We start from the raw sequence: 60,948 nt of genomic DNA, 5'->3' as shown, positions 1-60,948 counted from the left end.
GAGGGGACGCAAATCTGACGGTTGAGAGAGAAAAAGGGGTGGGGAGGGAACCCCAGCAAGGGGCAGGCAGACCCCCGCGGCCAGGAGCGGGGCTGGATCCCTGCGCACGGGGCTGGCTGCACGCAGACGGCCCTCTGCAGACTCTTTCAGCGGAGGAAAGGGTTGCCACCATGGCTACTGCTTACGCTTCCTAGTCTAGTAAATCAGAGTGAAGGAGAGCGTCATGTTGTATGAGGCCATTAGCTTGTATTATACACAAATAGATAGCAGTCACCAAGAAAATGCTGTTTTGTGCAGAGCAGCTGGGCTCCGTGCTGGCCAGGCTGCGGAGAGCGCCGGGGTGGCTGTGCGGCAGTCGCTGCCAGGAGAAGAGGGAAAGCCTCGCGCCCAGGAGAGCTGCGACAGGCACAGCCCTGCCTGCCTGCCAGCAGTCCTGCCCGTCCCTCCGCGGCAGCGGCTGGACCCCAGCGCCGCAGCAGCCCGGCCCAGCCCCGCTGGGCGCAGCGGCCGGGAGGGTTTCTGCAGGCAGGAGCCCTGCCAGTGGCTGCCTTCCAAGCCCCTCCAGGCCTGCCCGCGGCTCTCCCCAGCGCTGACCATATTTGGTGGCACAGAGTGCCCGGGGATGCTGGCATTGGATTTGGGATCAGGACTGACCCCAGCCTTGGAGGCACAATGACCTTGCTCTAGAAGCAACAGCAAAGTTAAATGCAACTGCGTGCACTCTGAAACAGCCTTGGCATCGTCCGAAAACAGCACAGCGCTCGGCCTGGTGGCACGTGTGCCTGAAGTCCTCCTAACCATGGACAACTGCTCCAAAACTCGCTCATACCCCCGGTGCGAGCGCAGGGCGTGCCGCCAACACCCCCGCCCGCAGCCACGCAGCCGCTCCGCCCGGCGCAGCGTCCTTCGGCCACGCGCCCACACGCTGCCCTCCGCGCACCGGCGCTCTTCCTCTCTGCCGCGGCACTGCTGCAGGACGGAGGCAGCAAGGACAGAGAAAACAGGAGGAAGTACTTAGAAAATAAAATGTCATGGCTTTAATTACCCTTATCAAAATTATTGTGAGCTTGCTTCACTAAACATTCATGCTGCACGTTCCAGGACCCGTCTGGAAGCAAAGGCAGCCTTTGTGCAGCATCAGGCCCCCGCAGGCCTGCCTTTTGGGGAGCGCTGCTCCTCGGGGCTTGCCCGGGGACGGGGCGGGCAGCGCGGGCGTCCAGCCCACGCAGCGCTGGGTGCTGAGAGCCACGGCAGAGCGTGCAGTGACTCAGCTACCTGCAAGCCTGCCTCCACCTTGTCTTCTTGAGAAAACTCTTGAGCCCCAGGAAGCAGGACGAGCCGGGGGCTCGCAGGTGTGGTCGCTTAGCCCGGACGCGGTTGTTATCCGTAGCACACGGCTTGGAAAATCACCTCCTGCAGCCGGGCTTGAGGGAATGCCCGGGCTTGGCACCGCATGTCCCTGTCACCTGTGCTTGTCACAGTTGCCCAGGCAGAGCTCCTGGCCCCACGGCCGGCACCGTGCACCCACTCCGGTACAAGCCCCCGCATCCCTGTGGCTGGGGGACAGAACCCTCCCCATCCCACGCAGGCGGGATGCCAGCGGCTGGCAGAGCTGTCCGGCTCCGGCAGCGTTACACGGTCATCAATCAGAGTCCGAACTGGAACATGCCTGAAAGAAAGAAGCACGTGGGGACGTAGGCTTTGGTTTGCAGCCCTCACTCTGCCTCTCACGGGGCAGAGCGGGTGCCCTCGCTACCTGGGACGTGCAGACTTTTGTTGCCTGACGGGCTTTCAGCAACATGACTGCGCTTGAGTGACACGGTCCTGGTGGAAGTCCTCCCACGGAAACCGTGGCTGCAACCTTCCACTTTCACTTGGATTTTAATTGCCTTCTTCAGATCCACCCTAAATGCCAAGGAGAGATCATGCCAGTGCTTTGCCCCCACTTTGCCAAATGCAAAGCTGTAATTAAATTTTAACTCACAAATAAATTATTCATATTTTTCTACCATGCATGATAAATTACTTTAAGCCAAAAGCAACAACCAAAAAATTGGGCTTAATTGTGGCAGACAAACTTGATCCTGCCCTGGGAACAGCCAATTCACTGAGGAGAGAATGATACTGAAGGTAAGAATATTGTCTTTGATTACTCTCTTACACTACAGGCTGCCCCAAAGTACGTCATTTCTTCCTCATGAATGCCCGTCTAAAAATAAAAACGGAGATAAGATTCTGAACTTAGTGTTCTTCCCTTTCCCTTTGCATGAAACTTCATCCCTGGAAAGGGAAGGAGTTGAAATCCAGCAATGTCCCATCCAGCCACGTGGCCTCTTTATTTTGGGCTGCTGGCATTAGGAGGGTCGAGGTGGGACCGGCCCGGCCGCTGCGTGGCCTCCCTCCTCCTCACCCCACGAAGGGCAGCGCACCTGGGAGAAGGTTTGCTCCGGTGGGAGAAGGGGGCTCCGGGAGGTGCCGTTCTGTCCCGGGGCAGCCCCGCAGCCCCTCGGTGCCATGTGCCTTTGCGGCCGTGGCTGCGGGACAGACCAGGGCGGGACATTGCTCAGTTTTCCTGGAAGGAAAGGTGGGATGATGGGAGCAAACCTACTTGTGCTGAGCTACCGCTCCTTCCCCACCTCCCCAGGACCTTCACTCCACACTGCCCTGGCAGGGTGGGGACAAAGGGACAACAAAAAAGACCTGGGGGAGTACTCACAGGATGCCTGCAGGGTTCAGCCTGGCTATAACCACATCCCTACCTCTAGAGACAAAGGAGAGCTATTCTCCCTTTAACCCTGGCTCTCCCACCAGCCCTGAGACCTGCAGCGATTGCCCTGGAGACCTGCATGTTACCGTGTGGGGCCAAGCCCGAGCCTCCGGCTTCACCCAGCACCAACGCAGCCTCCTGACCGGTCACCTGGAGGGACGCAGGAGCAGCCAAGGCAGGTCCGTGCTCGATTTGGGGAGCTCAGACAAGGCATTACCGGCGCAGTAATCCGACACGCTGTCTGAACCTGTGTGCAGCTACAGCTGGAAAAGGGGCAAACGCCAGCAGGCAGCTGGGAGCTGAAATTAGCCCTTCCCTCCTGCCCAACCGCAGGCAGGAGCAGGCAGAGCTCGTTCCCCAGCCGTGCAGCTCCCGTCAGCTCTGGGACGCGGGCACACGTTGCTGCCGCGCAGACCGTATCCAACACGCCAACGGCTCAGCTCTCCTCCGGGGGAAACTCTGGCTGGAAAGAGAACAAACCTCTGGGAAGTGAAACCGCTGCCTGCGGTGAGCCCGCGCCAGGAGCAGCCGTGTCCGTCTCCAGGGGAGGAAGCACACAGCCGGCACGCGCCCAGCACGGGCACCGCTGCACGGCCAGCAGCGAGCAGCCGCCGTCACCGCTGAGCCAAGCTGCTTCTGGTGCCCTGGGCCATGGCACAAGGCTCCTTCCAGGCACCGGGGAGCATCATGCCCTGTCCCCATCCCCGCCCAAGCCCTGTGGCTGCGCCAGCCAGCCCGCGGCAGGGCCCTGCTCTCACCCCGGCTCTCGCCCCGGCCCAGAGCGAGCAGCCCTTCTGGGACACCTCGCTGGGGCCGGGGCAGGCAGTGGCTTGGTCCTGGCTCTGCCCATCGGGGCTGCAAACGCAGTCCCTGATCCCGCGCTGGCGGTGCAGGCGAGCGCAGCGTGGGCACGTTTGGTTAATGCCGAAGCCTCTTTCTCCACCCCCAGTGCTGCCCTGGACTCCCAGCGAGGTTCCCTGCTCCCACCTCACCCCGCGCAGCAGCCCCGGCCCTGCCCTCCCCCCTGCACTATTCGCCTGTGCTTAATAATATTTTCATGACTGTTTTAGACCCGCACTCTGGGAGTCTCGGGGGATGTTTGTGCATGACATCACCCTCCCCCTCCCGTAAATCAGGCACTGGGCCGTGCATAGCCATGACCCATTCATGACAGGGATAAAATCCAGATGTTCCAGCGCTACGTGCAGCTGGGTCATTTCCTTTTTTGGCTAAAAACGTGAGGCTCTTGAGGCTGACTGAAAGAGGAGCCCGGGGGCCCTTTGTACAGAAACCTTTTGTGGTTAATCCCTGGAAACAGCGCTGCAGAAACAAGGGTTTGTGGCGCTGCTGCTGGAGGACAGGCTCAGCTGGAACCCTCCCGGGCTGGAGCTGCTCGCTCACCCTTTGAGGCCGAGAACCAGCAAAACCAGAGCCCAGCGCAGGTCACAGGGCAGCAACAAAAATCTTACTTTAAAAATCCCATTAGCTGCCAGAGCAGGAGCCTTTGAAGGAGCCAGGAATGTGCACGCGCAGAGCCGGTGCCGCGGTCCCACGCGGGCCCCGCGGGCTGTGCCCCTCGTGCCGCCGGAGCGGCAGCCGCAGGAGCTGAGCCGCCGTGCAGGGGAACGGAGCGGGGTGCTGGGGGCTGGGGCAGGCAAGCCCAGAGGAAGTCGTGGCAGCTGTTAGTAAATGTAAAGGAATCTGTGGAAAATAGTTTCAGATGTTAGGGGAATAAATGGCTCCCCGGCTGATAAAAGTGAGTAATGAGCATGCACCGCTTCAGGGAAGGCTGCCAGAAGGAGACCACTGTTACCCCGACTGGAGACTACAGCAACCTCCCCACCAAACCTCCTCCCGAGAGCCTACGTGTGCGGACCGGGGAGTACGTATCGCAGGGGGAAGGAAGCTTGTCTGCACAGCGGGATACGATTCGGTATCGCAGCCATCCAGACCAGCTCCCGCGGCAGCGCAGCATCCTGGCTGCTGCTGAGCCCGACCCGCCAGCCAGCCCGGAGGCATCGCGCCCGTGCGGCACCGGCACCGGCTGAGTCCTGCTCAGGCCTGTCCTGCGCAACAGCCTGCCCGGACAGACAGCAGGCACGGACAGACAGGCAGCCCCAGCACCAGGAACCCACTGCAGCCCCACAGCGGGAAGAGGGAGCTGCGGTTCCTCTGCCACAACCCACGGGACTGGTACAGCTGGGCTGTGGTTTGGGGAGGGGGAGGCAGGAGCACGGGGGGGATCAGCCGTCCCCAGGTTGGGCTTAGGGACGAGGACAAGACTGAGCACAGAGCTGCAACGCTGATTCAGGCAGCGCTCTGCCCTGTGCCTGCTGTTGGAGAAACACATGAGAGCAAGCATCACTAAAACGGTTTATTATATAAAGCCGTAGGAAATACACAGGAGGCTGAGGTTTAGGACACTTCCTTCTACAGACTGCTCCAAGCTCCTCAGAATAGCAAACACACAAACTCTGATTTGCCTGCATCAAAGCTTTCAAACGAGGGTTCAACAAGGATCTGAATACAGAAATAATAACACTTCAACATGCATAACATTTTCTGTTCCTACGTGAAGCCTGGGGGGGGGCTAGCCCCTTCATCCTGCAGTTGGTTACAAAATGACAGATATTCATGACAAAAGACTACAAAAGGAAAAAAAACCAGAAGAGGATGCTTTCAGAAAAGCACGTGGCTGTCTAAGCAGGAAAGCAGGGTCAGCGTAAGTGCCCCAGCAAGACAGAAGCAAAAAGGATGTAGAGACAAGGCAGGCAAGAGCATCCCACTGCAGAGGGGCCTTAGCGGGGCCCAAGGCCAGCTCGGCCATCGGGCAAGCATGGCTCAAGCCCTCGTGTGAGTCTGGGATGGCTCAAGATGTCCTATTTTGCACCGTTAGGGCCAATGCAGGGTCTTGGGAGATACAAAGCCCCTCCTCAGGGCCGCCCAGGTGCCACCTTTGCTTTGCTTCTCGTTTGGGACACAGCGAGGGATGAGTGCGGCTGGGGGAGCCGCCGCTCTCTGCCCGCCGCGGCGGGGACACTCAGCCCTGGCAGGAGCAGGCTGTGGACACCCCAACTGCCCCCTCGGCTGACCGCCGCGCCGGAGCCCGGCGCTCCCACACACCCTCCCCTCCAGCAGCCACCGAGCGCAGCCACAGCCTGCGGGCAACGCTCCCCTCCCCGAATCAACAGGAGGTCTTCAGCGTTACCTGTGCTGCTGGCGGCTGGGCTCAGGAAGGCGGCCCCTGGCCCATGGTTCCCCATGAGAGGGATGGAGCGGGAATAAAGCCCTCGGTGCTCTCAGCCGTCAGCACGCCCTTCTGCGGGGCTCAGCCAGGCGCATCTCGGGGGGGACCACCAGCGGGCAATACCCACCAGCTCCAGCTCAGGCACCGCAGAGGCAGCCGCGGGAGATCACAGCACAGATGGACAGGAACGGGGCAGGGAGGTGGCGGGGGCAGAACGCCCCGTATCTACAAGCGATTTGAGCTCCTCATCCACATCGGAGTGAGAGCACCTCCACGGAGACGTGCAGAGCAAAGGGTCAGGCCTGCAAACGGTGAGGCGGCTACGGAAATCCAGAGGTGGATCCCATCTGGCAGGACACATGCTCTTCTCCTGGTAACACTCCAGCCTGGTGTTCCCAAACCTCCCAAACGGGTCAGCGAGCGCCCTTCACGCCCGTGTCGAGCAGTGCCACAGGCCAGCCGCGCGTACGAAAAAGGCCGTGCTGCAAAGCCATCCGCTACGCAGGCCAGCACGGCCAAGCTGCATGGATCAGGAGCTGCTGCCTTATATCACACAGAGCAAGGGAAGCACATGGGGAAAAGAGGAAAGTCAGCACTGTGCCAAGGGGAGCAGATACATGCTGCCAGCGTGCAGATCCAGCAGCCCAACGCCGAAGCTGCTGCTGCTGCCCTTTGCTCAGCTGGGGCCCTGGGCTCAGCTCGTGCCTGGTCAGACAGGAAGCAAAAGGAAAGAGTAAATAATGGGGGGTCTTGAAGCTCCTTTTTCAACTTTATTTAGCTTTGACTCTGCACAGAGCCATAGCATAGCGTACTCTAGCCTTCAAGGAGGGGCACAGGAACCCCCGGAACACACCGCGGTTTGGGGTCAGCCCCCATCTCCTGTGCCTTGTGCCCTGCCCCTGAAATGTTGTTGGGGTATCTGGCACAAAGACCCTGAAGAATAGAGAAAGCCCCTGCCCCACGGTGTCCTCGGAGGCTCATAGGTCACTGCTGCAGTCGCGGCACAGGATCTCATCGTTGTCAGGGATGAAGCCTTTCCCAACCAGCGAGGTGTTGCAGCGGGCGCAGTTAAAGCAATTATGGTGCCAGTGACGGTCCTCAAAGGAGACATATTTACCACCACCAAAGCCTACGGGAGGGACAGAGTGCAGCGTTAGAATCCCTGGGGAAACTGGGACAAGCTTCCCGCACAGACCGAGCCTTGGACCTGTTCATCTCCGAGTCAGGGCTTCGCACACAGTGCTGCACTGTGGCACCCAAACACCCCCCGGTATCGAATACATCTGAAATACGAATCTCCACTCTTGGGGGGGAAGAGGACCAAAATGATTTCACTCCAGATATTGCAGGGTTGAGATCCTCATACCAGAATCACCATTTTCTCCTCAGAGAGGAGCGGGGAGTGGAGCTGCACCATCACAGCGAATGTGGGGGCCGTCGGGAGCTCCTGGCAGCACTGCCTGGAGCAGCTCCTTCCAAGGACAGTGCTAGCGAAATCCTGGGAAGAGCCCTCCTGCCACCAGCCCAGGCCCGGGCTCCTGCACAGGCTCCACGGGCAGCTTCCTTCCTCCACCGGCAGCGGCTGGATTCATGGGCTGTGACCCTCTTCTCCCCGGGACTGTGACAAACTGATAAGGACCAGACGGGAAGCGGGGTGCCCAGGAGCTGCTCTGTCCTCAGCCCGAGTCGTCCTCTGAGTCACCAGCTGATTCACGGCTTTGCCTGCCTTCCCAGCAGCAAGAGACACGGGTTGCAAAGGGAAAGGTCAAGCGGGGAAGGACAGGGAGGAGGCCAGACCCTCTCAGGGGTTTCTGCAGAAGAGGACCCCCTACTTTCCCTGTCTTAAGCAGGTACGACAGGTCCGGACCCCCCTGCAGCAGCAGCTGCTCCAGCTAAGGCTGGAAGTCTCTGGCTTTCCCTGTCTGTGAGCAATCTTTCCACAGGACGTGGCAACCAGCCTCAAACAAGGCAAGCTGGAGACAGGAGATCATGCTGTGAGAGGTCATTTTGGGAGCCTTTACCCCTGGGCAGAGGAATTCGTCCCAAGGGGCACAGTTCACCGCTTTGAAAGATGCAGATGGAAGGACGCAAGTGGCCCTAGGACCACTGCGACAAAGAGATCCTCTCGCATGGGGCTCCTCGGAAAGCGGCTGCCGTTGTTGTTTGGGGGGGACGTGCCTGAGGGCACCTTGCGCTCCCCAGCATTTGTCCCTGGGAGGCCTGGAGTGCCTGGAGACACTTGAGCGAGCCTGCATGGTGGAGGTGTGTATCAGAATCACACGGGCCTGGGTCACACGTGCACTCAAGAGGGCAACTTCACCCAGAGAAGTCACTGCACGTCGGGTAACAGGGCAGGCGGATCACGCCCTGCCCCGCGGAAGCGCCCCGTAACCAGGACCGTTCTGCTCACCTGTGATGGGCTTTGTGCAGGCGCTGCACTTCTTGGCATAGAGGTTCCCAAAGCACTTGATGCAGTAGGGGTTGTCATCCTGGGAGGTGAACTGCTGGCCAGCCAGGGGGGTCTTGCAGCCTGTGCAGACGAAACACTCCTTGTGCCACGGCTCATCCCGGTAAGTCACTCCTCCCTTGGTCAGGGTCTGCGGGAAGAGAGCGCACACTGGTGACGCATGGGCACGGGGAAACGGGCCGCGGCGCACAGCCAGCGGCTAGCCAGGGTGCTGGCGCCCGAACCCTTCTCTGGTGGGGCTCAGCCAGGAGTGGGGAACATGTCCCAGCACCAGAGAACTCGGGGGCTTCGGGCTGTCAGGCCAGACATACCTTTTTGCAACGAGTGCAGCGAGGAGCGAACTTGCTCTCATAACAGGGGACACAGTAATAATCCTTCTTGTCTGGGATGAAGGATCGTGACCCGATGGGCTGCTGGCAGCTGCTGCATATGAAGCAATGCTCATGCCAGGTTTGGCCGTTGTACTCCAGCTTACGGGATCCTGCAGAGAGAGCCATTCACAGTGTGACAGGAGGGAGTGGGACACAGGAGGCTGTGCAGGATAAGCTGCGGTCCTGCGCACCCGGCTTTGTGCCTGCCCTCCCCATGGCGGCACCGGACCGCAGGCAGCTGGAGAGGGGAGGCCCCAGGCCCACCCCACAGCCGCAAGGGTGAGGGCTGCGGGAACATGCCCCCAGCGCCGGCACACAGGCCGCGGCAGAGACGCCTGTTGTAACCTACATCTGAAGATGGTGCCAGAATGGCCAAGCAGAGACGCTCCCTTGCCTCAGGCCATCTCCAGAGACGCTTACACACCTTCAGTCATTCCTTCTCTTCTTGTCAGCACGCACCAGAAAATGCCCAGGAAACCCTTTGTTATCTCCTCCCCAGCTCACTTCCCCATGAAAACAGACAGACAGCTTCTGTGCTGACTGCAGCTCGGGGTCCTGCTGTCTTGCCAGACAAGCAAAGTGCCCAGCCCACTCTATGTAGTGACGGTGGGGCGGGAGAGCAGAAATTCAGCTCTCCTCCTTGCTGCCCTAGTGTGGGACCCTGCAGCCCCGGCTGATGCTGCTGGGACCAGGAACAAACTGCAGGGCTCGAGTCTGCCCGCTCCTACCTGGCATGACTGTCTTCTCGCAGGCAATGCATTTGGAGGAGAACTCGCTGCAGTAGCAGTCATTGCACAGCAGCTCCTCGCCTTGGCAGGTGAACGGCTCGTCGGCCAGAGAACGGTCACAGCGGAAGCAACGAAAGCAGTGCTCGTGGTAATGGCGATCCTCATAGTACAGCTCCTGGGGAGGACAGCCGAGATGAGGAGGGGACCGATTGCTCTAGGAATCCCCCCTGCCCAGCCGCGGGGTCCCGTACTCACTCTGCAGTCGTGGCCGATCAGCTCTTTGCACTCATCACAGGTGTTGGCAAAGTGGGCATCATAGCAGGGGATGCAGTACGGGCCGTTGTCCATCTGGATGTACTTGCGCCCATACAAGGACTCCTTGCAGTTGTCGCAGTCAAAGCACTCTGTCATGGTGCCAGTCTGAGGGCCTCCTTCACCTGCTAAGAGATCAGCAGAGATGCTGGCTCAGTATCAGCTTACGCTGCCTGAGATGTCCCTGCACGGCCCTGCCATCTCCAGAGGGCAAGGAGCGTGAATCCCTGCGCTGAGCCAACAAACGGCCGCTATCAGGACAGGACGCAGACCTGAGCTGCTCCACCTGCTCCGTGGCCGTACGCGCTTCCAAAAGAGCCTGCACGCATTCAGGACCTGGGATGAATCTTGCTTCAGGTTTATACTCAAGATCAACAGCTGGAGCACTTAGGCACCACGCAGAGAAACCTAGACATGTAAGCATGCAGCTGAGCTTCTTACTGTCTGCCTTCTTGCTGGGAAGCAAAGTGGAAATGACGACCAAAAGAGAGAATTTTTTTTCATGAAAACTTTTGATTTGGCACCCAAAACAGGACCGTGCGCACACTGCGTGGGTGCACATCCACCATCACGTCAGAGAGCCAGCCACCCTTGAGGGAGATCTGTCTACCAAGCAGCCCTTCAGACCCACACTCGGCCACCAGTATGGCCCAGGACCAACGGCAAGATTCCTCCTGACGGCCTGCGAGCTGACCCTCTGCCCGATGGGGCGGTCAGCGTTCCAAAGGCTGCAACTCCTCCGGAAATTTAACGCAGCTGCTCCACAGGGAAGCAGAAATCAGGCACCTCACGCTGCACCCAGCTACGAAGCCACATCCCAGCAAACCGTTTTGCACGTGTTGCTCCAACTACAAACGCTCTTTGGGGAGAAAGTGGGTGTTTTACAAGCAAGAGGTGTTGGGGCTTTGCACACAAGAGATCAGATGTCTCTCGTTGCTCCTTGTCTCCTTCTCAGAGAAGAGGTTTGTGGAACGATTTCACTTTCTTTGGAGCGCTAATTCCAGAACAAGAGTATCTTCCTTCTGTTTGGTTTAACCTGGTTATTCCTAAATATGGAGTTTTCCACTTGCAAAATCACACCCTTCTTTAATACAGGTTGCTATCAAGTGTAGACAAGCCCGTGGAATTACATCTGAGCAGTCAGCTGCAGAGCGCTGCACGCTGCAGTTTTCTTCATGAACCCACTCGCTTCAGAAAGAGCTGTTATGGCTCAATCTACAGTTTAGCACGTAATGGGGCAGGGAGCTCACCGCCACCCTCTGCGCCTCCCTCCTCGCGGCTTCCCCGGCCGCAGCGGCCACCTCCCTTACGCCGGGAGGCAGCCTGCCGGGCAGGAGCCGATCCAGACAGCTCTGACTCACGGCAGCGAGCTCCCCAGGGCTATTCTTGGTCAAGCCACATAGCTCCCAGCTGTTGTCAAGCCTGGTATGTGCCGATAGGACTGCCGGTGAATAAATCTAGTGTTCCCACATGGCTACGTGACCAACAGAGGGGGAACAAAGTCCCTTTTCAGACACTCTCCTTACCCAGCTGCTGCCCCGGCCGTCGCCTGCTCCGCTGACCGCTCCATGCCCTCCAGCACGGCGGGCTGCTGCGCGTGGCTGCGGCCACGGGAGCAGCTCCACGGCGTGCCCCTGCGAGCAGCACGGGCTTGGGGCCACTGCTCTGCTGAGCCTGTCCTCCAGAGCCCCAGCCGGCAGCCCCCGGCTCGCTGCCCGTGGAACAAGGCGGCCTGGGCCGGGCTGGGCAATTTCCAGTCTGTTACTGGAGACGGGGCAGGCGCTCAGGGCGGTTTGCACTGGGAAGCCGGACGGGTGCCAAGGCCAGGGCACCGCAATGGACCTGCTGCCCCAGCTCTGTCCCCAGCCTGGGCTGGCCCCCAGGGCCCCCTCCCTCTGGGGCACCCCATGAGGTGCTCAGCCGGCCGGGCAGCAGCTCCCGCGCCCCCGGCACCCCGCACAGCTCCTGGCCGCTTTCCACCCGCTGCCTCCTCCTCTGCCGCCCCACTTGCCTTCACTCCCTGAAGCCACCCGGGACCTTTCTCTCTGGCAAAGAATGAAAATCAAATTAATAACCCTCCTCCTGCCAGCCCTGTTGAAAGGAACTTTCCAAGGTGTGTCTGTAATAAAAGGGCCTCTAATGAGCACTCCTACCCTGGGAGCTGTGGTACCGCCGGGGAGCCGCCATGTTTGCTCAATGGGCTGCGCTTTATCTCTGTGGTCCTGTAATACAGGGTCAGAGGACATCAGAAAACGCGAGGGAAGGAAAAACAACTTGATGGGAGAAGCCTGGGGTTTTACCGGTGACACGGACTCAGCCTCCCGAGCACGGCTGCGCCCGACCCAGCCACTGTCCCTCCATGAGCCCCGGTCCCCAAACTCAAAGCAAGGGACTGCATTTCCCCGTGTCGCAGAGGCAGGAGGTGGGCAGGATAAACCCACCAAGGACTGCTGGGGCTCTCGCACCCCTGAGCCACCCTGACAAGGCAGGTGCTGCTGCCCCAAGCGCGCGCCGTCCCCCGGTCCCACCCGTGCCCTCGGGACCAGCCACCAAACCACAGGAGAGCGACGGGGTGTGAGCACCAGCTCCACAGCGAGTGCTCAGGGCCGTGATACGGCCGGAGCAAGCCCTGCTTCCCTGGGGCATCTGAGCTATCGCCATAATCGCAACAGGGATTAAAAAAAAAAAGTGACAGGACAGGAACGTTTCAATCCCAAACGCTGTCACCCAGGCCCCTGGCAGTGCCAGTCCTCCTCTCCTCCACTGCTGAGGGCAGCTGGCACTCCCGAGCCCACCAGGACCCCTAGCTAGCCTTGTGCTGGCCGAAGCCTTTGGCCAGCTCACCGGCAACGCTGCAGGCAGCGCCGGCGGGTGCCCCGCCGCGCCGCTTTCATTGCGGGGTGCGCAACACAGAGCAACCACAGAAGAGGAAGCGAATACCATAGAAACCCTCTGAAAATGAAGGAAGCCCTTAAAGCAGCCCGAGGAAGCCCTTAAAGCAGCGTGCCACGCTTGCCTCCGCTTTGAGTCGTTTCTCCCCAAAGTCTACCTATGTCTGCTGCACGCCGTGTGAGCCAGGCTCCTGCTCCCCAGGCTGCGGAGTCCGGGCGGGCTGGCAGATGCAGGGACCGCCAGCAGAGCAAGTCCCCAGAGCGTCACGTGGCGGAGACGGCTATGAGAGCATATGGGATCAGACTCCACGCTGCCTTTTCCACAGAAAAAAAGAACAGGCCCAGGAAGTTTGCTCAGGGTTATTTGTATTAGATAAGCTGTTTGCTCTCTCTGTTCTGGTCTCGCATGCAGGGCTGGGCAGGGGTGTCAAAGCCCTGTGCAACGCCAAAGCAAACTCTGCATCTTCGCCCCTGAGGACATGGCACTGCCGGAGACCAAGTTCACGGAGAAGAGGAAGGTGGCACAAAAGAAACAAGAGTAAAAGAAATAGTACAAAAGCCCACAATTCTTACTGTGATGGTAATGAGGAACCTGGAAACTGTCTCCATTCATGAAGAGGTGAAGTTTTAAAATGCATTAAAAAAAATGTTAATTGAGGCTCAGATTTAGAAGGCACAACACAGGCAGCCACTATGCGTGCTAGTTAGCACGTGCTCATACTCCGCAGTCTGCACCACCCTGTCAACATTAGCTATGTGCTAGGCTGATGCAAGTAATGCCTTCAAATACTAACCAAGCTGTTGCCCTAAAATGATGGGATTCCAGCTGCAAGGAGAGCGCTTGCTTGCCCATTCCCAGATGGCTGCGGTCCCTGTGGGACAAGGTCTACTGGAGCAGGTCCCTCGTACGTGGGGACGGTGGAGCTGGATGTGGGGCATTCTCTCAGCTGTCTCGCTGGCTGGCTGAGGGCAAAAATAAACACCAGATAGATGCCTGCCAGCTGCCTACCCTTTCCCTTTGACAGATATAGCTGTGCTCATGGAGGAAAGGAAGTTCAGTTCCTCTCCTGTGCCCATGAACAAACAGCTTTGGGAATAAGAGCTCCTCTCACAAACAGCGTTTAAAGTGCTCCGGGATGCAAATCCGATCAGTCTGGAACAGAGCTCAGAATAGCTTCACGTATGAGAAAGGTCAGCAATTTGTCAAGGACGCACAGCAGAGTCCACTTTCTAATTAGAGAGTAACATGCACCTCACACCACCCCGGTGTCATTGTCCGCAGCAACACAGCAGATGGCTTAGCAACAGCCCCAGGAGATGATTACATTAATTTTAGTGTCTATAAACCGGGGGCCTATTATGCAAAGGAGGCAGCACAGACTGTCCAGGGCCAGGCTTTCTGTTACATGCAATGACTTCAGAGTTTAACCAGCCTTTTGAGACGATTCCTGCTACAATGAACTCCTTCAGCGAGAGGTCTCATGTATATGGTGAACCTATAACCCTGTGTAACTTCACACCAGTTTGTTGTTCGTTGTCAGGTCACAACCAGCTGCTCCATGAAGTGATCCTAGAGCAACCCATAAGGCTATTCCTAGGGAAACACTTAATCTTTCCAGGACACAGGAATAGACCTGCCTCTGACCGTCTGTCAGGTTCCTGCCTATTCTCATCTTCCCTGGAGTGCTCTGAGCACAGCTTGTGCAGTCGCAGTTCACACCTACACAGACAGGCAGAAGGGAAAGCACAACCTCGCTGGGACAGGCGAGTGTTCCCCATGTACGGATGAAACCATCCAGGGACAAGGCTTTGGAAGACAGTTCTCAGTGCGCTCCAAGGTCAGAAGAGGAGAAGAACGCTTTTTGTTCCTGTTGGCTTTCCAGAACCATTATGGGTCCTGGAATCTGCGTGAAATTGTTTCTGCCTGCCGCCGACCCTAAAAGGGAAACCAGCTGCTTGCTCCGAGGAGCAGCTCCAGCCCCTCTGTTAGGCTGGGAACGTTTTCAGTCCGTGTTTCCCGACACCACTTCTGCGGATCCGCTCAGGGTCACCGCGCGCCCCAGCCAGGGGCTGGCACGGGCAGCCCAGGTTCTCCGGGCAGCGGGGCCGGCGCCCTGGGGTGCCGCACGGGTTTCTCTGCACCTCCTCACGCTTGTTGCCTCTGTCCGTACCCTCTTGCTCTGCTCCCAAACCCACGAGCGCGGCTGTAGACCGGGCGCAGTTGTAACAACATCCCCCATCTGCTGCTAAAGGAGATCCTGCCTTTGGGTGAGAGGCTGGAGGCAGCTTGCCAGAAAGGTGCCGAGTGTTTCATCAGGGTAACCCAGCCGGACCCAGCTTGCACGGAGCACCCCCAGGAGCGGTGTTGCATCAAGCCTTCACCCGCCTGCTCATAGCACCAGTGAGTCACATCCTGCTTTCAGATCTCGCCTCCGAGCTGCCTTCCAGCCCGAGCCTCCCCACGGACAGCTCGGAAATCTCAAGTACGAAGGGCTGCTCCGGGGGGCTCTGGCGCGGCGAGGGGCAGAGTCCTCGCAGGGACCATCAGCACAGCCATGGACCTGCCCTGGCAGCTCCCCCCCCACCAGCACAACGGGAGGAGGTCATTTCTCCAACACATAGGGAGAAGTTGGTTCTTACAGTTGGCCTCGGAGGAGGAGGCAGGAGACAAATGAATCAGCTGGGTGTAAGGCCACACAGCCCCCACCCGCACCGCTATACTGCAGGACTGGATATTGGATATTGCGCTGACACACGTGCCTATACCGAGCTCTGCTGAGCAAGCTGCACCGCAGTCGTTTCCCCAAGCACGGGCAGACCAACCTCCTGCCCAGAGCAGTCATGGGCTGCTCCGCGCTCTGCAACAGATTTAGCAAAACGGCTGGCACAGTTGTAAGGAAACACCTTGCATTTCAAATGAAATAAGTGCTGTCAGAATCACCCTTGCTCAGCAAGGTAGGCAGCTTCCTGAAAATGCCCATAACTTTCAGAGGAAGAGGTAGCAGAAACTGTTAAAGCATCCGACAAGTCATAAGGTAGACCTAGATTGTTGCACGACTTTAACAGCATCTTAGGATGGCAAATTGAGGGTTTCCTAATGTTCAGAAGAGACCTCGGAGGTGCCCGCCCTCCAAAGAGCAAAACCACATCACATGGACTCCTGACAGCTCTGCCTATAGATCAAGGTAAGTGCTGAAAGCACAACTGTCCCACAGATGTCTGATCTTACCCTTAAACCTGATGTCAGCCCACAGCCTGCCCCGAGGCACCTGTAAGGAAGCACTGCGCTGTTTGCACAGCTGTGACTGAGACATCACGCCCGGTCCAAGGTGAGCAACAGCAAATTGGAGTTGGACCCGATGATCCTTGTGGGTCCCTTCCAACTCAGGACATTCTACGCATGGAGCAAGAGGGTTCCAGGAGGGTGCCGCTAAGGGCAGGTACACGGGGCCCAGTCCTACCCAAAAGCAGCTTCCCGCAGAGAGGAGACGCTGAAGAGTGAGGTTACGAGTGCCAGGAGAGCACTGGAAGACCTAATAGAGACAAAGCCCGACTAGGGTAAGTGCAAGAAGAGGTGCCCTCTGCCTCAGACAACAGGCTGACACACAGGATGAGACGCAGGAAGCATCTTTATCACTTTATACATGAGTGACATGGCACAACATGTGTGCTAATATTTATTTTCTCTATCAGCATTATTCTACAGAGGAGGAGGTGACGGGATGCATCTCCAGGAGGCACCATCTCCAGGAGACCAGGCTCACTTTTACGCTTTCTTGTAACACCAGCAAGGCTGATTCTGGAAAGAAGATGACCATTGATGCCTGGTCTAAGTACCTGCTGAGTTCTGCCAGACCAGATATACGCAAAAGATCTGGAAAGCAGCAATGATTTTTTTAAAGTTTAAGTTAAATTTTTGAATTACCACAAGTGATTGGCCAGGTGTCTCAGGAAGGCCAACAAACCTCAGAGAGTCCATACTCAGAGTCAGCTATCTGCACGTGGACATAGTTTTGGCCTTGCCGTGCTTACAGACTCCCCAGTCGACCCGGCTGGGTCTGCAAGAAATCTCGACACCCCCGGGCCGTGAGCTCTTGCGCCTCAGGAAGCTCAGGGTCCCAGGGAACTCCAAAACTCTGCTCTGGTTTCAAAACACCAATGAGTTCATAGACCTTTTTCCTCTAGTACTAAATTCCTCATTCTTTCTCCTCAGATAAGGAAACATAAAACAAAACTTTTCCTATGTGAAAGGAAAACCTGCTGCTAATAAGTCAGGCTCTCACAAGGCAGCATCCCCATACAAGGTAATGGGACAAAGCTCTAAGCCAGTATTTGTGCACACTGGGACTTTTGTCCCTTCGCTACCCTTTAAAGAAAGAATCTCTTTTTAATGAGGCCGCAGTTGCAGGGGAATCCAATTTTCCATGCTACAGTGGAAAACCAGGCGGGTTTGCCCATCTGAGATTCGACTTGTAATTTCTTGTGGCCGAGACCTTGCTTTGCATTTGGTTTTCAGCTACTTCTGTCCCTTTCCTCCCCACATCCTTCCTCTCCGAGCAGGTCCCCTGAATCCAGCTGTGAGCTGAAGCATCCACACAGTGAGCACGAAGATAGGTGGTTTGGAGGAAGCGAAACAGAAGATCTGTTCAAACAACACCCGTGAGAAATGCCAGACTTCCCGTGGCTGCCCGTCCTCACTGTGGCTACCCACCTTCCAAACCTCCAACAGAGGGACAGCAGGGTGCAGGCTGACACGGAGGAAGGCAACAGCCGATTCAGCCCTGGCTCTAGACTTATTTTCCTTAAGGAAAGTTAATTCTACCAGGGTCAGAGAAAGAAGCTTGAGTCCCTACTACGCAACCATAAAATGAAAAACTCTGACCAGGAAGAAAGGAGGGAATGATTTCAGAGTTGAAAATTTGTTACTAAACACTTGTAAGGGTTAATTAACTATTTCACGTTCTGAACAAAATCCTCCCCCTTCAGAGGGGAGCTTGGACCGCGGGCGCAGCTAACAGCAGCAGAGCTGTTCGGACACATTCAGAACAAGCAGCCTGTGGCATTCTGCTGACATTAAAACGGAATGTTTGCTCAAGAGATCAGCTGTTCATCTTATTCGAAATGTATACAAAATAAGCAAATTCTGCGCCCTCAACAGGAAGTCAGGAATTGAAACCATTTGGGCAGTTTGGACCTGTCGTGATTCAAACAGACCACTTAACTGAAGGAGGACGTCCAAGAGCAGAGGAGCAAGATACAAACACATCAGAACCTTCTCCCCAGCCAAAGTCCCTTTTACCAGATGGCTTAAAAATGCGCCAGAAGAGATTCTGGCCAGTCTCTGAAGAGGCTTGGGAGAAGAGAGACAGCCTGGTCCAAGCTCCACATCGCAGGTACCTTCCCCTGCCACGGGCAACGCTGACCAAGCAGGAGCCTGCTGGCAGCGAGAGCTTGCACCAAGCAAGTTTGCTACCGAAGCTCGTAACTGGCTGCAGGGCAGCAGCTGCAGACATGGCCAGGGTGACCATAATAGGAAGAAAGATGCTGGAGCCAAGTTTCAGGGAGCGTGACTGATCACAGGAGCTTCGGTGTGATCAGAGGAGCAGGAGTCACAGTCCAGGGAAACGGCTGCTCGTATCAATTCTTAAGAAGGAGCAAGGCACAGGCGCGCAATTGCTTTCTGAACTCCTCCCTTCTCTCAAGCACGTTAGTCATCCCGTTTAAGAGAGAAGGATATGCTCCCATTCAATTATGGTAACAGTGATATCAAAAACATTGGAGCGCGTACTGAAAGCGAGTGCACACAATCTTCAGGCTTTCCTCGTTTGTGACAGCCAGCGGGCATAACACCAGCCCGGCAGCAGCACTTCCAGCGCCACTGCGAAGATGCTGCCAGCGCTGGACCGCACCATCAGCTCACGCTGCATCCCCGACGTGGGAACACACACTATTCCCAGCTGCTTGCGGTGCCTCGGCCTCAACAGCCCTGGCAAAAATGCCATGGGCTAGTAGGTGCTTGACAAATCACATCATGAGAGTCTGCCAATGTCAAATCCACAAATTCCCTTAGTTTTCCTCTTTCAACTAGAAAATTTGGCAAGAATAAGGAATTTGTTGCTTGTGAGGGGCTGTACAGGCCTTTCAGACATATTGAGCAGACCGTACGTTAACCATCATCCTACTGACAACAAACAGTAATGCAAGAACACAAAACAAACCCTAAAGATAGTCATCGACCATACAGAACAAATTAACGTATCAGCAACGTAGCAGCCTGGCTGGCCTCCAGGCCCCAAGTTTCACACCAGGTCTAGGCAGAGGCTAACTGGACAGTTGCTTAGAAGTAGTACAATTTATCTGTGAGCCTTCTTTGCCCGTGTCATCATGAAGTGATGGACAAGAAAAGGTGGTGGGAAGGGATCATAACTGGATGAGGTTTCATGAAGAAAGTCATGAAGAGAGTATATATAAATGTACATGAAACTTCAAATGGGTAGATAAGGTGCTTCATGTTACCTGCCTGTCGTAGCACTTGTTTCCCTGTTCTGTGTGCTACAGCCCCATAACAGCAGCCATCATTGCGATTACAACCTCGCACGAGGTACAGGGCCCCTGCGTGAAGTCAGCGTTCTCCAGAAACAAACGCAATGGGCAGCGAGGCTGGGGCAGGGGCTGGAGCACAAGGCTGGGGAGGAGCGGCTGGGGGAGCTGGGGGGGCTCAGCCTGGAGAAGAGGAGGCTGAGGGGAGCCCTCATCGCTCTCTGCAACGGCCTGAAAGGAGGCTGGAGCCGGGGGGGTCGGTCTCTGCTCCCCAGGAACAAGCGATGGGACGAGAGGGAACGGCCTCAAGCTGCGCCAGGGCAGGGTTGGGTTGGGCATTGGGAAAAACTTCTTCCCCCAAAGGGCTGCCAGGCCCTGGCCCAGGCTGCCCGGGGCAGGGGCTGAGTCCCCGTCCCTGGGGGTATTTAAAAGCCGGGGAGATGTGGTGCTGAGGGCCATGGGTTAGTGGTGGCCTTGGCAGTGCTGGGTTAACGGTTGGTCTTGATGATTTTAAAGGTCTTTCCCAACCTCAACGATTCTATATGACCACAAAGATCAAACGGGAAAATGCATCCATGTCCCAAACTCAAAGGACAGAACTCTGTTGCACAGAGCCTAGGATGTCCTAAACCTTCCAAGTGCAGAAACCCAGCGAGGTCTTCATAGTGCCCTGGCTATTACAGAAAGAAAAAGGGAGTCCCGAAGAATAAGTATGTTGCAAGAATTATAATCTAGCAATGGAAGTTTAATTTTGGACTGAATTATTTATGCCCATGGCACCCAGCAAAGTTGGCCCATAGCCATATAGATCATACCTCGATTTTGCACATAAAGGCAATCAGGGGGGCTGCTTCAAGCTTGCTTCTGACCAAGCATGCACATGAGCTGTGGACAGGCTGCAGGGAGGGATGCAGTCACAGCGCGCACGTTTTGTGCTCGCATGCTGAAAAGCAAACCTGCGTAGTCTGAGCCCAATCCCTCACTGTCTTCTCCAAAAAGCCTGACAGCTCTTTTGCTGATTAAGGCTCTGCTCAACTTCATTTTTTTTTTAATAAACAAAGCAACTTTTGACTTACAGTAGCAGGAAAACACATATAAACCAGACATGTTTTATTTAATGCATGACTACTACTTAAAGGGCAAAGTGAATTTTTTCACCAAATTTGGTCAAAATATTCCCTTTTCTGATTTGATTCTTTGTCTCCCAAACATGAGCATTTGTAGCTGGTTTCTTGCACATAAGCAGATACACTGACTGAGAAAGGTAACCTGCGTTGTAACCCTGGCAGTTTTGTGCCTCTCGGGGCTCTCCACTCACATGCAAAACCAGTGGAGCGAAGAGCAAGCCGGGGAGGTGACGGGGAGACACTGCCATGGCACTCGTGTGCCACACAAGCTCTTGCCCAGCAGCCTCTCTCCCCCCATCCCGATCGCTAACCGTGGGCCTCCCCACCTGTGCTGGCTATTTGCACGAGAAGTACGGACAGCCTCCATCTAAAGGACTTTTTACAGCTGCTGGTGTCCCTTGCAAGCAAAGGCAATTACAGCTCTGTAGCCCGCAGCATGTGAGCAGCTTCTAAATCTGGGGAAGGACTGAATCCTGGCAAAGATGAATTGTCTCAGGTTACCATCCCGAGAACTGCTTGCCTGTGGTCCGAAACAAAATTAAGATCATTTGTTGCCTGGGAGATGCTGTATGTGCCAGCTGTAGCCCTCCTGAAAAAAAGGTAGTGCTCTGCCAGGACAGCAGAGCTGAGCCCTCCAGAGCACAAGAAAGCACAGAACCGGGATGGTTGAGAGAGGAAGATAACCTCTTCTTTTAGCCACTGCCTTGCCAACCTAGAAGTGAAATATGTTTCCTCCTTCTGTGGCTGTAGATTTCTCTGCTAGGTGATCTGGTCATCAGGTGTCATTTACTTTTACTATACAGAGCTGGTTAGCTTCAAATCAGTCTCCTTGTTAAAATATTTCTCACTGGCACCTTTAAAAATTACCCTAAAGTACTGCACATTTTAAGTAATAGAAGCCATCGGTTGTAATTGTCACATATTTTACATAAAATCTCTAAGAAATAACTCCTTGCAACCACTAAAAAAAATTTGTAAGATGCAACATGCTTCCCAATTTCTGCCATGCTCTGCTGCCACACTTTGAGATAGAGAGTCTTCGGTGGTACCCAACAAAGGGGAAACTGGAGCCACATCCAAAAGACTAGGTGGAAACAGCTACTTTAAGGGGCACAAATGCTCACAAAATTTATGAATGCCTTTATATCACGCAGCTGCACATTGAGTTTCCAACATCTATGCCCCTGCCCGCTGGATGTGTCCGTCTCTGAACGAGGGCTGCTGCTCACCACGCTGGCAGCACGTCAGTCTGGGCAACGCGGAGCACTGCTGCTAGCAGGCGGCACGGCAAAGCTCGCGAGCTGACTGTGCTTAAAAACACATGAAGAGGGGAAAACTGCTCCTTTACAGAAAAAAAACAAACCCAAACACATGAACAGAATAGAAGTAACAGCCCCTGATCCAGGTCTGTGGCTCATTTACAGAACCTCATTCTCTCATTCAAATCTGAGCAAGGAAACCTGCACGAAACAGATTTGTCCCAGATTAAAGAGGAACCAAAAGGTCAGAATTTTATCTAACAGAGGCTCCTCTCGTGAGGACTTCCAGGTAAGCACCAAGAAGCGTTGATGTTTCAGCCCCTGAAGCAGCAGATATGAAGCAATGCCCCGTTTCTTTGCTGCAGAGGACATGCTCCACGCTCATTCACCGAAGGAAGCAACAGCAACCTGCTCTCTGGCTAGACTGAAAGATTTTCCAAAGCTGTTTGCATGCTCCGGCAGTTCGAGGATCGTGGGCTTTGCTACAACAAGACACCACCAACGCCCTAATAACCCTCTGTTTTCCTAACTGACCCGAACAAAAATGCTCTATTTGCAAGCGATTTGTCCCAAATTGGCAACCCCCTGCAAACAAAACCTCAGACCCGTTCTCTGTTACCTTGCATTGCCGAATGGGATGGACCAGCGTGAAACCCAGCAGTCCGAACGGCGGCAGCGCGGCAAGAAGCAGCGCAAGGGTGGCTCTCGCAGTGACTCACAGCGCAGACAGTCAGAGCAGGTGCGACCAGCAAGACTCGCGCTAGTAAATCATCACTTCACTAGCAAAACGCTCGAGTGCTTGCCCAGAAACAAAAGCAGTCCCATCATAAACCAGAGGGTGACATCAGCACAGGGATTGCATTTCCTACAGAGGTTTAAATGTCATTACTTGTGACTGGAAATTGGACACTTACAATTCAAGTTACTCCAAATTTTCGTAAGAGACATAAGAATTCCAACTTTGTGTAGATATATTTCACTTCCAAACTCTATTTCTCAATGTCACGATGACAGAAAAAAAAACAAACTCAAACAGATAACAAGCAAAACTCCTAACAGAAAGTGAAAAGCTAGTGAGCATCATTATTAGCCTGACTTACCCAGTCAGCTGCTAATGAGGCGAGCAGCAAAACTGGAAAGGGTCAGGGTTATTCAAACAGCATGATCTACTCGGGGCCCAGTTATTCAAAATCCCTGGATTGCCCTCTTCCACTCTTATTCAAAGTTCTGCTCCGCGTCTTCTTCTAAAATTAAAACTCAAAGCTGAAAGCACTTATTTCATCACTCCTTAGTTGAGTCACTGTTTCACGGAGCATGAAGCACGATACAGCCTGCGCACATGCTCCAACACCTTCACCAACCTGAAATGCATTTGTGATTTCCCACACAGAGCTCTTCAGGCTCTCCAAAAGCAACACATCCAAGACTCCTATACAGGCGCAATGGGCCACATTTAATCTGCCTGTGAGTTACACGATGTTTGCATAGGGTTGAGAAATACTAGAAATAAAACTTCTCTTGGCTGAGTTACATGCAACACACTGTGTACTTTTTGCTATTAATGACTTTAGTAAGTACCACTATTACTCCACATGTTCCAGAACCCTCTGAGTTAGGCTTTGCAGCCATTTTCTTGATATGAAGTCTTCACCGAGTTAAAGGCAGCCACTGAAATGCCTTAAAATTTAAACGCTGACTTTTCCATTTGAAAATTTCCATGTGCTGAGAAAAGAGGCAGATGAGAATAACTAATCCACATTTAGGGACACAAACTAAAGATTAGTTTCTCTACTTGGAAAGCAGTTTAGCTCCCTGAGTCCCTACTGCAAATAACACAAATATAGATGATGATCCAGTGCAAGACCATAAATGCAAGAGCGCTCAGTTTCCACAGATCTGACAGCCCGTACCTCTCATAGGACTGTTGCTTCCTCAATTCCCTAACAGCTGTCACCAGCAAAAACATTATTTACCCTTATAACACCTGCAGGGCAGGGAGTTATTTTATCTCCCTCCTGGGATTTGCACCTCAGAGGGTTTTGGCACAAGACAAGCCTGGTAGAACTAAAAATGGAACCAAGATCCAAGTCCCTGTCCATCTTTCTTCTCCTTCTGAGATGCAGCACGTATCGCCATCAGCCTGGAAACCGCGACACCCACTAACGCATGTTATAGACCTACGTCCAAATAGACTGCACAAACTGAACTCCTTGTGAGAAACGGGAAAAACGAAGGAAGAGGAGGAAGAGAAGGACACGATCTTTAAGGTCCCTTCCAACCCAAACCATTCCATGACAGACAGACGCAGTCCTCTGCAGTTACAAAGTACAGTTAATCCAGACTCCAGATCTTTCGACCAAGTAACACCATGCCTTTGCTAGTCGCTCCTACTATTTAAACTTTGGGCTTTAGAAGTGAGCACGCCGAGCTGGAAGAAGGCACTGGAGTAGCGCAGCACCAGGAGTTACGCACCAGTTCAAACTGTGTTAGTTCTTAAGAAAAGCCACATTTTCCTTAAATGAGGGGAGTGGAATTCCAAGGTGAGGTCAAAAGCCTGGCACAAGTCAGCAGTTGAGGCTAACACGTGGGTTCCTGATGCTGACACAAGTAGTCCTTGCACTCAGAGACAGTTCAGGATCCACTTTTTTTGTTGCTGCTCTTTCCTCACCATCTTCACATCCTAAGCAATGTCTAGGAGCACTGCCATCAGATGTGGACCTCGGAGAGGAATTTTTGTCTTCAACCATGCTGAAGTTAGGCCTTTCAGATCGACATTTTATATTATTATTCCATTTCTTTTGTTTCATTAGAAGAGCCTTAAAAAACATTTTTCACCAGCAGTACCGAGTTAGTATACACGCTGTTTTAGCGGCAAATGGCACGATCGGCAGCCACACAGATCTGAACTACGGCAGAAATTACCTAACCTCTGATCCGCTCACAGGAGGGAAATCCTGTGGGCTTGGATCATTCAAGAAATAAGGTTGCTGTACGGTTACAGGAGCAACATGTGTCCGGAATGGGCTTTAAACTGGTAAGATACAGTCTGAAAATCAACTGCTAATTGTTTTTACAATTTGCATTTTATATTAAAAAAACCTCCCAAAGACCTCAGGAGGCAGAGCTCAGCCTGGAAAGGATTTTTATGGTTACACTGTAAACCCACAGAAAGCCGGGATCTAGAACGGAAACAGTTCATTACAGCTAAAATACCGATCCTGGGTTCCGCCTGAAACAGCTGGGATTATTTCTCCAGTTAAGCAAATTCCTGTTACCGAAACCCACTCTGATATTTAAAGAAATTTGGAGAAGATGCCGAGTAGTCACTCTTCTTCCCAGATAACAACATCGCAACAGTATTAACTGATGAATTTCTAAGTGAACACTTGAAATTTGGTAAACAAATTCAAAATATCGAGGTCATATTTACATTCCGGTGTAATAGTTTAGTATCTTGTGGTTCCAGTATTCTAGGTTTTTCTATGCACCAAAATATTTAGTCATGTAAAAACCATCTGTAGCAGCTGGAAGACATTCATTTGGCCCACGAAGATTCATTAGTTTAAAAATACATAATTGAAGTGTTCGCTTTATTTCCAAAAAGCGAACACTGCTGCTTTCAGCTCTATTGGGGTGCTTGGTGAGTAACGCTTACGCAATGCTCTCAGGAGGAGGTATCAGATGCCACAGTTTCACAAATGCATACAAATATCTGTTAACTAAAACAAGCCTTGTATTTAGGTTAATGCTCTTCTGTACTGAGTAACTGAAGTCATTGTTCACAGCAATATGAAAACCAGCTTGCAAATAGTTCAGTCCCTATTTTTATTCTTTCTCCTATGCTCCCAAATGCCCAGTGCTGAAATCTACTTTTAAAAATTACCGATGAAAAAGAAATTTCTCGTCAGAACTGAGATTCAGATACCTGTGTTAAAGAATTACAAAACATAAGCCTCCATGTATGCCTTTTTGCTCCAAGAAGTTCCTGCGTAATATTAACACAGCTTTTTAAAAATCACGTAAACAAGATTGTAAAAGACTGTAAAAAAAAAGAGTTGAATTTGGCTTAGTATCCACAGGGATCACTTTTCCGGCCAACAGTTTGCAAAGGGTTATTTATTGGCTAGCCATTTTTCTTTTGCTGGAAGATGCTGAGGTTTTAGCAAAGTTTCTGCAGAGTATGCAACAGTATTAAGCATTTGCTCAGCTAATGAGTTAAATCATTGCAGCTCTCCGATGACTTGAAGATTATGGGTGTAGGAAAAGGGAATGCTCAAGAGGGGAACTTTCAGCAGTCACCACCAAACTGCGGTTAAAACAGACACCAATGACTCTATTCAGCTCCCAAACCTCAGACAGTTTCCATTTTCTCAATAACAAAGCATTTTTGTGGAATGAGGTAACAGCCTCCATCTGCCAGGTCTAACTCTCCGCTAAGATTTCTCAAGAGCGTGGCTGAAGGAGGGCAGGCCAGCTGAGCCGGAGAGGGCTGCAAAAGGCAGGAGCCTGGGAAACAAAGGGACAAAGCTGCAACGGGACAGACGCGGAGAGGAGCCTCTTTGGGACCATCACAAAAATTCCCCTGGGAGTTTGTATCAAAAGGAGCCTCAAGTGAGCTCCGACCGGTGCACAGCTGGAGAGCGCAAAAGGCCAAGAAAAGGGACAGGCAGGAGGGAGCAGAAGACAAATGGGCGCCACAGGTTCAGCGTTCAGCCATCCATCATAAAAGCGTCACACGAGTAGAGAGCAGTGCGATTCAGGAGTGAACGCAGGTCTGGGAGCGCACGGTGCGAGATGCGCAGCGCAAAGGGGAACGCAGGCCCCCCGCTCGCAGAGGACAGCACAGTCATGGGACCGGCCGCTCGAGCTGGGCTAGACCCTTCCACACCTGAAATGCTGCGTGGCTGAGCCAGGGCAGTTACAGCCTCGGAACAGAGGTTGGGAGGGGTTTTGGTCTTGTTCTTGCCTTGTTTTTGTATTTGGCAGCCTGTATCTTGGCCTCTCAATTCCAGGGTTGCTGAGCACCTATCCATTCTTTTGCTTTCAGGCAAAGTCAGCTCAGTTCCTCTGAAAAGCAGACCATTTATTTAGGTTCAGATGAAGATTCTGCCTCCTGTCGGGACCCCCACACCCGACTCTCGCCTCTCTCTGTAAGCAGCCACTTGTTAAGTCAGCTCCCTTGCAATTCTGAGACTCCCAGGTCCAGGTTCAACACATCTCAGCTGCCTGCCCTGCCAAAGGATGAGCCAAAGCGAACACCACAACCCCAGGCTCACTCATGCAAATAAAGGTAAAAACCTTGGAACAGCACGGAGAGATGAGGCCAGCTGGAAAGAGCTTGGAAGAAAAGGTGGCTACACAGCACATAACATCAGGAAAGGATCTTCATGGTGTATGAGACTCCTCTGATCTATTTTTTTGTCCCTGCATATGTAAATCTTTAAAAAGCAAAGCAGGAAATTCTCCGGGACACTGCAGCAGCTGGTGCAAATGGATGACCTGCGACTCGGGCAGGTCAGAACGTACGGGCTCCAACTTAGCTACTACTTTGGTAAACAGTGCTGCCAAGAGCAGTTATTCACGCCATTTGGAGCCCTCATTCTGCCTGTGCGGCAGAAGACGTTTGAATATAAATTTTAAGAATCACGATTCAGAGGGATTAGAAAACATTTCTAGAAGATCCATTCCGATTGCATTATTTTAGTCTGGTGCATCAGGTTTTGTATTTACAATGACAACAACAAAGATTCCCAAGCAGAAACTGCCCCCAAGCCATTTTGCACAAATTTAATTGACATTTGCAACCTCCAGATCTATGATACTACTGCAGTACAAAGGAGGAATCAATGAGGATAGAAATGTAAGTGTAGATAGTCCCATTTAACAGTCACCAGAGCATCAGCTTTACGCACTTCTGCTATTCTGCCACAAAACTTGGTAGCTAAAGACTCGACAAAAGCAAATACATTTAACCCTGGCGCTACTTAGTCCTAGGGAGATGCTGAAATCTGCGCACTCACATATAGTCATAAGCACGAACCAGCAACAAACTCATAAAAACACATGGAGCAACTGGAACTCGACTCACCTGCAACCCAAATTGAGCAATGTGCTAATCAGGAGAGAAATTTCACTTCCAAAAGATGCCACGATCATCAATCTTTATTTCTGCAGGTCAGACACAGCCTCCCAGACGTGCGTGGATGCAAACCAAGGAGGAGCTTTTTAATATCAGAAGACACGGGGTATACTCCCCCCACTGCTGTTTTCCTGAATGGCCTCGTACAACTTCCTTCCCACCTCCACATCTAGTTCTCCCATCTAAAGCAAAAGCAATTTTTCAGTCGGTTTTCTGAAGGCCTTTGCGTTCCTGTAGCACTTTCTCCTAAAGTTTTGAAAACGTTAACATTGACCTCCTCACTCTCGAGTTTAATACCACGTGTGCAGCTGGATACCTGGAGAACGCAGCTGGCAAGTGCCATACCTTCTTTCCCAGCCAGGACAAAACGTTTCCCAAGCCAGTTTTCTTCCTACGAAGAACACTGCTGTCAAATCTCAAAAATCCACGCTGCTAATACTAGCCTGAGTGCAAGGTCAGCCAAAGAGGACTTCCATCAGAGATGAGCTCTGCGAGAGAAGGCTCCCTGGAGATTATAAGAATAGTACAGTCAAGCCCAGATGGCAACAACGTGCAGAGCACGTTTCCAGCAAACACAGTGACTGGGCAGAGGACGACACAAACTAAAGTCCACCCTGATTTCTGCCATCTGCTAGTAAGTGCTGAAGTCTAGGCTGAGGCCTTTGGGAAAGGTCAGGGTAGTCTTACAGGCTCTCCAGATACTGCTTTTGTTCTCACTATCTGCTTCTCAATGCCTTCGTTAAAAGATACTAATCTCTCTGTAAGGCAGTTATTTAGAGCCAAGAGTTTAGATATTATTGCAAAACATATGCTTAAAAGAGACTGGAAATGATGTTGGCAGTGTTACAGAGGGGAGCGAAACGCAGCTTTGGGTCAAAACAAAAAAAAAAAATAAATCTAAGCTTGTAAGCAATTCCCATGTGATAGTTTAGGAGAGCCAGCAAAAGCTTCTTCTAGAAAGAAAACAATACTGTGAGAACGAAGCTAACAAGAGCTGGCTCTTGGAAAAATAAAACGGCCAGTAATGAGCCAGAGAATTGCCAGCAGCACATATCCAAGAGAATCTTTCTGGGAAACCGACCCAAGTCATTACGCTGGAAAGCCCTGAGGGACTAGGGACCTTGAGGCTAAAAGCTGGCAAATTGCTTCATCAGTTAAGGTTGGTCCCAGTGTTTTCTACTGCGTAAGAATAATTTGTTTTAGCCTACAGGTCTCTACAGAGCAACGGGTAAATTCAGGCTGCTTCCTCTGGGAAGGGAAACGGAGTGCTCGGCAAAGCCCTGCCCAACGGGACGTTTTTAGAAGGTTTCCCACCACCGCTGACATCCCTTCAGCCCAGCAGCTGGCCCAGCACACTCAGGCTGTTGGCTTCGCTTTGCTTTACTCCCTGCGCACCCCTAGTGCTCCTCGGTGCCGCCGCCGCGGCCCTGCCAGTTACCTGGTGGGAAAATCGGCCGAGCTATTTCGGCCAGCACTGCACCAGCGAGCAGCTGCCACAAAACCATGATGACCGTGCCTCCACAAAAGCATCTTCTGGAGACTCATTCACCCCAAATGGATGCAGTCAGAGCAATTGTTCTGATGTACCTTGTTTTCCGGAGGGGTAAGGAGGAGCCCTTGCTCTGTCTCTCTGTTTCAGAGAGATTAGTTAATACACCAGGAAATAGGTGCACTGATGCAGGGTGATAAAGGCAAGGCTTTTGTTTGCAGCCTTCTCTTTCATTTCCAGTCCAGCTACTCGTAGTTACAGGAGTGTACCGAGAGCACAGAAGACGACGAATGTGATCTCTAACTGTGCTTCTGTGCTGGCAGAGAAAAATCCTGCATTGGCAGGGGATGTCAAGGTGCTGTCTAATAACTTTCCTCCTCTTGCAACTCCTTTTCTGATTCACGTTGCCATCTTCCTTGCAACTGACCTAAATAACATGTTCAGGCAGCACTGGAAGTATTTCCGCCTCGTACTTCAATAGCGGCAAGATCTCCACATCTGGAAAGGGTATTTCTCAGGAACGTCACACCACAGGTGGCTTAGGAGCTTCTTTCCCGAGAAAGGAAGAGAAGCACCCTGTCTCGTCTCCTTTCATCAGAAAGACTTCCCGGCTGCAGGAGAACAAAGGGTGCCCAGGAGCGGAGCAAACACATGCTACGGCTGTGCCCAAGCCCCAGCTAATCTGAACAATGTGGGCAGAGTATTCAGTTACCTCATTTCCAGGTGTGCTGTCAGCATGAGCCATGACTGGCTTGGGATGAAAGAGGAAAAACTGCTCCTAGATCTGGACTTGTCTGCAGCGTTTATGGTAATTATTGCCCAGCAGCCTTTAGTCCTTTAATGTCGTATCACACTCTCAGCCCTGAGCTTCTCTATAACCTTTTGATCACCGCTTGCCATTCCACTACAGAAGAGGCCGGAGGACAGAGTGCAGTCCCACCAGAGCCAAAGGCACGCCATCCCAGGCCGCAGGAAGAGGAAAGCGAAGAAAGCCACCGCAAAAGGACTTCAGCAAGTCAGCCATCCTCAGACACGCGATGATTACGTATGCTAGCAACATACAAGCACTTAAAGCAGTTGAATATTCAAACAATTGTAGTACCTCTCTAGATATTCACTTCGGCACCTTTTATAACATAACGTAACACAGTATTCAACAGCACTGCGCCACGGGAATACAGGGACAATCCAACCTCTATCACTCCGCAGTGCCTTCACACATGGAAAGATTTTTGATCCTCTCCCACTCTAATTCTTCCCTTTATCATAAGTTTAGGCACTCCTGATAGCCATGTAGATATCTCACCTCCTTACAACCCCCCGCAGACTACCGATTTCAATGTTATCTTACAGCAACGGCCTTCACAGGCTGTGCACTGAGTAAATGAAAAAGTAAAAAGTCAATTGAAAGGGCATTTATTGCCAACAAGGAAACAAACTGCGGGGAAATACAGGAAAGTGTTCCAAAGCTGCATGGGCTGCCACCGCGCTTCCAGCGCTCAAGCAAGGAAGCGCTAGCCTGGGGTTTGCACACTATAACTTGCAAGGCGGGTACTGGATCCTCTGCAGCCTAAGAGATCTCTTTTGTATTCAAAGGATACACATAAATACAGTTCCCCTATTGCAATAGAAAGGAAGTTAGGCTTGATCTGTACCACCTCTTTTTCAGGTAATTGAACTTCAAAACTAAAGCAGAAAAGATGCAAGCAAAACTCAGACATCTTTGTGCTACAGCGTGCCTGTTTAGTCCGTAACAGCTAGTCCGTATCTGCTATCTCTATATTTTTTATTAGCTCATATTTACTTTGGCTGCACATCCAAGCAGCCATTTAAACAGGGTGAGAGAGGAAAATCTTGGACTCTCAACAATGGCCAAGCAGTTTAATCTGCCACTGGGGACAATGACTTGACTCCTATTGGCGTTTTGCGCTGGCAGGGTCAAGTGTAACATGTGCTGAAGGAAGCACTAGGGAAGCAGATCCGCGGCCGTTCCAACAACACTGAGCATTTCCTTGAGTTATTCAGAGGTCCCTTTCCCCCTCGTGTGTAGAGAAAACAGCTCCAGCTGTCCAGTCACCTGCACTGGCTTCTCCACTTACTGGATTTATGACATTGGAGGCCGCTAACAGCTCCAGGTTAGATACAGCACATTCCTCTGGTTTATAGCTCAGACGTTCAAAACTAAGTTAGGAAGCAGTTAAGACTATGTCCTTGGCATCGGCCACCAGGTTGGTGCTGGAAGAGAATTTATATTCCTGAACAGAACTGGCACTGGGCAGGTTGGGCATAAACATCAACAAACTTTTGTCCAGCGATGACACCAATCGGGGTCTAGAGTTAATATTTATCCATGGTGCTGATTTAAGAAATTTTTTTTTTTTTTGTATTTGAGAAGTTGAAAATACTTTATATAAAAAGAACTCTGCAACTTGCAAGCCTGGGACAATCTACAGTAATATATTCAGAGCCAAGTAAAAAAATGCTACGAGTTAATGGTAACAGTCAGAAGACCACAGGCCAAATAAAGCTGAAGTGAGACTGCACTAAGAACAAGAACATAAATTTCAGGATTTTTATTCCATTGCTATTTGGATTCTGTGCTAACACATTTCTAAATAACTCTTGATTAACTATTAGGTTAGCCTGAGCGGACATGTCTTTCTGATTCCTCCCAGAGTAATATTATCCTCTCAGTGGGCTCCTGTTGAGTAAGGGCAGAATCATTTGCTAAAACCATTCTCCATTTAGCAAACACCAACAGACACAAAGTGAGTCACTCAGCAGCGGCACTTCTGCTAGGATAAAATACAGGAAGGTGGAAGCCATGTGGCATTCTTCAGTTTCCCCTTTCCTTTCACAATCAGACCCTTGATATTTTCTTCAACAGGAAAACTGACACTCCCCCTCCCTCTAAACTGCTGACAATTGTATTTTACACCTGGCAAAACCAGTGCAAAACGGAAGGAAGAGAAGAAACAAAGACCAAGGACTTTTCTCAGCAACTACATCTCCGCAGAACGGAGCGGTTTTCTTTCCAGCTGTAGCCAAAGACTACTTTAATGGACCAAGCCTAGTAACTACCTACCGGCCTTCGTGGGAAATGCCCCCTCCTCTCTGTCGAGTGACTGCAGAGGGAGAACGCTGCAGCAGCCTCACAGAGGACGGTCAGGGCTGTCAAGCCTGGCTGTGGCACCCAGGTCCCACTGAAACCACCAGAGCACGGGCACCCGAACCTCTCCGCTTGCAAACTCTCAGCCCTCATACTTGAATGTCCTATCCCTCAGAAGCGATCCTAAACTCTCGGTAGTAATCTGAAGATTAAATAATACTGGTAAAGTTTCTCTGCCCCCTAACAACTGGTCTTTTCCTTTTCCTAGATGCAGCTGGTGTCTATTGTTATAGCTGTCCTTTTTCTTTCCTTTTTCTCTTTTTTTTTTTTTTTTTAAACAGAGTAAAACGTTTAGATTTGTTTTCAATGACATCACCAGGCAAAACATTATCAAGTTCTCTCTTAATTTTTCCAGTTTGGCCATCAAAACGATCCCTATTTCAGCAGAAATAGTCCAAGCCCCCCAAGGAACGAGGTGTAGCAGCTTGCACTCTGGAGTTGAATGCTGAGCAAAACTGCTCGTGGCATTCGCACCACCTTCTTGCCAGGCCAAGCTGGGTGCTCCGTGGTGGGCGCGGGCAACCCAAGAACAGGGGATGTCAACCAGGGATACTGAATAATGAACACCAGAGGAGAAATGGTTTCCTTACTTGAGCAATTACAAGCAGTTATGAAGCTGTTTGTCTAGTTAAGAAGTTTGGCTTTTATTCAGACCAGCCAGCCAGGCAGTCCGTCCCCAGTTTTCCGTAAACACCTTCTTTGTCTATGGAAACGTTCTCACAGGGAAGGTGAGGCAGAGGAAAAAGGTTTACACTCATGTCTCACTCACGAGGCTACTGATGCAATTAGGGCTCTTCAAGCACGGCCTCATGCAAGCTAAGGACAGTGAAAAGCCCACAGACATGAATGAGGACCCCAGCGGGCCACCATGAAAATCTTGTGTATCAGTGCTGTAATTACCATAAAAGTCCTTTTCCAGGGAGTGGGAATCACTTGAGCACTAAGAGTAACCAATTTATTCCATTCTCCTGCTGGCATTTCAAAAAACAGCGGGCCACGTAACAGCATTAGGAACACAGCAGAAAGCATCTTATCTTGTAGAGCAAGCGAGTCCCGGCTGTGAACAGAACCAAGCGCTTCCAAAGTCGACGCACTGGGAATTTCAGTAACCTGCCCGCAGAGAAGTTTTCCCTGGCTCCGTCAGTTAAGGGTTCACCGCCATCTTAAAGCTGCTAGATCCAAAAGCCAAAAGAACATCACTGAGCTCACACCCCTCAGAAATCTATTGACCAGTGAAGACTGCCCATAGCCACACAAGGCTCTACGGAAAAAAAAAAAAGCATGTGGGATCAGGGCAACCACAACGACATGGGCCAGGAAAGAGCCTCCTGCCTTCCCTCCCCATGATGATCTCGGAGAGCTGAGCCACCCAGCTGCCAGCTGTGTCCTCGGACAGCATGGCCGTTTCAGAGCCCGCTTGAAACGAACTGCAGTGTAAACAGGAAGCGGAGCTGACAGCAGCCGTGCTGCAGATGGCTGCAAATCCTGCAGAGGGAACGGCAGGGACCTACCATCCTCCCAAAGACCAAGGAACCAGCCTGAGCTTCAGCACCCCAGTCACCACTCAGCTCTTCGGGTGCTATTCTGCAGGCAGGGGAGATGCACAGATTTTCCACCAAGAGGCACCTCAAAAACATCCAACACGGAGAGACAGTGGTGCTCCAGAAGCTGAGACCACGGAACTGTTCACAGGGCTTCTTGCTAGGGAATTCTGGATATTTCCAAACGCCACCCTGCCTTCGGCGTGTCCCCACCACTCCCTGTGTACAGGTTGAAGGAGTTCTTATTCCAAAACATACTTCTTGCTGTAGAGCATCCACTATATAATTAGTGCCCACAACTAACTATATTGCCTGTATTTTTGTCTCCTATGCTATGCCACCAGCCTTAAAAGTATACAAAATTACAGACCTAGCAGGCTAAGAATGAAACTAATGCTCACAACTCGGTGCCTCTAAGGAAGCAGCCAGCAAGAGAAGGAGGCAACCATACAGTCTCCATCCTAGGAAAAGGAAAGAAAACGGCACAAAAATAAGACAGCAGAAATGTCAGGCTTCCCCTTTCCTCCTGTCCTGCTGATGGCCTGCCTGTCGGGAAGTTATACCATGTTTCGACAAAGCAAATTAGGGAAATAAGGCAGCTTCAACACCTTTGTGAACACCAGAAAAACATGACTCATGCCAAAGGCAGCGATTTAAATATGAGAGACTCCTAAGGAAATATCCAAGAAATCGCTTCTCAAATATTAACAGGAAAGGAGTATTTGACAACCACACATTCAGAGCAGCTAGAAGAGCCGCAGATTTCTAATGCTTGGTAGAGGAGTCAGAAAAGCAGAACTCTCCCCGCACTCTTCCCTCGCTGGGCACTGGTGGCCCGTGCTGCCACCAGGACGCTGCGTCCATCAGACCTTCGGCCTGGTCGAGGGCAGCCTTCCCTGTGCTCCTGGAATGGGTTTTCCACTTTGGAAAGATTGCTTTATGATTTTCAAAACTGGGAAACAGCAAGCGTATTCAATTCAATTCTAAGTATAGAGACCTCCGTATCAAAGCCTGCACGGTGAAGATAAGTAACCACCATCGCATGCCATCCATTTGAGCTTTGAGTCAGCGCAGAGTAATTCCTGCTAACGTGCTTCACCCCGGCTAACTATGAAGTATATCCAACGTTTCCATGAATTCTCATGAAAGAGTCAAAGTGATTAATGTAACCACAAGTACAAAACACCAACAAAACTGGAAACCAAAAAAGAAAACATTACCTGGAAGAAAACATAACAATCTGAAACAAAACTGTGGCCAGGAAAAAATACATTTTGAAAAGATGCTGGTTTTTAATAGCAAGGTTCAAACTGTGACTTTTGAGTCTTTGTTTAACACAGACACACACACAAAAAGCAAGGCTTTGAGGAGCCTTTCCCCGGACCCACCCTGGGATTCTCTGGAAACATAGCAACCATTTAGGATGTGTCGAAAGTTTCTCTATATTAACGTTTGAGCATTTGTTCTAAGTTTACTTCCGAGTTTATTGGTTGGGTAAAGTTTCAGAGCTTTCTTAATAAAATACAGCTTAAGCATTGCAACTTTCCAGTCTGGGAAAGAGACACGGCCGAAAGATGGTTTTTTTTTTTTTTTTCTTTCAAAAAGCGGTGTGAGCTTGTGCTTCCGAGAAGAAACCGAAGCGGAGCTCCCCGAGCGAGCTACATCCCGGGGAACCACAGGGGCACCCCAGCCGGGCTCCCGGGGGTGCCCCGTCCCCGGGCAGCGCCAGGTTCACCGCCCACGGAGCCGCTTTCCCTCCCCGCCGCCCCGGCCCCGGGGCAACCCCCGCCATCGCCCCGACCCTCCCGGGGCTGCGGCGGCCAAAGCGGGCGGCAGCGGCGGCTCCCGCCCCGGCTCCCGGCCTGTCCCGACCCACCTGGTCGGCGTCCCGGGGCCGCGCCCCGCTCGCTGCTGGCCCCGGCGATGGGCAGGCTCGGCGCGGCTCGGCTCGGCGCGGCTCCCCAGCCCCACGGCGCGGCGCGGAGCCCGGCCCGGCCCCGCCCGGCCCGGGGCGGGGCTGAGGGGCGGCGGGCTCGGCCGTCCGGTGCCCGCCCCGCCCGATCGCTCGCTGCGGGAGCCGGGAGGGGGTTACACCGGGGGGACGCTCCCGCCAGCCCGGGCGTCCCCGGCTCGGGTGCTGCCCGGGAAGCCGCGGTGCGCGGCGGAACCCCCGGTCCCCCGGCGGGGCTAAGCCCTTCGCCTCCCCGTTGCCCCGTCGCCTCTACCGCCGAGCCCGCCCGCCCCGCCGCGCTTCCCCGCTGCTCGGCTCGGCGGGGCCGCCCGCAGGGCGCGGCAGTGGCTCCGGGAGAACCGGCCGGCTGCGGGCCCTTCTCCCTCCGGACGGGCGGTGGAGAAAGCCCCCAGCTCCCGGCCCGTGGCGGGGTCCCGGGGTCGGCTCCCGGCGCCGGACGCGAGGCGGCCCCGCGGGGCTCTGCCCGCCGCCTGCCCTGCGGCTCCCCCTCCTGGCAGCGCCCGCTCCCTCACGGCGCTGCCGCCGGCTCGCAACGAACCCCACGGCTGAAACGCCCGGGGAGCCCGGGGGGCGCCGGGCCGTACCGGTCACCGAGGCTGCGGTTCAGAGCCCGGCCTGCGCGCCCCGGGAGGCCGCAGACGAGCCCCGGAGCCCCCGGCGGCAGGATCCTTCCCACACCAAGCTTGAGGCCACCCGCGGGCCCGTGCCCTCCAGCTGCCCGGCGCCGCTCCCGCCCGGCCCCGACGGACCGGGCCGGGCCGAGTCTCCCGAGCGGCTTCGACCGCCGGAGCCTCAGGGCCGTGACACCGGCAGAGACGCCCCCGCCTCCGGGGGAAGGTCGGGCCGGGCCGGGCCGGGCCAGTCCCGCCTGCCCGCTGCCGCGGTTAACGGGGCTGCGCTCGGCCTCCGCGGGCGGCGGGACCCGGTACGCTCCGCCTGGGCCCCGCCGTCGCCACGGAAACGGCCTCGCGCGCGACCTCTGACCCCTCCCAAGCCCCGCCCCTTCCGGCCAGTCCACAGCGCCTGGAGCTCCACAGCGCGGCGGCGGCACCGGGCCGGGCCGGGCCGGGCGGGACCGGGCGGGGGCACCGCGGGGCGGGACCGGCCGGGGCGGGGCAGGGCAGGGGCACCGGCACCGGCACCGCGGCGGGGCGGGAGGCTCGAGGCCCGAGTCAGGCGAGCGGAGGCCGCCGCCGCCCGCCGCCATGTCGGCCGCCTTCAGGAAAGCCGCCAAATCGGGGCAGCGCCCGCACCGCGAACGGGCACAGGTCAGTGCGCTGCGCCGGGCCGCCGTCCGCCTCGGCCGGGCCGTCCCGGGCCGGGCCCTGCCGCGGATCGCCGGTGGCGGCGGCCGCCCATGCTGTTCTCTGCCTTTCCTCCTAGCCCGCCTGCCGGCAGAAGCTGGGCTTGCTGGAGAAGAAGAAGGACTACAAGCTCCGCGCCGAGTGAGTGGGGCCGCCGCGAGGGGAGGGCGATAGGACAAGGGGAAATGGCCTCAAGCTGCACCAGGGCAGCTTTAGGTTGGATATTGGGAAAGCTTCTTCCCCGAAAGGGCTGTCAGGCCCTGGCCCAGGCTGCCCAGGGCAGGGGCTGAGTCCCCATCCCTGGGGGGATTTAAAAGCCAGGGAGATGTGGTGCTGAGGGACATGGGTTAGTGGTGGCCTTGGCAGTGCTGGGTTAGCGGTTGGACTCGATGATCTTAAAGGGCTTTTCCAACCGAAATGATTCTGTGACGGCTCCAGGCTGGGCCTCAGGTGTGGCTTCAGCACGGGGAGCAAGGCGGGCAGCCCCATCAGTGTTCCCGGCTCTCCCCGGGCTCCGGAGCGTTATCCTCTGTCTGGCCAGAGTGGTTTCTGCACCACGGTGTCACAGATTGCAGAGACGATGTGAAGAGCTGGTGTTCTTGGTTGCACAAAGTGGTGTACCTGATCCCAGCTAGCAGGCACTTTCATAGAAACAAATGTGATGTGCACAGACAGCTCAATATCCCTCTGGTTGAGTCAGAGGGAAGGGGAACACGGAGGACGAAGGCCTCACAGAATCGTTATTATTGTAATTAATACAAAACCTATAAGTATTATCTTTCATCTTCAGTGACTGATTCTGCAGAAGATCTAGCAGTCCGAAGCAGCTTAGTAAGCTTTGCAAAATGGGTGAATGTGTTTCCATCCCTCCTCTAACACTTACTGTTGGACACTATTCATTTCCAGCTTTGTTAAGGAATAAACTGTAAAGCTAAAGTCACATGTTGGTGTCCAGCTCTCCATGTGGAGCCTTGTCTGCTGTCTCAAAGCTCTGAGCGTCACTTTGAAGGACTCAGCATCTCATCAGGGAGCGTAAACATGGAGAAACTGCTGAACAACTTCGGGTTTTGTTTTTTTTTCTCCCCAGTGACTATCACAAGAAACAGAATGCCCTCAGAGCACTTCAAAAGAAAGCTCTGGACAAGAATCCTGATGAGTTCTACTTTAAAATGATACGTGCAGGGCTCCAGGTGAGAATCTAAATTGCCTTCAAGCAGGGTTACACTCCGTTACTCTTAAGTAACATCATTTTCTTTCCTACCTTGTTTTGTTTTTAATTTATGAATTAGTAAATAAATTAGCAGACTTGGTTTGGTGCCTGTGGAAAGGCTTTGAAGAAAATGAGGGGCAAAGGACAAAAAGGTTCTTTTGCTTTTATTATTAGGACCCATAGTACACCATAGCTAGAATGGTATCCGTCTGTAAGCGCTATGTTCCGTCTGGTTTTAGGATGGAGTTCATATAATAAAGCAGCCAAAGGATGAAGTGACCCCCGAGCAGGTGAAATTGATGAGGACACAGGATATTAAATATGTGGAAATGAAAAGAGTGGCAGAAGCCAAGGTAATACTTGACTTTTTTAGTGTTTCCCAGTTTGCTCAGAATTGTTCTTTTTATTGTGTTTTTTTTGTTGTTGTTGGCTGTTTTGTTTATATTTAGTGGAATCTGATTTGTGTAATACTGAAAATGATAGATGGAAATGTCAATGGAGCTCTGTATATAGAACCTAAAGGTATACTGAATGATAAAAACTATACTATGCATTGTTATAAAACATGGCGATTTCTTACGGAAATTTCAGACATTAAACACGTACTTTTGGTTCTCATATTTATAAAGAATTGAGGATTATTGTTACTGGAGTGGGTGGTTTGACTATGGTAGGCAGGCAATCAACAGAAATATGACCCACTTCTGAAGGTGTTTTGTGCTCTGATGTTGATCCGCACACCATCACTGCAGATAAAAAATTAAAGTCAGCTTTGAATTTTCCTTCGTACTTTGGCTAGTGATTTCATGGTAATCATTCCTACTTTGTCTGCCATACAGATAACTTACTGTTTTGAAAATTGATTTGTCCATGTTTGGCTGGGCTATTACCTCTACTCAAAAAGGTTACAAAGACATAACATAAATATAGACTAGATGTATTTTCAGAGATTAAAAAGGAAGAGTTCTGATGCTTGTAAGGTTGAGAAACAAACAAGCATTTACTTCAGGGAGACATTACTTACATTGTTACAGATGTTTGGCAAAACAGAGATTAACTTTGCTTTCCTGCAGAAAATCGAGAGGCTGAAGTCGGAGCTCCATCTGCTGGATGCTGAGGGGAAGAATCCCAATAAGCACGTGTTCTTCTTTGATACCAAAAAAGAGGGTGAGAATGAAATCGGTTTTATCAGAAAGCTTGTTCTGCGATGTTTTACTGTAGGCTGTTGAAAATAGCATGGTGCTTTCTTTATGCTGTTGTCATAAAAAAAAAGATTTTTGTTTTTCAGGAGTAATAATTCAGGTGCTCTAGAAATCTCTTTTGATTATTAGATAAGACCTCGGTTCTGCGGGAGCTATGTTGCTGGGGCTTCCCGTTGCTGACTTAAGCTGCATGTTTGGAAGGTTTGCTGAGCATTAGTCCAAGAAGTCCTTGTGAGTTTATTCCTAAATTTCTTTTTATTTATAGTTCAGGAGTTTGATATTGCAACTCATCTGGATACTGTTCCAGAGCTCGTAGATAGAGTGTACAACCGACCGACCATTGCAACATTGCAGAAGGAGACACTGAAAGGAGCTACTGATCCTGCCCACTTAAAGGTAGTTTGTACTGCCACTATTTGTGGCAGTTTTTATAGTTTTCTTAATGTTTTACATCTTTTATATAATAAGCACTAAAGAGGATTCGTTGGACCGTTGTGGAGGAGAACAAAGTTGTTCTCTTGTCTTAGAATTTTTATTGGTGACACAAGGCTGTAGTGGATGTCAGTTGATCATCAAGTGCCTGGAGCCTACAGTCAAATCTTCTCCTGGACTGACACGGAGAACTTGTTCAGTCGTATCCCAGTCCACTGTGGATTATAAATGAAGAGGCGTGATGTATGCGCCAGAAAGGAATGGTATAGATCTGATTAGGCAGTTTCCTTGGCAAAATTGATATGTTTCTCCTCCGCTACACGACGTACACCTATGGGACTATCTTTTCATTAGATTGCTGCAGTTTTAAGCGTGATTTTTGCAGCATCCGCTGTTAAGTCTCCCCTCACACCTCCCCAAAAACCCTTACACCCCTGAATAGGGATGTGAAGAAGCTTATTCCAACATAGATGTATATACTGTTGGGTTTCTGATCTCATGGTATTTTTCAGTTAGGTTCTGAGCCTGAAGTGGCTTGAGATTCAGGACTTGTCTCCCCCCATTTCTTCTTAAAGACAGTTAAGCTACAGTCTCACTTCCCAGCTTTCCTAATTTAAAGTGTTTCATGATCCTTCAGGATAAATTGCTTATGCAATCAGCTTTGATTCTGGTGCTTTAATATCACAGCACTTCTGTCCTAGAAGCAGCTATACTCGGCTTTAACACTGTAAACACCGCTTAATTAGTTTAGATATATTGGCAGTCCTGTAAGCTTGAGTTGGTGTGTGTCAGGTAAAAACAAAGTTGTCTAAAATTGCTGATTGGTAAATTTGTAACCTGTTGTTTTCTGAACCAGATGTCAGATAACAAACACCCTGTGGTCCCTTTCTTCTTGCCAGCTTTCTCCGTTTGGCTTGTCAGTAAAGCAGTTGGACAAGTTGTAGACTGACAAGTTTTCTCCTCTAGATGTCTGAGTCATTTTAAGCACGTTGGGATCTGTTCTCCTTAATTTAATTACTTAAATCGCACCTGCACTAATACCATTTCTGTGCTGGGAAAGCCATCCGCTCTTAGTAGGTAAACGTGACCAAACAAGTTGCATTTTGGGAGGCCTCTGTGCAATTTCTAAGCGCTTCAGGAATTGGTCTCTGGTCTTTTTTTTTTTCTTCCCCCACCCCTGGATAAACTGGGTTTTGTTAGGGCGTTAAATGTTATCTTGCACTCAACACTGAAATTCAGAGGATTTAGAAAAATGAAATTCCAGCCACTTACTGAACAAGGTTACACAGCATCTAAACTAGGTTAGAAGAGGTTTGTTTTTTTATGTTTGGATTTAGGAGATTAAAACAAGCACAAAGAATTAAGTCCTAACTAGAAAACCCTCTAGTATGAGAATCAAGATGGTAAAACGGTTCTCTGGAATCTAGCCACAGAATTGAAGCAGCATTCTTTAATATGATTATGATTTAAAAATGTAAAAAAATGTTTGTGAGGTTCAAGCACCTCAGAATTGGTCAGTTACAGATTGTAGTGTCTTGTTCCTCTCTCTGTCTTAAAAATGCCTTTTTTTTTCTTTTTCCAGAAATTAGCCCAGCAAAGGAAGAATCAGTATGACCTCCTGAAGCAGCGCATTGAAAGAGAAAAGGCCATGTTTGTTATTGCACAGAAAATCCAGACACGTAAAGATCTTTTGGTGAGGGATTTCGTTCTGGTTCTTTGAATCTGTTTCTTTTTTTAAGGTCACTAGGTCTGGTTTTGTATGTATGTGTTTCTTCACTCTGATTTTATACTGATACTTCCAGATAACTCCTAAAAATAAGTAATCCTCTTTTAGAATGGAAAAAGCGAGGAGATCATAGAATCGTCAAGGTTGGAAAAGACCCTTAAGATCATCGAGTCCAACCGTTAACCTATCACTGCCAAGGCCATCTATACCATGTCCTCGAGCACCGTATCCATCCGTTCTTTAAATACCTCCAGGGATGGCGACTCAACCACTTCCCTGGGCAGCCTGTTGCGATGCTTGACCACCCTCTCGGTGAAGAAGTTTTTCCTAATATCCAACCCAAACCTGCCCTGGCGCAGCTTGAGGCCGTTCCCTCTCATCCTATCGCTTGTTCCTGGGGAGAAGAGACCGACCCCCACCTCACTACAGCCTCCTTTCAGGCAGTTGTACAGAGCAATAAGGTCTCCCCTCAGCCTCCTCTTCTCCAGGCTAAACAACCCCAGTTCCCTCAGCTGCTCCTCATCAGCCTTGTGCTCCAGACCCTTCACCAGCTTCGTTGCCCTTCTCTGGCCACGCTCCAGCCCCTCCATGTCCTTCTTGTAGTGAGGGGCCCAACACTAAACACAGTACTCAAGGGGCGGCCTCACCAGTGCCGAGTACAGGGGCACCATCACCTCCCTGGTCCTGCTGGCCACTCTATTCCTGATACAAGCCAGGATGCCATTGGCCCTCTTGGCCACCTGGGCACACTGCTGGCTCACGTTCAGGTGGCTGTCAACCAACACCCCCAGAGATGAAGCATTGCAGTTGTTCCACAGCTAGTAAATTGTATCTGCTAGTCCAAGCAAGGACAAAGACTCAACTTTGAAATGGTGCTCACAAGTCTTTTCTAAAATACTGTTGCCATCTCTCAAGTACTGAATGAATGCTTTCAAGTAGGAGAGGCAAGGAACCATTTCTGTAGGTTATGAGAAGATCTTAAAAATCCCAATGACCAAAAAAATTATTTGTCTCGATGGGACTCACCATTCACTGGTGCTTGTGAACAAAACAGATTGTGCCTGACAGCCTAAAGGCGGAAAGAGCGGACAGAAACAGAATTCCCACCTAAACAGTGGAAGGTGACCATTTTTCACTAATGCCTTGTTACTCCCAGACAGGGGCTTTCTTATTTGTATGAGGGTGGGTTGTTTTGGTTTGGGTTTCTTTTCTTCTTCGTACATGCCAGAAAATATTTTTTTCTTCTTTTCCAGGACAAAACTCATAAAGTAAAGGTGAAGAAAGAGACAACAAATGGTCCAGCTATTTACAAATTCAAATTTCAGCGGAAACGTTAGCCATTCCATTAAATAATTGTTGCCGTCTTTGCTTAGGAAGAAAGAGGATTCGCCTTACGAAGAAGGACTGATAACACCGTATCAGTTTGTTTTTCACTGCAGCCTAGCACTTTGTTAAAACAAATTGCTGTGGGCCTGTGGTAGCCATAAATATATTGTATCTAATTAATTGATTAATAAATCAGAGAGTTTGTTCTCTTGTATTTACAGTGGGAAGCCACAAGAGGTGCCTGAACATCCTAGTAATACGCACCATAAACAATCCTTGAAAAGTCAAGGTCAAAATTAAGAGAGCAGGAGATGGGTTGCACGCAGCCCGCGGGCAGAGAAGGTGCTCTGGGCTCGTTACCTTCAGCTCTGTGGCCGGTGACCGTGACACCTCCAAAACCATACGAGATTTCAGGTCAGCTTTTTTTAGCTATCTTTTAAAGCAGGGTAAAGTTGAATGACTATCTTTCTAATCACTCACCCCCTCCAGCCCCAAATCCCTCTAATTTTCCCATTCTGCTTTATCTGCACTAAAAAGTATTCCTTATATACTAAAGTATTCCTTATATACTAAAGTATTTCACTTTAAAATGTATGAGGTGAAAGGCAGTGCTAAATTCAGGCACCGTATGAGCCAAAGACTATTCTGGAATGGTGCTAGAAGCAGGCAATTGTTTCTTCCAGTGTACAGAAAGGAAGCAAAACTCGCCCTTTATGAATAGTTTTCATAGCCGAGGAGCTGTTTGTGCTTATTCTGTCTTCTGCCGTACGCTGGGGTGGTGCCCGTGCCACGCCGAATTTCCAGTGTTGCCTACCGAGTTCGAAGAGAGGCGATACTGATATTCACAGGGAGAGACAATACAGAAGCCGGCTGCGGGACAGAAGTTTGTCCTCTTTTGTTTAGATTGTGCTTGTTGCGATGTTGGTAGTTGGAAGGGGGTTTCAAGTGAGAACAATAAAGACGCATCCTTGAGTGTCCCGGAGCAGTTCAGGCAAGTTGAGAGAGCCTGGGCGTAAACATTCCTTTTCTTATCTCTCTCCTTGCACTGTGTCTGCCAATAATGAGCACATGCCCATGCAAGATGGTAATAAAAAAAAAAAAAAAGATGCTCTTCTCAAGCTCTTCCCACTTCGGGAGCCTTCCTAGCCTCTCTCGGATGAAACGCGACTTTTCTACGTGCTCAAATGCCGCCTCAGATGTCGTTTCTGCCATTGCAACAATCGCGGGGTGAATTTTTTTCTGGGAAGGATTAAGGGAGGTGCTATGCTTTGCTCTGAAAAGTCCTTAGGATGCTCTCCTGCGGGAGGTGAAGTCCTGCCGTTCCAGCGGTAACGGCGCTACGAACCATCGCGCACCCGACGGCCAGGAGGGAAGATGAAGCAGAGCGCCCGGGAGAACCTTTCTCCTTTCCCTCCCTCCCGGGAAAACACACCCGCCACTGAAAGCTGCAACGCTTTTTTCCCCCCGTGAAAATCGGCTTCCCCGCCGCTGGCAGAAAAACGGCAAGAAACGGCAAGAACCGGCAAGAACCGGCGGCGGGACCCCCAACCGCCGCGGTCCTCCGGGAGGGCGCGGGCCGGGCCCGGCCGGCAGGGGGCAGCAGCGCGCCGCGGCGGGGCCGGGCCGAGCCGAGCCGAGCGGAGGGGCCCGGGCCGGGCCGGGCCCAGCCGAGCCGAGGGGACCGGGCCGGGGGGCCAGGGGAACCGGGCAGGGCCGGAGCGGTCCCCCCGCGTCTCCCGGGGAAAGGGTCCCGGCGGTTCTGCCCGCAGCGGCCGTGCGAGCGAGCCCGGCTCTCCGCTGCTCCCGAGTCCCCGCACGGTCCGTGCTCTGCCCTGAGCTCCGGGCTCCTGCGGCTGAGGGGTGACAAAAGTGCCCGATTCTGGCTGTTTTGCCGTCTCTGGTCTTCCAGGCTCCGGAGCCGGTCCCAGGGGAGCAGCCTTCCCTTCTCTCATGGTCGTTTTGAACAGACCCTGAAGGTCTGACAAGCGTAATTCATCGACTTGGGCAGCTTAAGCTGGCAACGTTCAGAGAAACGCAAAAAGCAAGAGGAACGAAAAGCGAGCCCGATTTTAAGAAAACTGTCAAGTTCACCTCTGTTTTTTGGGACCTAAAAGGTTGTTTTAAAACAAAAACAATATTGTTTTTAAAACATACCTCAAAGCCCCCACTAGACTGGCTGGGTGTCTTTGAAGTGAAATCTCTTTTAGATTGAGATTTAAATGGATAAATATTTGATCCATATCCATCCTTAATTTTACCTGCATCAGGAGAGTTACTGGGAAGGATGGGAAAGAAAAGCAGCAATTCCATGGGAAGACCCCAAAGGAATTCCTTATCGTCTGGCAGGAGCCGAAGAGTAACAACACGAAGAGGAACAGCTCATCAGCCCGATGCTCGAAGTGCCCGGCGCGCTGCCGATCCCATCGGTAGATCAAGTGCTGCAATGGGCGCAAATCACCTAATCCCTGGAAGGGAGCCATCTCTTCCCAGTAAAGGAGCAAGATATTATGGGATGCAGTAGGTAGCTGCGAGGCTTTGAGCGGTCAGTGCTCTCAACAGGGGAAGTTATAGGTCAAGTGCCGTACCGCTTATTCTCCTGGTGGTAGTTCTCCTCGGTCCGCTGGCATGGGGGAGCTGCAAGCTTTCAGTGAAGACGCGGCAGTTGCACGTTGGCTGTGCGGGATACGAGGAGCAAAAGCGGTTCTGAGTTACTTTTCCCTGGGAAACCATGAAAGTCTTAAAGGGAAACCGGAGCACTGTTAGGTCCACGGTGTTGCATCGAGCAGACCTCTTGCTGGACCCCGACCACAAAAGCCTAGGTACAAATCCAGCGTGGAGTGGTTTATCATCTTGTGGCCACAACATACTGAAAGGAGGTGCCAGCTCTCGTGCACAAACACATTTCACCTACTCCTGCCTGCAACGTTCAAGGATTTGGTGGGTGCTGATCACCGAACTTCCACCTTCGCAGACAGGGCTGACCGACATCTCCTGCCCTGCAGAGCTCCCAACGGCTACCAGCAAAACAAACGCACCATCTCAAAGAGCAAAACCAAAGTTCTTTTATCTGACCAACAGCCTTCGTTGCGTTTCACAGTATTACTGTGGCTCAGTGTCCAGAGAAACATTCAGGCAGTTGATGCTGAAAACGCCATCATAGGTTAAACACTGTATTTTGGTGCCAAGACCCAGCTCCCTGCAGTGCTGATGAATGGGAAAAGGGCTGCCTGCTGGAAGGGAGAATCTGGTTTGATTTTCCTTGGCAGACAAGCCTGTGCGTTTTTGAAACTGTGGGGAGCAAAAATGGTGCCCGGGTTCTGTTTGGCCATAGCTCAGGAAGATCCCCAGTCCCATTTCACATCTTGAAAGAAACTGGACAGGAGCTATCTGAAAACAGCTTCCCAGTCCAACATCACACTCCAAAACAATTAAAGGAGGAGCGGCTGGGGGAGCTGGGGGGGCTCAGCCTGGGGAAGAGGAGGCTGAGGGGAGCCCTCATCGCTCTCTGCAACGGCCTGAAAGGAGGCTGGAGCCGGGGGGGTCGGTCTCTGCTCCCCAGGAACAAGCGATGGGACGAGAGGGAACGGCCTCAAGCTGCGCCAGGGCAGGGTTGGGTTGGGTATTGGGAAAAACTTCTTCCCCCAAAGGGCTGCCAGGCCCTAGCCCAGGCTGCCCAGGGCAGGGGCTGAGTCCCCGTCCCTGGGGGGATTTAAAAGCCAGGGAGATGTGGTGCTGAGGGCCATGGGTTAGTGGTGGCCTTGGCAGTGCTGGGTTAATGGTTGGACTTGATGATCTTAAAGGTCTTTTCCAACCTAAATGATTCTGTGATTCTGTGATTCTAAAGCTTTGAGGCAATAAACAAGGACAAGGAGGGTTTTATGGAGAGCATTGGACTCTCCCCTCAGCTTCACAATTAACCTTTAATAGGGAAGTTAGATGCCTATTCATATAACAGCTATCTGCGTGCACTTGCACAATCCTTGTTAATGCTAATTCCACATTCAAAAAAAAAGGCAAAATATGTGGGTGCAATCGCAGAATAACTTCAGACCGCCAGAGGAAAAAAACCAATATATCAGGGAAGCAATACTGGAAGTGTCTTACAGGATTGTCATGAGACTTCATCTGGACCAGCATATGCAGGTCACCAAGACTCGAGAGAGATTAGTGCACAACGGGAGAGATGAAAGAGCCTCTAAGATGCAGAAGGAAATTGAGAGTGTCTGACAAACAGGACTGGGTCTTGGCTCCTTCAGCCTAGCAAGATAAAGGCTGTACAAGTGCCTTAAAAAGCTTACAGACAGCAAACAGCATGAAAATACTCACGGCAGAGAAAAGTGCTGGCACAGACACAACTGTATGAACTGCCCAGGAACAAATTGGGGCTGGAAATCATGTTTTCCAGGAGGTTCTGGAAAAGCCTCTATCTCTAAGAGATATTTAAGAAAGAACATCATTTGTGTCTAGGGTTACAGGACATGGTTGCCACCGTATGGCAGCAGATGGCTCTGGTGCAGGGCAGTGTCCCTGTGGGTCGGTCACTGGGCCCAACAGCTCCCGCCAGGGCACACTGCAAAGGGCCGAAGCCTTCCCTTCAGTTCATCTGTCAGACCTGGCTCTTGGTTTGACTCCCAAAGCCCTTAGCTTATTTTCCTCATCCTAAAGCACTGAAAAGAGAGTTGGGGTTGTTCAGCCTGGAGAAGAGAAGGGTCTGGGGAGAGCTTATGGCAGCCTTCCAGTACCCGAAGGGGGCCTACAAGAAAGCTGGAGAGGGAGTTTTTGCAAGGGCACGTAGTGATAGGACAAGGGGTAATGGCTTTAAACTGAAAGAGGGGAGATTTAGATTAGATATGAGGAAGAAATTCTTCACTGAGGCACTGGACCGGGTTGCCCAGAGAAGCTGTGGATGCCCCCTCCCTGGAAGTGTCCAAGGCCAGGCTGGATGGGGCTTGGAGCAGCCTGGTCTGGTGGAAGGGGTCCCTGCCCGTGGCGGGGGGGTTGGAACCAGAGGGTCTTTAAGGTCCCTTCCAACCCAAACCATTCTGTGATTCTGTGAAATGTTTCTGCAAGGGTCTGGGAAGAGGCAATACCTTATAGTTGAATGAAACACCCAGCCCACCCGACCAGAGTGCAAGATCTGAAGCGAGACGTTGGTGGGATCTGCCATCCTCTAGCTGGGCCCTCGCAGGGAAGGACAGAGAGAAACAGCCCACAGCTATTTTCTGCTTGTGATAATTATAGTATCAAAGGCTGAACCAACAGGTTCTTTAGCAAGGAGATTCCCTGCAGCTTGCAAGATACAGATATCAAAATACCCCACAGATTCACAGCTCAGGTTTCAGGTGACTCAGAATAATATTGTGCTGTATAATAATTTCATGTAATTCCTTGTTCGAGCTGAAGAACTCAATTGATAATGACTGTCTATAAAAGTTAATAGCTGGCTACATTAAAATGCTTGCAGGATTATCTCTAGGCAACTGCAACAATCTATTACTAGCAGGAGAACCATCACCAGCCCTCAGGCTTCATGGATGGTTTCCTGTAGGCCCCATTTTCCAAGCCTGGACCAGACTGGAGACCAGCACAGTGGGATCTCTCGCCCCATCCCTGGGGCACAGCAACAGAAGGCGACATGCCGGGGGAGGCTCCAGAGCCCCCCACGGGCAGCCACTGCCGGGCCTGCGGCAGCCAGAGGGACACTCGGAAACCCCAGAGCCCTGTTTTCTTTCAGCAGAGCGGAGCAGGGAGGCTTTGATCCCACCCATCCCACCGCCCGTGCCCGCAGGTGCTGTACCGTGCGTTATGAGTCCACTCACCGTGAGCCCAGCAGTCGGACAGCCCAGAGTCCCAGCAGCTCCCGCTCGCCGTCCGGATGCTGCGGTCCCGGGGTTGCCAGCAGGACGGTGGTCCGGGCATGGGATCACAGGCGTCTCCAGCTGGCAGGACTGGCTGCCCCGGCTCCGACTGTCACCAAGACCGTGCTGTCCTTACAGCAAGGTTCAGCTAAGGTGACTTGCCCACGGACACCAAGGAGAACCACTCAAGCCTGAGGAGCTTCACAGCAGGGAGTTGAAAGAGCAGGATGTAAATCAGGAATGACTAATTGCTGCTCAACATGGCTGCCCTAAACCTCTCTTTTCCATGGGCTCCTTGGCCACCCCGACCTTTCCCCACCTGGCTGGGAGCAGCACGGGGGCTGCTAACAGCCAGGAGCAGCCCGCGCACAGGGTATCGTCCCCATTCCTGCTCCCGCACACGTGGACGCAGCCCCCCATTTCCCTCCAAACAGAATGTTCCTGCCTAAATTCCATTACAGGGGCTTTCAAATAAATAAATACCTGCTGCTGCCTCTGTTGGGAGAAGCCAGGCACCAGAGCAGACCAAGCGCTGTGCAAGGTGAAAGCAGCAAATATTTGCTTTGCCATCTCTACAGTTATATACCCAAAGCTTTTAGTGCCTTGAGAGAACCAAGGTGAGCAGCATTGCTTTGAGCAGGTAGGAGCCCATTATTTAATGAGAACATATTCCCAGGATGTCCCTGGCTTGGCAGACCTAAAGACTGAAATAGTAAGTTAGTGCATATAGATCATCATTTACTGAAGCACAAGCCCTGATGCACCTTTCTAGGGAAGCTCTAATTTATTATGCATTGTCATTAGCTGCAGCAGGCAGCAGGGCCTTCATTAGAGCTAGAGTTAAGGTCTGTTTTGGCTGCCTCATCAGCATCAGTGAACTGCGTCCCTGCGAGGTTTGATACAATTTAATTAACCTAATTAAAAGCTCTGATTGCAGAGATGATTGGGGTAGAGCCAGCAGCAACTGCATATTTATAACGAGCTGGAAGGTGTGGGACTGGAGCCAAATGATATGCATCTCTAATGAGCTGGTGCTATTGAAGTGTGGATTTGGAACACTAACATTTATTTTTGGCAACAATGGCCAGTTTATCTTCATGATAGAAACGATCACGGCTTGATCGTATGTAGCAGGGAGCTCGGCACTGTGCTGCCTGGGCTCCTCCAGCCCAGTGGCAGCCCCACACAAGCACCCCACAGCCCAGCTGCTCCCCACCGATCCCCCCAACACGCCGCCAACACCTCCACAGGCGGGCAGGCGCAGCACACGCCAACCCACGCCCCTGCACCCCTCGCACACCTACCCGCGAGACACAGCGCACACAGCACCCGCAAACCCTAACCACGCACTGGCAGGCCCAGATAAGCCAGGGGGAAGATGCCAGCAGGCTTCCCTTCCCCAGCCACCACCTCCTCCAGCCCTCCCACCACCACATCCACCCTCTCCTGACCCTCCTGCCCCATAGCCAGGCCCAGGCTAAGCTCCCAGGACAAGGAACCCACCTCCATTACCCCTCCAGGCATCAAATACTCCATGCCCTAATCTCCTGTCGGGCACCTAGGCACCAGCACCCAGATAACAAAACACAGCCTGACACAGAGAGCTGCCTGCTTGCACCCCAGCAAGGGGCTTTAAGGCTTCTGCTGCCTGGGCTGATTGGGCCAGCTGGAGGCTGGGTGAGTACCCGCACCTGCCCCTGGTCCACCCACCGCAGCGAGAACCTTTTCTCCTCCTGTTTAAGAACAGAGAGGCTGTCAGCCCCTTGCAGCTCTGGGGTTTGTGGGGGTTCCTGGCAGCCCAGGTCAGGAAACCCTTGTTTCTGGGCTGCTGCAGCTCTGCTTGATGGAGGAGATGACAGTGACCTTTCCCTCTCCGTGTTTAAAGGCTACAAACTCTGTTCAGACCCGAGGCAAGATGTGCCACCAGCTCTCGTCCCCCAGGACCCACAGGGATGTCCTGGCACAGGGCCCAGAGCTGTGCCCACACCAGCTCTGCTGTGGCTGGCGCTCGCAGCTCCGCCGCTGGAGCCCAGCCTGGGCTGGGTCAGCCGGAGCAGTGGGCTTCCAGGGGCTGGGGGGCTGCAGCCGGGCAGGCAGGGCACAGCCCTCCCTGTGCCTGCCTTGGGGACTGCGGGCGCAGGGTGCGGGCAGCCTGGCTCCCTGCGGCCAGCGCCGGTGGGGCTGCTGCATCCTGCTCCGGGAGCCGTCACCGCCAGGCTGCTTGCCTCCGCTGGCCAGGGCAGAGGGGACCGCTCACCGTTAACCGCCCTGACCTGCCTTTTTGCCCCTCTGACGAGGATGTGCGTCCTGGAGCAGTGAGTGAGCCAGGCAGCAGCATGGGTCGGGGGGCTGCTCCCCTGCACCCCAGCAGCGTGCCCCCAGCCCTGGCTTTCCTCTTGGCACAGGGTCAGGGCGCTGTGGGGAGTCGGGGTCCAGCATGCCCAGCAGCAGCAGCGGGATGTCCCAGCATCCTGGGCAGCCGAGGTAGAGCAGCAAGTCTGCCGAGCCACTTGGAAAATTTGATCCATGCTAATTAGGCTCAAAAAAGCCCTTCTGATAACGAGTATGAAATGGAAGCGTAGATAATACTCATCTCTGAGTGCCATTAATCTTTAAAACTGGAACAATAAGTGAAAACACTGCAGGGCATATGAAGCAAGGTGTGATTCACATCTGCTTCTCTGTGGCCGCCGCCTGATTTATTGGCACAAGGCAACTTTCCTGCACTGTTTCAACAGAGCTGCATTACAGAACACCACGGACTGTTTTGCTTGCCTTTATCAATCTAAGCATCTCCTCGGTGTTTTTAAGAATCTGCTGTCCTTCTTCCCTGGTACAGCTCAGGAGCACAGGAGACGAGTCCCCCAAACCCACGCCTCTCTCCCTGTTCTCAGCCTGTCCGGAGACGCCTCTTTCAGCCTGGCTGTGGTACCGGCCCGCGACAGCAGGGACGAGGGTCCCCAGCCCGAGTGCACCGGTGGGGCAGGGCAGGAGGGTCTCCCAGGGCCCAGGCTGCTCTGTGCCCCGAGGACGGGGCGATGGAGGCTCCCTTCCCATCCCTCGCTGGTGCACCGCTCGGAAGCACCCGGGGTACCTGCCCTCTCCCTGCACCGCACCGACACTCTCTAAGCCAGAGCTCCCCAGGTCCTCTGCCACCCAGACATACCGCATCTATCTTCACATTTGATGCCTTTCATTTTCAAATGGCTCTCTCTGGGATTCACTTTCTTTTATTTAAATTGTGGATTCGCTGAAGTGACCTTTTCGCTGACTCCGAGGAGAGGTGGGCAGCTGCTTCCCATTGCAGTCCCAGAAAGACTGCTGACCTGTGGCTTTCAACAAGTTCAAAGCATTGCTTGCCTTTTGGCCATACCCCTCAGTCGAGCCTTTGGATGGATTTTTCTCCCACACTCCTGAAAAGACATCATCAGAGACATTTCCCCCTCACAGGCTCTTTAATATTTACACTGACTTTGTGAACAGATAATATATTCCACCTTTTTTTTAGCCTTTTAAAAGCACATGCTCCTTCTCGTAGCACAGTTGGAGGAAGCAGTGGCTGCTGCGTGCAGGCTGCCCAGGAAGGCTCGGAGGACAAACAGATCTGGGGGGGGAATGCAGATTGCTCTGAACCGCGCTCGCTCGCCTGCCTGCAGCTCAAGGCACCATCCGGCAGCATCCCGGGGCGGCTGCAGACCTGGAGTGGCCCTGCCGAGTCCCACGTCTCCTGCTGCAAAAGAGAGACAGTCCTTAAAACCTTCCACCCAGTCCTGACTAAGCCCAAAGCTGATCATCTTGTTAGTTGGAAGACAATCCAAATGCAAAACAAAATGCTTCTAAAAACTGTCCCACAGATTGCCATGCATCTTATAAAGCCTGGCCATGGGCTTAACTATATCACAATCATACGGATGCTTTTTGTCAAAATCGTTCTAAACCAGGAAGGCAGCAGGCAGCTCACAACCCAAAAGTGTCATAGACGTACTTGCAAATGTTTGTCCATAATTTTGTTGATTCCAGACTGCAAGTCCAGGAGGGACTGTCAGATCCTGTGTTCTGATCGCCTGCGTGCTGCCGTCCGCTGCATTTCACTCAGAGAGCCAAAACTGGGTCCAGCAGCTCCAGCTGGGCTTTGCCATTTCAGCCCTGAGGAGGCTGAGCCACAGCAGCCTCAAGCAGGAGGTTCACCCCTGCCCAGGGCTTCGGTGACGGCAGAGAAGTGCTGAGGGGAAAGATGCCTGGGTGTTCCCGAGAGCAAAATCATGACCCCTGGGGCGGAGGAAGGCAAGACCTCTGTAGTCCTTGGCATTTTCACTTGGACATAAACTTCTTCCTCGCCTCAGACCTGGTGAGCATATAAACCGCAGGTGTATGGGAGCAGAGCACAGCCAGAAATGTCAACGGAGGCTTCAGGGTACCGCTCCATAGCGCATGTCCTGTGCCTCGCTCCACGTAGTGTGAAAGGCCTCTGGGTAGAATCACAGAATCACAGAATCATTAAGCTTGGAAAGGACCTCTGAGATCATCGAGCCCAACCTGTTAACCTAACTGCCAGGTCCACCTCTACCCATGTCCCTAAGCACCACATCCACATGGTTTTTGAATACTTCCAGGGACTGTGATTGCACCGCTTCCCTGGGCAGCCTGTTCCAACGCCTAACCTCCTGCCCCAACAAAATACATCAGGCCAACTGTTCATTGGGGCAAAAATCCTTCTTCATCTTCGGAGATGACAGGACAGCCCCGAAGCAGGAGATTTGATTCTAACCCTGTATAAGCTGCAAGCATTACCTCCCCGCTGAGGGCAATGCAAACCTCCCTGCTCCCTTCTAACACTGCAAAGGTGGTGGGCGACCAGGAGTCCCTGGCCAGGCGGGACGGCTTCGAGACGATCAGCCTTCCCATTGCATCTCTCCCAGAAGCAGGCGCCAGACCTGTTTCAGGAGGAGCCCAAGGAAGGACGAGCTGAGCCTCTCCCACGAGCTGCTCCAGCAGTTGGTGTCCCTCTGGTCCGGGGAGCTGCTCCTCGCTGACGGTCACCCCGGCTTGCCACAGCGCAGAGCACCAGCCGCTGAGCTGCCTGGGCCAGTGGGACTCCACGGCTCCTCGGGGCTCTCCGTGGAGCTGAGCTAGAGCAGTCCCATGGCAGAGACGGGTGGGCGAAGAGGAGCCTGGGGTAGGAAGGCCAGGAGGCGCGTGCCCGGCAGGGAGGCTCGCTGGGTGCGGGACTCGCACCGAGGGCTGGGGCGCTGGGGCAACGAGGACGCAGGGGCTGGCTGCAGGGTGAAGCCAGGCCGGCGGGGCTGGCCTGAGGTAGCCCCTTAGGTGGCCAGCGATGACAAGAGCGGTGAGGCACACAGCTGCGCAGAGGGTCACATTTTTTCAGTCCCTGTTGCCCTAACAAACAAATGTCCCAGGATGCAGACAATAATGTTTTTATGAGACTCTAAATTCTAAACTCAAATGCTCTTTGTAGTGGACTAATAGCCAACACGTGGCCCTTCGTCTCATGCTGAACTTTTGTGGTCCTACAGGGGAAAAAAAGGCCCTGGTGAGCATTTACACTGAGCACTTTGTTCTCACAGATTTGTAGAGCAAAGAGAATAATGTATTGAGACTCTCAGCCCGTGCCAGTTTGGCTTCATTTGTCCTTCTGAACTTGCCCTGAGAGATAATGTTTCCTTCTAATCTGCTGCCGTCCACCTACAGCAGGGACCCAGTGAATAATTCTCCCAAACAAGCCTTTATTCTTAAGACTCTATCTGGCCCTAACCCTTTCTCCCCCCTTACAGAGTAATTGTTGTGTTCATTACATGATAATAGCCGGAGCTGTATTCCAGCCCACACTTGCCATGGCCACACAAACAAGGTTCAGGCTGCGCTGCTTTCAGGATAATGCTGCTCATTTGGCATTATTTGAAAGAATGTGCCAGGCATCTGAGCACCAGGCACGCTCGCTTCACCAGCCAGCCTGCGTCAGATCACAAGTCAGATACAGCGGCTTCGCTCTCCTGCAAGAAACCAGCACATCCTCCGAAGAGCTAAGGCTTTTTTTTCCACGCGTGATAATAAATGACTGTTATACTCCTATGGGAAGAAGACACAAGGAAGAGGAAACAAGACTTATAAGTCTCTGGTTAATGTGACAAATCTTTTCTGTTCAGGTACTTACATCACCCTTTCACAATGATATTTTAATAAGCCTGTGTAAGCGTCACAAATTGCCCTTTATATCTGTAGGAGATGGGAAGCTCCAGGGGATGAGCAATGTACACACTGCATGCACAAGAAAGCCATTATCTAGCCTGCTCCTGGAAGTCGCTCTCTAGGGACATCTGAAATGGGTGCCCCTCTGCAAATACCCAAGGGAGCTCCCTCTGCCGTGGAGAGATATTCGTGATCTCAGCCCTGGCTTCATGGTGCCTTTCAATGGGATAAAGCTAAGTCGAGGTCAGATACCGTGGTCAGGCACTGACAGGGGGCTTTGTTCCTAACTCTGCTCCTGAGCCTAAGAAACGGCTAAGGGTCACTCTCTGCTACCTCCCAGGAAGGCTGGAGAAATGAAAGCCTTCAGATTGTCCTGGCCTAAACCTTGGAGTTGGCTGACAAAGTGTTCCTTTGCTAAGGGGAGGCTGACTGAGTCAAGTAATGACTATTATTTGCTGCTAAGTAATGGGTTAGCTCAGACTGACATTTGCATTGCATGCAAGCGGCACACAGCACATGCCAGCCGCGCAGTCTGTAGGGACGCGGTGGTGCAGGCGAACACCTGCATGCCTATGTGAGCACACACATCTGCATGCAAGTGCGTTTAGGAGCACGCATGCAGGGGTAGGTATGCTGAATGTAATCTGCGGGCTGTTCCCAAACTAGTCTATGCATGGCAGGGGGGGTTTCTCTCCAGGAAATATAAGAAAAAACCCCTCTCACATGCAGGTTCACACACGAACATGTATATGCAAAAACATGCAAGTATCCGCCATACACCTTCACACTCAGTGCGGGTACAAGATTGCTTACATCTCAAAGCAGAGGTGAAAAAACCAGAAAGGCACCGAGAGAGGCTGGGCTTCCCCAGTCTGTGCCTAGTGCTGCGCGCCGCAGCCCGGCAGACCCCTGCCTGCCCAAAACATTTGCACCTGCGGGGGTATCCCCCACCATCCCCACGGCTTAGACTCTGCCCTGTTCCCAGGGCTGCTCCGGAGCTCCCAGAGCTCTCCGGGGAGTGTGAAATATCCCCGCACAGGACAGCCTGTTCCAAGAGAGCAGGAGCTCAGAAAACCTGAGCAGGAACGGCAGTGTCCTTTGTGTATCATGAGGCTGGACTCCTGCCAAATTCCTCTGCACCCACTGCCTCTATTAAATGCGTCAATCATTTCTTGGCAATCCAAGCCCCAGAGAAGAGTTGAGAGGCAACTTCTGACAGTTCAGTTGCTTTCATTAAAAGGTGAAAAATACATGCTGAGCAGGAGCTGAGAGCAGGGCTGAGCTCTGTCTGCACGGAGAGCAGGGCTGCTGAACCCTTCCTGCCGGGGAAGGGAAAGTGGCAGCAAAAGACAGACCTTCATGTGCTCCCGGACTCCGTCAGCCTGTGAAATACCCCCTGATGCCAACTGTTCAAAGACAGCCCGCAGACCCTCGCGTGTGGGTCTCGGTCTTGTTGGGTGACTGGGAAAGCTGAGGGGGAGCGTCAAGGTGAAGGGGATGCAGGAGTGCCCGTGCACGGCGATCCTGGGGCAGGTGGACGGCTGTGACCTGCCTGGGACCCGACCACTCGGACAGCGTCTGCTACCTAAAAGGTGTTACCAGCAGTGGACTCACCAGCTATTCCCAGTCAGCATACAGGGGCTGGAAGGGAATCGGTTCCCATTTCTGGAGCTGAACCCAGGGGGGAAGGCTGGGGTGTTTGGCTCCCCACCCTCGACAGCAGCTGCAGCGGCTGGGGATGCGGGGTGGGAAGGTGCCCCCGCTGCGGGGTGGCACCGGGGCTGCCGTGGCAGGGCCAGCAGCGCTGGCACGCGGGGAGCAGCGGGGCTCTTGGGAACAGAACAGGAAAGTCCAGGCGACTCAAAGCTTCCTGGCACGGGGCACAGCTGGTGCCAGCCCAGCACAGCGTGAGAGAGGAGGACAAGCGGGCAGGGACCCACTGGAGGAGGCCGGGCAGGGAACCGTGGGGCTCAGGAGCAGGAACGGGGGCCTGGAAATGCCCGTGGAAAGTGGTGTGGGGTGGTCATTGGGGGAAGGCCAGGAGGGGGCCAGGCTGCCGAGCGATGGTGGGTCCAGGGCTGGTGAGATCAGGAGCTGCAGTTATTCCTGTTTCACAAGGCAAGCCGAAAAGGACGTTGCATGAGAACAGAGAGACTTTAACTGCTCAGCTGGGCCCCCAGCCTCCTGCAGCCCAACACGGCCAGCGGCTTGGGCCCCAGCCCGCTGCGGATGGGCTCAGCTGGTGAACGGCTCCCGGGCTGCCACGCTCTGCCCCGGGGTCAGGGACCTTCCTGCTGGCAGATGCCCCCCGCTGCCCCGGCAAACGCCAGGGCCCGGCTGGGCACTGATGACGAGCTCCAGCCCCAATTCCTCCTGGCCCCGGCCAGTGCTTCCTCCACCAACAGGGATGTTGATGCGTGTGCAATTACTGTACTCAGTCGAGCCCAGAAAACCACCTCCCTGCCTGTGGACACCAGTGTCCCGAGAGGCTCACCCCCTGCCGGGAGCTGCTCGCCGTGCCCTGGGCAGCGTGTGAGCTGGTCCCCGCTCAGCCCCGCTCCAGGGGCTCCTGGAGAGCCGCCGCACGCCCGCACCGCTCCCACCCCGGCAGCTCTCGTCTCCTCGCCTGCTGCTCCGTTTCTTCCCTTTGCCTTTGCCTCCTCACGTAATTGCTTTGATCTTCACTCCAGGGGCTCACTGTTAAAAATTAATGTTTCATGCATGTTGCTGCCCATGGCTTGAAAAATGGCTTTTCTCCCCCAGGTAGTGGCTCGCACCAACTCCTGAAGGACTGTTCGGCTCTGAGTTAAACAGATGGGGACAAAACCTCTTGGGCTCCTCATGCTTTGGTTCAGGGCAGGATGGGACCCACTCCTGCCCTGCAGAGCGGCGCTGAAGTGGGGGAGCTGTGACCGTGCCACAGTGCCCAGCTCGTCCTGGCAGGCTCTGCCAGTCCCTCGCCCTCCCCGCCTGGGCCGCAGCGCTCGGCGGCGCCCGCCAGCCATGCCTGCACCCCCGGGGCTCACCTCCGCCGCCTCCGCCACATCTGTGAGAAAGTGGCCGCGGAGAGGCCGCTGGGGCTCATTCCCCTGGAGTGAGCAGAAGGGCCAGCGCAGGGTGGAGCGTGCCGTGCCCTCTCGATGGGGCTTTCTCCCCAGGTTCCTCTGCACCTCGGTGCCAGCAGCCTGTAGAGAGCTCTGGTTTTCTGAGCTTGTAAGAGAGAGATGTGAACAGCGGCGATTTCCCCAGCAGCCCCAGCGCCCTCGTCTCCCCTCATGGGCCGCCTCGTCCAGGCTTTGCTCCCAGTGCCAGGGGCCTGCGGGGGGTCCTGCCCCGTCTCTCGAGCTCCTCTCTGCTGGGGAAGGCTGCTCAGCGCTCAGCCTTGGCCGGCAGCCGGGTTGAAGGCAGGCCCGCAGCCCGGGGCGAGCGCAGCCTGGGAACGGTCCTCTCTCCTGTCCTGCTGGGTGTTTGGGGAGGGAAGGGATGCAGCGCCCGGGGCAGCGGGGTGGGTGCAGCAGGAAGTCGGGCTTGCCGAGCTGGGTGTGTAGCATGTGAGGATGCTTGTCTGGGCTCCCAAAGCATTTTCCAAACACTTTAATTATAGTGATTTATATGGCAAAAGTGTGGGGGCGAGAGCTTGGGAAAGGCATTAGCAGGTTTGTTCTGAGGGCTCTAATCAGAGGTAGGTGATGGGGGGGAGGGAGGGTACAGCACTGGGGCTGTACCTTGAACTGCGGCGTCAGGACAGGTTTGAAGGATGCAGAACCTCCCAGCCATGCCAGGGATGTGCTGACGGCATCCCTGAGGCCTCGGTGCGTTATGTGCTCCTGCGGGAACAGCCCCGGCACAGGAGTATCACCAGACCTCCCGCGCCCATCCCCTGCACGGCTCCCGAGCCAAGGTCTGCAGCACCGGCCCTTCCCCACTGCCAGGGGGCTTAACTGGGGCGCCTGAGCCCAGGGCTTAACTGGGGCCCTGAGCAACCTGGTCTAGTGGGTGGCATCCCTGCCCATGGCAGGGGGGTTGGAGTTAGGTGATCTTTAAGGTCCCTTCCAGCCCAAGCCATTCATGATTCTATGATTAACCCAGCTGCAGTCAGCGGGGCTGTAGGCAGCCCCACGCACAGCACCGGCACAGCCCGCGCGGCCCCTGCGGGGGCAGAGAAGAAACACGAGGCTGTGTGGCACATGAGGGTCTTTACTAGGTAGTCACAAGAAAACGATTAACAATTCAACAGCATCTCGGTATTCTCCTCTTGTTGGTGTTATCTTGAAAATTAACAACCTCTTCTATTCTTGTTTTGTACAACAGTGTTCTCTTAAGTCTCCACCATGTTACTTCCATCCACGCACACTCACATGCACGCACCCACAAACAGTTTTCTGCAGCTCCCTGGCAGCTGAAGAGCCCCTGCTCTCTGCAGAGAAACAACAGCTCCCCAAGCCCGGGGAGCCCAGCAGCCAGGAGAGCACTGCGGGGCAGCAGAGCTGGCTCCGAAGCCTCAGCCCCCTCCAAGCCCGACTTGCTCCGAGGAGACTGTCACTCCTACAGAGCCCTAAGTGCACCGGAGGAAGCGAGAGAAGTATCGGGCTGCTGTCATGGCTGGTGGCAAGAGCCGGGCCCCAGGCACGGCACGGGGGCTGCAGGGCCCAGCCACGGTTATCAGCTGGTGTGGGGATGCGAGCAGCGCTGGGGTGGCGGCTCTGACCCCGCTGAGCCACCGCAGGATGCGGCCCTGGCAGCATGGCCGGAGCACATGTCACCCCTGCTGCAATCCTGCTTCTTGGCCTGTTTTCTGATAAATAACCTTTTCCTGTCCTTTTTGACACTGATGTTTATTGATGTCTGAAATCCCTTACAGCCGGGTCTGGCCTCAGATAGCCGAGGTGCCCTGCGCATCCCATGGCCGTGGAGCAGGAGCGGGGAGAGGGGCAGAGCTAGCTCCGCTTCACCGAGATGCCCACAGCCTCCCTAACACACTTGCTCCCAGACCTGTCAGGGTAGATGCTGGCAGCATCTCCCAGCAGAGACACAGCATTGCAGACAGAGTGAAAAAAAGAGTGTTTTAAATAAATGTACCTCTGCTTCCCGAGGCGGCTGCTCCTGTCTGTGCAGGCAGTGCTGAGCATCCCCAGCCTCGGCTCTGTGCTGCCGGTCCTCTCTCCTGGGAAGCGTGGGGCAGCAGCCCCGATAGCAAAGGGTTCACCCTCAGCCTCGGGGCCCAGCGCGAGCGTCCTCAGAGGGCAAAGGCAGCCGAGTCCGTGGCTGCAGGATGCCCCTGATCCCACCACCGGCTTGGCAGCGGGGGCAGGAGGCACCAGCTGGAGGTCAGGGCTGCAGGGGGCTGAGCCGGGAGCTCTCACCCCCAGCTCCCATCCAGAGGACGTCTGCACTAAAACCACACGGACACGGGGTGGCAAACCACGCTGCCCTACCTGGGGAGAATTTGCTGATTAAGGGATAAGCAATCACTTCTCTACCCATGGGCTCACGTTATCACTTAATTGAATTCAATTGATTGAGAAGCTAAAAGCAGCCCTGGCTTCAAGCATTGCAGATGGTGCCTGGGAGCAGGGCAGCACACTGAACCCTTAAAAGCATTGGCATCAAGGGCAGACACAGCCTTGCTCTCCTAAAGTGTCTCACACATCATTATTATGAACG

At 53.0% G+C, this 60,948-nt stretch overlaps 2 protein-coding genes across 7 annotated transcripts; one reads left to right on the top strand and one right to left on the bottom strand.

The window, feature by feature from the left end:
• Positions 1–5,135: 5,135 nt before the first annotated feature.
• On the bottom strand, positions 5,136–36,819 carry FHL3 (four and a half LIM domains 3). 5 transcript variants are annotated; one of them, XM_082329831.1, is made up of 6 exons: positions 36,604–36,819; positions 9,836–10,020; positions 9,581–9,755; positions 8,793–8,962; positions 8,425–8,611; positions 5,136–7,143 (listed from the first exon to the last, which is right to left on the bottom strand). In XM_082329831.1, the coding sequence occupies exons 2-6, from the start codon at positions 9,989–9,991 to the stop codon at positions 6,992–6,994; spliced, it is 840 nt and encodes a 279-aa protein (XP_082185957.1). In that variant the 5' UTR covers positions 9,992–10,020; positions 36,604–36,819; the 3' UTR covers positions 5,136–6,991. The 5 variants fall into 5 exon arrangements, with proteins under 5 accessions (XP_082185957.1, XP_082185954.1, XP_082185956.1 ...); XM_082329828.1 differs by lacking the exon at positions 36,604–36,819 and adding an exon at positions 35,924–36,042; XM_082329830.1 differs by lacking the exon at positions 36,604–36,819 and adding an exon at positions 35,924–35,998 and having other exon boundaries at positions 9,836–10,017.
• Positions 36,820–37,143: 324 nt separating this feature from the next.
• UTP11 (UTP11 small subunit processome component) lies at positions 37,144–43,439 on the top strand. Of its 2 annotated transcripts, none has more exons than XM_082329567.1 (8): positions 37,144–37,287; positions 37,403–37,464; positions 38,411–38,513; positions 38,773–38,886; positions 39,607–39,700; positions 40,001–40,131; positions 41,750–41,860; positions 43,147–43,439. In XM_082329567.1, exons 1-8 carry the CDS (start codon positions 37,225–37,227, stop codon positions 43,228–43,230), a joined length of 762 nt encoding a protein of 253 aa, XP_082185693.1. In that variant the 5' UTR covers positions 37,144–37,224; the 3' UTR covers positions 43,231–43,439. The 2 variants fall into 2 exon arrangements, with proteins under 2 accessions (XP_082185693.1, XP_082185694.1); XM_082329568.1 differs by lacking the exon at positions 43,147–43,439 and adding an exon at positions 42,002–42,217.
• The last annotated feature ends 17,509 nt before the right edge of the window (positions 43,440–60,948 follow it).

Source organism: Platalea leucorodia (genome assembly GCF_965183815.1).
Source record: "Platalea leucorodia genome assembly, chromosome: 18".
Taxonomy (NCBI): domain Eukaryota; kingdom Metazoa; phylum Chordata; class Aves; order Pelecaniformes; family Threskiornithidae; genus Platalea; species Platalea leucorodia.
The sequence above is the reverse complement of the archived record's forward strand: the minus strand, read 5'-3'. Positions and strand labels throughout refer to the sequence as shown.

Coding starts and splice junctions, on each gene's coding strand:
- FHL3 (XM_082329831.1), bottom strand. CDS start 9,991: ATGACAGAGTGCTTTGACTGCGACAACTGCAAGGAGTCCTTGTATGGG. Junction 8,963..9,580: donor CGAGAAGACAGTCATGCCAG/GTAGGAGCGGGC, acceptor CTCTCTCTGCAG/GATCCCGTAAGCTGGAGTAC. Junction 7,144..8,424: donor CTGCACAAAGCCCATCACAG/GTGAGCAGAACG, acceptor TCCCTCCCGTAG/GCTTTGGTGGTGGTAAATAT.
- UTP11 (XM_082329567.1), top strand. CDS start 37,225: ATGTCGGCCGCCTTCAGGAAAGCCGCCAAATCGGGGCAGCGCCCGCAC. Junction 38,514..38,772: donor TGATACGTGCAGGGCTCCAG/GTGAGAATCTAA, acceptor GTCTGGTTTTAG/GATGGAGTTCATATAATAAA. Junction 38,887..39,606: donor AAAGAGTGGCAGAAGCCAAG/GTAATACTTGAC, acceptor GCTTTCCTGCAG/AAAATCGAGAGGCTGAAGTC.